The 72,089-nt window shown below is 39.8% G+C and overlaps 1 protein-coding gene across 3 annotated transcripts; it reads left to right on the plus strand.

Annotated features, from left to right (window-relative positions):
- Positions 1-4,090: 4,090 nt before the first annotated feature.
- AKAP11 (A-kinase anchoring protein 11) lies at positions 4,091-50,259 on the plus strand. 3 transcript variants are annotated; one of them, XM_061457292.1, is made up of 13 exons: positions 4,091-4,213; positions 11,195-11,302; positions 16,772-16,888; positions 20,571-20,618; positions 21,866-22,000; positions 22,937-23,201; positions 23,644-25,725; positions 26,140-28,303; positions 32,519-32,674; positions 36,575-36,658; positions 37,402-37,448; positions 39,920-40,080; positions 45,874-50,259. In XM_061457292.1, exons 2-13 carry the CDS (start codon positions 11,243-11,245, stop codon positions 46,018-46,020), a joined length of 5,466 nt encoding a protein of 1,821 aa, XP_061313276.1. In that variant the 5' UTR covers positions 4,091-4,213; positions 11,195-11,242; the 3' UTR covers positions 46,021-50,259. The 3 variants fall into 3 exon arrangements, with proteins under 3 accessions (XP_061313276.1, XP_061313273.1, XP_061313275.1); XM_061457289.1 differs by having other exon boundaries at positions 23,644-28,303; XM_061457291.1 differs by lacking the exon at positions 36,575-36,658 and having other exon boundaries at positions 23,644-28,303.
- Positions 50,260-72,089: the final 21,830 nt, after the last annotated feature.

Raw genomic sequence — 72,089 nt, forward strand, 5'->3', positions numbered from 1 at the left:
CGTCACTATGCAGTACAATGCATCTTTTGATAAGGTTAGTTTGTGACACTTTCTAGTTCACATTAAAAGGCCTGTTAAGTTGGCGCTTTGAAAACTCATTTGTCAGCAGGGCACAACTGGCTAACTGAGGACGAATTCAGTATATAGTCTGTGGATTGTGCCTTTATTTGTATTCAGAAGATGATTTACATAGTTATGGATCAAACACCAGGGAAAGAAAAACTAGTAATAGTCACAACACAGTTACATACATAAAGGTTATTACATTTTCAGTGCTGAAAAGAGTTGTTAAAATATCCAAGAACTCAAGAACACGCACAAAAAAAAAAAAAAAAAAAAAGAAAAAAGACTTCTCAGAAACATATCACTGGAAACAACAGGTTCATGAAATATTCAGTGAGAAGAAACCGGAAAATGCCATCACATTATACCATAAAGCCATAAACCGAGCCCTTGTCAGAGACAAACATCATTGCCCAGCCTAGGCCAAAGATTCATGACAGAATGATTAATGAAATTATGCACCCAGAGTTCCAGTTTTAGAGTTGGTAGGTGTGTCAAGAGTGTTTTCAAGGAGACGCTGAGGAGGATCTAAATCGCAAAGCAAGTCAATATATGGGTATGCGCTCGGTGGGAGAACAAGGCCATTTAAGCTGTTTCCTTTCTTGGTTGTCTCTGTGCTACCCCCAGTGCCACGCTGACACATTTATTATGTTGGTGAACTGGATCAGCAGAAAGGAAGGAAAGCAGGTTGTTTTCTAGTCTTCTCAGTTAAATCTCATTTACTGCCTGATTTCACAAATGTTCATGCTGCCACAGCCCAGCAGCAGTGCAGATGCAGAAGCAGGTAGCTGGGCTAGGGAGCAGAAGGGTATGCTATAAACAGATAAGCCACTGTAAGTCATCCATTAAATTATTAAATTATGAGCTTTGGATTTAAGGGGGAGGAGGAACAGTATCAAGCACAGCAGATTCTTCCTAGCTTCCTGCAAGGAAAAGGCTTACCCAGCTTTTGAGAGAGCAAGCATATGCTGTGCCTCCTGTTAAAGGTAGGAATACAAAGACTATAAATTACTTATCTGCCTTTGAAGAGGCAATCCTTATTACTATAAGTGTAGTTCATAGGATATAATATAAACTCTTTCCTGAACTTAATAAAGCTTTAGTTAAAGGGACATTTTTCAGAGGTAGTGTAAAAACAAAACAAAACAGAAAAACACTGTCACAACCAAGCAACCATGTAGTTTTCACATACAGAGGGAAAAAAATAAGGGACTAGTATGAAAATGGCTGGAAAATGGCCATAAAGTCACAGACTAGTTCTTCAACACCTTTTATAGTACTGGCATTCAATATCTAAGAGAAATGACATACAAGTCAGTCTGAGATAATCTTTTAACAAGTTGTTCCAAGCCCATGATCTTGAAAATACCAAGCTTAAAAGACAGGTGCAGACAGGGACTCAGGACAGCACCAGGGACATGATTGTAGTTCTGACAAAAAGATTCTGCAGATGCCTGTTTTTCATACCGAAAAAGCAAGCAGAAAACACTACAGGGGCATGGCCTTGTCCAGCTATTGTTGCCTGATGTTGGTTCCCCTCATCAGACCTGATCCTGACCCAGACACACAAATTGATGTCCAGGCCTGGCCTTGACCTATTGCTATCCCCATGGGTCCCAACGTCCCAGACTAGGGCTGTTCCCTAGCTTGCCCTGCTTCCTGCTGGAGGCGGTGGGGTGGGCTCTGACTGGGCAGACCTTGCCCTGGAACAGGACACAAAACACCAGGGCCCAGAGCCTGATATTCTTATTTTGTCCCAATAAGTATAAATTTTAACAAGTGTTGTCTGACCAGCCAAGTTTTCTGGGCTTTTACATAGGCAGTACTGAAATTTATTGTAAAAATAATAACAAAAGAAATTATTATTTCAAAGCTATCCCCATTTTTATTATTGTATAAACCCCCACTTTTTCTGAGAAACAATTGCATGCTGTGGGTTATGTTTCATAATTTCCTAAGGGTAAATCTCGGTCTTTTTCAAGGTTTTGGCAGGCAGCCATAGGAACTCATTATTCTGAATAGTCTAAGGGGAATTATAAAACAAAGAGAATAAAAGGCTTGGATTTATTTTTAAAGCATGCTTTCTCATGTTTACATTGCTTCCAGACCTATTTTGTTTTGGAAATTTTTTACTTACTGTAAGTCTTGATACGTGAAAAACAACAAAACCCTCTTTCAGTTTTAGCTTACATGAAAACTGAAAAGTGTTTTGAATGGAGGAGTTGGTCAAAAAAATGTATTTTGCTGGTTAACTGGAGCTGTGCAAACTGTTTAAATCTGTTTACTCAAATCAAAGTGTATTTCCAAGGCTGGTCCCAATGGGCATGGAAATGATGACTAACCTGAGTCAAATTTGATTCTATTATTCACTTACTTTCTTCCCATCCTATAGGAAATGCAGTCCCTGGGAATATGAGAAGCCTTTTCTTCATTCCCACTTTGCAAACACTGTGACACTCTTTAGAACCAGTAATCCTTTGTTTCTTTTATCTATCTAGCTTGTGCATGGTTTGTGGGCTTTGTTGTACAGTTTATTAGTTTTTAGGGTAAGTGAAAATGTAGTTTATCTACCTGTTGGCAAAATGAGTAAGTGAATATGCATCCTCTGGCTTCTAAAGTGTCTAAAATGATTATACAACCCAGAAATAGCCTATGATCAAGGACTGAACAGAAATAAAAGTCACAGTTTAAATAAAACCAAAAGCTAAGCAGAAGCGGGAATGATATAGAAAAGTAATGGCGATCCAGGAGCAAAATTACTCATATCCTTTCCATAGGGCTCAGGTGGTACTCACAAGAAAAATGCAACTTCTAAGGAAGTCAAGGTAGTCTCCCTCTGTCAGCCTCTAAAGTGGGCCAGGTTAGCACCTGAAATCCCCCAGTACTGAAAAAGCCAGAAAGCTAGCATCTTCTTATGGGATTTGGGGGGTTCACAGTGGAAGTCTGGTCCTGTTGTTCCTCCTTCTGAGCTTCAGTCTCATATGCTGAGTCTCAGAACGACCTGTGTGTGGATTCCAGGAGTCTGTTTTGGAGAGGAGCAGAGTTGTCAGCCTGCAGCATTAGACTGCCCATTGTATATTGCTCAACACACTTCCTCATTTGCGTCCCAGCTGTCAGGTTAGTGTCTGAAGGAGCTCCTGCTGAAATGCAGTAATGTTGGGAAGGTACGTGGTATTACAGAAAGAAATCCCAACAGCACATAAGCTTAAGCACACATCCCCACCACAACTCATGACGGATTTGAAAATCAATTGTATTACTTGCTGTGGTACATAAAGATATCAGACAGAACTGAGTTTAAAAAGGAGCAGAGAAGAGCACAGGAGTTTCAAGCAGGTTTTAAGAATCTTGCCTGTGCCTCGCCTGACTAACCCCATACTAGCCTCTACCCCATCTACCCCACTGAGGCAGCCAGCCAGCCGAAAGCAAGCCTCGCATGAGACGCGATGGAGCAACCAGCCGGCAGGCCTCCCGCCCAGGCTGACCAGGCAGGGGGAACCACTCCGCAAGCACACAGCCTCCCGAAGGCTTTGCGATGACTCCCAGCTACCGTGCCTGGCACGGAGAGGAGCATCAGGCTCTCCGCCACTCCACATATCCGCTGGGCCGCAGATCCCCACCGTGAACCGCGCCGGCCCACAGCGCTGCTATGCACGGGGCCGGGTGGGTGTGCTGAGGCGGGGAGGGAGCCGGAGCACCCAGCGGAGGGTAGGACTGCGGGCCTGCGAAGGCAGGCTGAGCGCGGGCAGACCCCTGAGCTCCCAAAGGGCACCGAACGCCCGCGGACGGCGCGCACGCCCCTCGCAGCGGGCGCGAGCGGAGACACCGGGCGCGCGCAACAGCTAAGTCCCGCCCTCCCGGGGGCCTCTAATTTCCGCCAATGGGGACGCGGCGGCAGCTGCCACGTGACGCATCCGCCCCCTTCTGCCGGTGGCGTCAGTCAGGGGAGGCGGGGTCGGTGTCGAAGCGTCGCGAGAGCGGAGGCGCGCGCTCGGCGTCAGGGGGGCGGGGCTGGCCTCGCCGGGGGGGCGGGTGTGGGTCGGCTTCGCTGCGGCGGGGACCCGGCAGTGGGGTTGGGGGTCCGTTCCCTGCCTCCGTTGCTGTTGGCTGTGGAATGGCCGCGGTTGCCGGGTGCTGAGGAGCCGGTCAGGTACGGGGCGCCCGCTCCCCACACCCTTCACCAACCATGCTCCGGTGCCGTGTCGGGGGTCGAGGGCCCCGCCGCTGCCGTGCAAGCTCAGGGCGGGGGACAGCGCTGAGGGCGGGGCTCGCTCCCACAGGTGGTCCGCTCCGCGGTGTGCTGGGGGGCCAGGGCAGAGCATCCCGCACTGCCCGTATCCGCGGTGCTGCTGGCGCCAGCCCAGCGGGCTTGCTGTGGCCCGGGACAGCGCACCTCCTTCGCGCGGGCCCGGCCGGCTCTCCGCGGGTGAGGTGTGCACACACCTGAGGGGAGGGAGGAAGGTAGGGCGCTGAGGGGGGCGGGGGCCGGCCCGGACGCCCTTGTACCGCAGCACGGGACTGGGGCACAAGGGGGTAACGCAGCGCTTCGGTCCGGGAGGGTGGGGGGGAGGGTGGCAGTGCTCGTAGCATCCCTCGCTCTCCTTCCTTCCCGAGGAGCCCCTCGGTAGGCGCCGCGGACTGCGGCGGAGGCCTGCCGGGGAGCGTCTGGGTAGGGGCCGATGATCCCTTTGGCTGGGGCTGTCTGCGGTCCCTGCTGTGCGTGTGTTGCTGTGGTTGGTGCTGGGAGGCTGAGTAAGTTCGCGTTAACCTTCCTCCTTGGTTGGCTTGCGGTTGGTGCACGCGGGTTAAGTAAGTTCACCCCCTTCTCGGTATTTCGCGTTTTAGAAGTGTCTCTTTCCCCTCCCTCCATCCCTCCTCGCGTCCTGCTCCCAATTCCTTTCTCAAGGGAGGAGGAACAGCAAGCATTGCTCATTTGCTTTCTTGGCTCCTTCGAGGGGCTTGCTTCATTACGACTGAAGTACCCTCCTCTGGTTTTCCCCCAGTATCTAACCTGGGGGGGTGGGGGGTGGAGAGAAGGCTATGAGCTGTAGATCCTGTATTATAATCTCCTTATCGAAGCCCTGATACATTGCCAGAGTGAGATGGGGAGGGGGAAAAGAAAGTTATAGTCTATCTGGAAAAGATCACTGATACTGAACTCAGTGGTAACAAAATCTGCTTAATTTATCCGTGTTACCCTTGGGCGGGGTTTTACGTTGTGTTGTATTTGCAGAATTATTTCCGAATTGTAAAGTTAGCCTTTGCTATTTGATATTGCCAATATTTAATTAATTTTTGTGAGATTAAGTGCTTTTAAGTAACTGTGGTCCTGTTTTCCTGGGGTATTTCTTGGTCTGCAGACAAGGTGATTTATTTGAGGCATTGTAATTCAATTATGCCATCTTGGGTGATGCCCTGGAATTTCATATTCTTCAAGGGTTCATTAAAATCTTTTGGTAGTTGAAAGGTATAGAGGTGGACAGTCTTAGTGTGGAAAAATAATAAGCCAGATCAGATTATTCCCTTTTTTTTTGTTATTTATTTGTTATGATACAATATAAAAAATAACCCCAAACTGACAATAACAACAACAACAAACCCCATCACTAAAAATCCTCCTAAAACAAATCTATAAAGTACCTCCTAAACATGGTATTCCCTGGTGAAGTTTTCTCTAAGGGGAAATCAGATCGTTTGAGAAAATGCTACTGCTTTCAAAATAATACCCTCCCAGCTTAACTGGTTTAATTGTGTTATGTATGAAAACCACAACAGAATAAAAGTACAGAAACTTATACACACCACAAAATCTAAACTGTGGATATTTCTGGTGCATCCAGTGATACCTTCTTCCCAGAATATCTGAATTCTCAAATACACCAGGACTGGGGTCTGATATTTAGTGATGATCTAGGCAGAGAAAATGAAGCATTCTTTTGAAATTGGTAAAGCTTAGTATTCATGTCATGCTTCTATGTGACAAAAATACAATGTAAAACAATTAGAACAAAACAAGAAAGAGCCAGCCTTTGACAACTGTTGCTAATGCTGACCAACAATGATGTATTACACACACACCCTTACCCTTTCCCCCCAGCTTTTCTTCGTGTGGATGCATCTGTGGTCAAGACAACTTGTTACTTTATAAATGGACTTTTTCAAGACTGCCAGCCCAATTAGTGAAAGTGATAAATCATTAGAAGTGAGAAATAGAAAAGGATCCATTAGACTGTTCTTCCTGCTTCTCAGTGTAGGCTTGTTTAGTTTGGTTTTCAGTGCAATTGTTTTGCTGAAGTTATAAATGAGTACATACTGTTGCTTTTAAGGTATTTTTGAATCTTATACTTGGAATCAATATTTCAAAACTCAGTAATTGATTAAACTTTGCTTTTGCCAATCATCAGTACAATTTGTTTGGCTGCTTCAAAGAATAAAAGAAAAAGAAAAGGTACTTTTTTTTGTAAAAGAAAGATTTTTTGTTTTTTCTTTAACAGTACTACCGCAAAAATACTTGTTTGAAACATAATCAGATTCATTCAATGACACTGTTGTCATTCTGTTGCATCTTTGGAAATTTAATAAGACCATATTACATTTAGTTCAAATGTATTGCCTAAACAGTTCAAATTCCTCATGTCTTTGTATGCCTATAACATAGGTGTGCGCATGTACACATACACCCCTATAGCTATTTAAGGGATGTACTTAGCACTTTCACATTTTACAGAAAAAGGATCAGTTTTTTCCTTTTTTGCCAGATGATTCTCAGTACACACTGACTTAATAAATTTAGGCATAGAATAAATTTATGCAAAGAGATGGAATCCGTGACAGAATTCCTGTTGGATTCCATTAAACTGATTATTTAATTTTGCTTCGTACATATATTCAAACAAGATTGGAAAGGCTGACCAAATGTTTACTACATGGTCCGATAAAGGGGGGTTTTCTCTGCAAATCACTGGAAAAATGAATTTGTAAAATGGTTTGGATTGGAAGGGACATTTAAAGGTCATCTACTTCAACCCCCCTGCAGTGAGCAGGGACACCATCCACTGGATCAGGTTGCTCAGAGCCTTTCCAGCCTGACCTTGAATGTCTCCAGGGATGGGGCATCTACCACCTCTCTGGGCAAACAGTTCTAGTGTTTCACCACCCTCATTGTAAAAAATTTCTTCCTTAAAGCTGTTACCCCTTGTCCTATCACTACAGGCCCTGCTAAAAAGTTTGTTCCCATCTTTCTCACAAGCCCACTTCAAATATTGAAAGGCCGCAATAAGGTCTGCCTGGGACCTTCTCCAGGCTGAACAAGCCAAACTCTCTCAGCCCTGTCTTCTTAGGAGAGGTGCTCCATCCCTCTGATCATTTTGGTGGCCTTTCTCTGGACCTGCTCCAACAGGTCCATATTTTTCCTGTGGTGAAGACTCCAGAGATGAGCACAGTACTGTGGGTGGGGTCTCACCAGAGTGTAGTACAGGAGGAGAACCGCCTCCGTCAGCCTGCTGGCCATGCTCCTTTTTGATACCTCTCAGGATACAGTTGGCTTTCTGGGTTGCAAGGACACGTTGTCGACTTATCTCCAGCTTTTTATAGACCAGTACCAGCCAAGTCCTTCTGTACAGGGCTGCTCTCAATCCCTTCATCCCCCAGCCTGTGTTGATATTGGTGGTTGACCCGACCTAGGTGCAGGACCTTGCACTTCGCCTTGTTTAACCTCATGAGGTTTGCATGGACCCACTTCTCCAGCTTGTCCAAGTCCCTCTGGATGGCATCCCATCCCTCAGGTGTATCAACCGCACCCCTCATCTTGGTGTCATCTGTAGACTTGCTGAGGGGGTGCTCAATCCCACCGTCTGTGCATTGGTAAGATACTGAAGAGTACTAGACCCAATACAGGTCCTTGAAGGACACCACTTGTCACCAATCTCCATTTAACACTGAGCCCTTGACCATAGCACTCTGCGTATGACCATCCAACCAGTTCCTTATCCACCAAATAGCTCATCCATTAAATCTGTATCGCCAGTTCAGGGAGAAGGATATCGTAGGGGGTGTGTCAGAGGCTTTACAGGAGTCCAGATAGATGACTAGCTTTTTGTTTGTTCACTGATCTAGTCACTGTCGTAAAAGGCCACTGGGGTGGTCAGCAGGACTTGCCCTTGGTGAAGCTGTGCTTCTTGCTTGAGTTACCTCCCTGTCCTCCGTGTGCCTTAGCATGGCTCCTAGGAGGATCTGTTCCGTGATCTTCCCGGGCACAGAGGTGACACTGGCAGGTTGCTAGTTCTCAGGATCCTGCTTTCTACTGTTTCTAAAAGGGTGTGATATTGCCCTCTTTCCAGTAACAGGGGGATTCGCCTGACTGCTATGAGTTTTCAGTTATCATGGAGTGTGGCTTGGTAATTACATCAGCTGGTTCCTTCAGGACTCTGGGATGAATCTCATCAGGTCCCACCTATCTTGGTGGGTACCACCAAGTCTGAGTAATGGCAACTAGGCTATAGCTTTCTAGCAGCATGGAGGCTACCAGGGCTTCCTGTTTGTTGCCCATGCTGTGTGTTTAAGGGTAATCTAACTTGATAGAAAGGTAGAGGTGTTTAAACTCAGTATGGGTATTTATTAATTACTCTCATGATCAGTTGTTTGTTTTTTTTTTTTTGGGTGCCTACTGATAGTTATTTAGTAACAGGAAAGTCCTGTTCCTCTTACAGCTGATACTTCTCCCTTTTATTCCCCCTTTTTTTGAGTTTACAGTAGGAAATTAAATTTAATAGTTGAACACAATATGCAGAAGTGAAAATAATTTTAAATGGTAGGTTTTATTTACACAAGAAATAAGCTACTTCCAGGCTGTTTTGTTTGGTCGTGCTTTCACTTCCTTTGCAGTTAGTTTCACAGTTTGGGTATTGGACCATTATTCTTTTGAAAACGGATAATGGTTTTATATAGTAAAAAGAATACTTTTGAGTTGTCTTGTTGGACAGGTGGAACCCTTCAGATGTCTCTGAAATTGATGATGGAGAACTGAGATGCTAAAGGTGGTGGGGCGAACCTGTGTATAATTCAACTACCAAAGGACAGGATGCAGACAAGACAAAATGGTTATGGTTTAATGCTGATCAGCTAGTACAGTTTATATACAGCATTTTTCAGAGTCTTTGCACTGTGATGTACAAGTCTTTTGGTTTCATGAGGTAGGTGAGGCTGCAGGAGGCTCTGTGATGATGCTTGGGTCTTCAGTTTACTAGCTGATGCCACAGGAACAAGCCTACTGCCTCAAGGCAGTGTAACTGTACCTGAATAAATACTGTGGAACCCAACATGGTTATAAAGTCATCTTCATGATTTTGCTGTGCTGGGCTTTGTTAAAATTACTGCAAGGAGTGATCAGTCCAGAAATGTAGAGTTCAAGTAATTGACTTGATCATGTGGGAGAACCCACAGATGGGTTGTCTTAGGACAAGGATGAGTCTAAGAGTATTTCCCTGATATGATTAGATTAACAGGGTGGATTAGCCATTTAAGGTACAATGGTAGGGACAAGTGAGGTGGTGTTTTTTCTAATTGCTTGATACTGTTTAATGGATTTTTTTTTTTTAATTTTTTTTTTTAAATAAAGGAGTCTTAACAGAAGCATCATTGTGGTTTTTATAATCTTCCGTCCAGAGAATTTTACTATTACTTGAGTTTTTTATTTATATTTATTACGTTTATATCTAATATATATAATCTGTTTAATATGTACCAAGCTGCTTCATATCGTTGTCGTAATTTTATGTATGTCATAATACACCAGTTAAGAGAGATGCTGTGCTCCAAAGAGAAAATGTTGCAGTTTATTTATACAACTTTTTTTCTAAGATTCTAGCAAGTTCATCTTTAGGAAGGAAAGCAGAAATCAGAGTGGAATGTGAATAGCTGTACTTAATAATCTCTTGCTACTGCATTGTTGAGGTTTTCCTTTTATAGGTGCTGGGGGAGAGGGTGGGGGAAGATTAGGAACACAGTTACTTGATGCCACTACTCATCTTCTTATTTAAATTACATATACTCGAGAACAAGCCCATATAAAGATTTCTTTCCCATATAAAGGTTAAGTGTGGGCTTCAGATGGGATCAAGCAAACCAAGCCAGTCAGTTGTGGAAAGGAGACCTATACTCTGATGTCTTGGTATTTATTTTTTATTTTGCAGTCATTTTTACATGCATTAGCTTTGTACCTGGTTTATTTTGGACAGTCTAGGAGTTCTTTTTTCCTGGCTAAATTATGTGACCATGGGAAAAGTTGAAGTATTAAAACTTATATAGTACTTAAAAGCCCCACACCTGCTTTCTGTCATTATTAATTTATTGCCTGTTTTGGGGGATGCAGAGATTAATAAACCTAACTATTTTGTTTCTTTTCATTGCTTGTGATTAAAAAGGGAAACTTGAAAAACTTCTTTTTATTTCATGGCTGTTTTTTTTTTTTTTCTTGTTGTTAGAATTAAACTTCAGATCAAGAAGGGTAGCTGTCTCAAGCAGAAACTTCTGACCTACTTTGGTGAAGTTAAAGAGTAGCTGCTAAATACGTCTTTGGTCGCCTATGTTTTGTCAGCAAAGACAGGTCTGTTCAGAGCAGTGCCAGAGAACGAGATTGTTGATACATGTTAGCCTGAGCAGGAGTCACATGTGTTTTTCTGTAGTAAAGTTGATAGGAATAAATAGGCCAGTTAGTGGAGTGGATAAGTAGTATGTTTTCCTCTCAAGATTGTTGAAGGGTAGTTCCAGTGCATTGTACGTTACAGGAATCGGCTGATAAATGTCACCAGAGTATCAGCAATTAGTGAAACAATATTTAATGTCTGTCCTGTGTCCCCGTTTACCCCCCCCCATCCCTCCCTGCCCCATGCAGCCTTCAAATGTAGCTAAAAAAATAAGTTGGAAATAACTGTAAGGTCTATATTCTACATTTCATGCATCATTTTAAAAATCATTAAGGCAGCACTTCTTTAAAGGCAGCCATCAGCATGGACAGTGTGCTGCTTAATCTGTCTCAGTTTTAAAATGCTTTCATTGGTGTTTGTTCTGGCTACTTGCATTTGCAAAATGTATACAAACTGAGGAAACATAAAAGTATAAATGTTTTTCATAGGTGTTTTTGAGCTGACTTCTTTCATCAAGTACGAAGATTGGTAAAATCATGGATCTCTATGCCAGGGCTCAGGGCAACCGGATGAAACCAAGAATATCTGTGAAGAAGGTAATTATCTGTATGTAATAAAAAATAAAAGTTAGAGCTTTTTGATCTTCATTGCAGCAGTCTAGTAATGAACAAAGTGAACTGGTAGGTTTGGTTGGGTTTTTTGGGTGTTTTTTATTTTCTTTATATGTTTTAATTTTGGTTGTCTAACAAGGAGGCAAAAGAGCTGACTTTGCTTTATGTTTTGACATTTTTAGCGTGGTTGAACTAGGAGAGAGAATAATTTAAGAAAAGGGTGCATGCTTTTGGCTTTGCCTTTAGTTTTAAGGTGATATGGTAAAATGATGTATTTGCTAAAATTTGCCTTTTTTATTAGAGTATAGCTTTTTATTTTGATTTTTCAAGTTATATGTAATAAAATATAAATATATAGTGTTAATTAAAAACTTCCATAAAGTCTATATTAAGGCTTATTGTAAAATCTTTATCTTCAGATCTTGTTTTTTTGACTGTCTTATTCTTGTGTTTACATGAACTTCTAGGCAGTACTTTGGCGAAAATATGTCTAGCATTTATGAAAGCTGTTAGTGTTGGTTGTTTTATTTTTAAACAATATTTATGTATGTATTCTTTTAAAATTTGTCATTTTAGCCTGGAGAACATAAATAGTCCTCAGATTTTCTTGCAACTTCTGTAAGTGCTTACTCAAATGAAGGTTGCAGTTTACCCTGAAAGAACAAGTTTATTCAGTCATACTTCTTGAAGTAGTTAAATACAGATATTTTTCTAGGTCTTTCCGGGTTACTAATGGATTCTTTACTTGCAACTGTGTGCAATGCTTAAGAGGAGAAACTGAGCAAAGAAGTTTCTTATCACATGAAAATTGCAATCTTTTATTCCATAAGTAGATTTTCATTGGGTTAAGGAAGCTGTGTCTGAGATATATATCCTGTAGAAACTGCTTGAATGCAAAGGTAAGCATTATGAGACTGCCTGGCAGGTAAACGGTTGTTCCAGGTCTTGATATGGAATAACTGCCATACATTAAGCAATTTGTAATAGTGGGTGATATTCTCTCAGTGTAAGACAGATGCTATGAAAACTTTTATTTTACTGTTATGAGAAGTCTGCAGCTCAGAGTTCTGTAACCACAGTAATTTTGCATTTTTAATCTGAATATAAAGTGGATTTTAGAGGACTTTTTCAGTCTGCCCTTTATTTGTTTTTCCTCTTCAGTTTAAAAAACAAACGAACCAACAAACTCCCCATAGGTTTTTAGATCTTTGGGTTGCAAAACATCTTTCTAGTAATGTCAGTGGCCAGTGATTCCTCACTGATTCTAATGGATGCCTAAAATATTACCTCTGTGAACTGCTCCATTAATTGCCAATGAGCATTCTGGACTGTGTGGCTCTATGAACATGAATTTGACCTTTCTTGGTTGTATTGCAGAATTCTTCATCCAGCCAGACTTCAGTGTTTTGGTCTCTTGATGTTTCCCTGAGGAGCGGCTATTTAGATTATAGTGTGGAACTTCGATTCTCCCTCACAGACCCAGACAGTAGGGTTGTCAGAATCACAGTTTCATCTTCTGTTGAATCACAGCTTGCAGTCTGATTCATGTCGTCTTTGCAGTACTTAAGAGGAGTTGTTGAAGTATTAGGTCTTAAAAATCAGTACATGGCTGTGTATGTACATTTAAAGCCTAAGTTTCCATTTTTACAAAATGACTTCAAGATATTTAGTCAATTTAAATCCTACAGCACATGAAATCAGGAATAGCTTCTTTGTTATGCAAGAGCAGAGTAAACATTAAATACCACTCTCCAACACTGGACTTGATTTCTCTGCAGATTATGGCACCTTACAGGTTTGTGGGTTGTTTGAAATGTTAGAGAGCAGTTGTTTTAAAACAATCCATTAGTATTGAGTTTCCTCCAGTATACTGTGAAGGATCCATAATGACTTCTTGATTTGCTGGCCACAAAGGAGACAATGCAAAACTTTGAATTGCTCATTTGAGCTAGAGGTTTTCATTCTTCAAGTCTGTCTCATTCACATGCATGTAAGTTTGAAATCTGTGCTCGGATTGAAATAGGATTTCTTGCAAGACATGTTACTTCAGAATTTTGTGAGGAAGAAATACACAGACCTAGGAAGTAGAGCTTTATAGATTGCTTGGTTGTTTGTTGTTTTGTTGGGGTTTTTTTTGACTGTTATGTTAATGTATACTGGAAGAAGTTGTACAATTCATACAAACAAATGGCATTCTTTTGTTGAAGATGATCTCTTGTCCTTACCTAAACTGAGATATGATATTCTTGGGAACTTGCTGATTTTCAGTTTTTAATGGCATGTCTCCTAGACTGGAGCTTTGAGAGAACTTACTTTCATTGTTGTGTGTAGGATAGGAGGATTTCTCTGAAATTGAGGCCAGTCCTTTGCTGTCACAAGTACTATTTTGGTAACAATTTGAAGAAGTCATTAAATACAGTCTCACAATTAATGAGGAGAGATTAAAAAAAAAAAATATTTACTGTGGTTTCTTTTTGAACCACACTGCTGTAATATGAATACCAGACTGAAGCTATTCAGAGCAAATTCAAACCTATTTTTTCATGGATGTCACTGTTCATCAGCCTGAATATTTTTTGTCTGTCGCTGATGTTCACCCTTGTGATGTTTTTACAGTTGGTGATCTGTCCTCTGTTACCCTTGTTTTTTTGGAAACTGTGTAAACTAAGGTTTTAGTCTGCTTTTATATGAAAGCCTCTGCATTCCAGTGATTATCCTTCATAGTCCTACTTTCTCTGCTTGTTGTGAGTTAATCTTCTTTTTACATGTGGATGATACTGTATGTGCAATTACACAGGATGTCCTTCTCAGTGACTCTGATGTCAGTTCTTTCACTAAAGCATGTGTACTGGGGTCATGTTTTCTATTTTCAGTGCTGTATCACATAGACCGTTCATTGCTATAGCACCATCAAGAAGTCAACTCGGATCTTTTATTTCCCAGGTTGTGAATTCACAATTCTATTTTAAAGGTTGCTTTTAGTTTTTAAGGACAAACTTTGTACTTCCTACAATTGCACAATGTGGGAGTATTTTAGGATGCAGGTTGTTCTTGTATGATTTGCTATTCTTCCTGTCAGCTGGTAACACCTGGTTACTTGAATTATCATCAGATTTTATGTACATATTTCTTTCTCTTTTTTTTTTACTTCTTTTTTTTTTTACTTTTTTTTTTTTACTTTTAAAATTTATTAACAGTGATGGTGCTTGACTTCAGTCTCAAGATAAATTTTGAAAAAGCTGGTTACTGGGTTACTGACCAAAATCTACTCTACCATCAAAAAAACCGCTTTGCAATCTCCATTTGAGCAAATGAAACAGTTTATTTAGTAAAATCGTCTTTTTCTGGTTTTGTTAACTCATCATATATTTCATTATTTAAGTGTAAATAATCTATGTAAGTCCAGATAGATAAGATCTTTTCTCTATGTATGTATTATGCCTGTTAATTTCCCCATCTTTATTCTCTTCATTTTCTGAACTCCTTAATATTCATTAACAGAATCTTAAAACTACGCATCACTTCTTCCTCCTTCTCTTTAAATATGTATATTTTATCTCTTCAGTTATGTTGTGCCACCATCAGAGTGCTACCAGACCTACATACAGTCTTGCATGCTGGCTCTTCCAGACCAGAGGGAGATTTATCCAACTGTTGCATCTTTCTTTTTCTGCCACTTCCACTTAGCGATCTCCAGAATCTTGAATTTTCCTTCACCTCAGTAGTCCCTGATATGATACTCCTGTTCTAGTTACCTGTCCTGCCCCTCAGGATGTTAAAAACTAGGGAAGAGTACTTGCTTATAGATAAAGTCTGTAATAGTTTTAATAGCTTGTAGCCTTAGAAAACCGAACTACTAGAGAATAATGATGAGCCCTTCTCAGTCTGAGTCACTGTTGGCCTGCAAAGGATTATCAGGTCACATTGTATGAGTATTTTTTCTCACTATTTTGAGCACTGCTAAAATTATTGTAGAAGCTGAAAATGAGGCATTTCAACGTGCTGGTCTGGCTTCGTGAATGACTTTTGTATGAGAAAGAGGAATTACTGGTGGAGTCTTTGAGCACTATTGGTATTGCAGCCACCTGTAGATTTGGAAGATGCGGAGTCAAAGGGAAGGACTCTGTCAGCATACTTTGGAAAGCACAAGATTATATTACTGAAGCGTGGAGATAAATTATAACTAAAAGTTGGGACAACAAAATTGATTAAAATGGAAATTAGATGAACACTTAAGATGACCCAGGAACTGCCTAAAAGGCATTTTTAAATAGTTCAGCTGTTACTTTTCCATAAAAATGACTGTGTTGACTTCTTTAATGTCACTTGGCCTTGGCTGTCAGGGGAGTAATCTGAGCCTTGTTTGCTAACATTCTGAAATATATTTTGGTAATTTCACGGAACCTGAAGTGAAGCTTCTATTTTGCTTCTGTCTGTTCATTCTAGAAATGCTTTCCTGATTTTTTTTTTTTTTTTAATTGTCATGAGCATGGTGACACTGGCCATGCTACAGTAAATTGGCTTCCCATGTGGTGGTACTTGACACTTTTTTTTTCTACGGGGGAAAAAAAAGTATCTTTCTTGAGGTTTATATGATACATAGGATCCCTTTTTATCATAAAGGGATTGTTTTTGCTGTGGGAGTATCAGAAATGCAAAGCAGGGACTAAATATGGCTATCTAGTACTTCTGCTGCTGTTTTAAGAAGCTATGGAAGGTTGGACACACTGTTTCTCACTTCATTTTAACAGGGTGGTTGTGTAGAGAATAAATAACTGGATGAACAGTTTTTAACTGTATCATAATCTTACTTTCTTCTTAGCCTTACCAGTTACTAGAGAAGATACTATATTTAAAATAAAAACCAATAACTTCCTAAAGCAAGTGAGAGGATATTGTCTTTTTTTTTAAGCTGAGTGAACCAGTTTTTGTTGTTCTGTTACCTTGTGCTGTTCAGATTATCAGACACCAGTGCTGATAATTCTTTTGTTCAGCTGCACTTTTGTTACACTGGGAGAAAGTCTTAGATTCTTAAGCCTTTTTTAGCCATGTGTGGGCTTTTGCATATATTTACATGGGATTAAGTTACAGCTGTTTTGTATCCTTCAAGGAATGGGAAAGGAGAATGTGTGTGGATTTTCTTATGAAGTTTGTTTGTTTGTTTTCATCCCCTCTTTTAAACCCACCTCCATAGCTTTTCTTGGGTAAATTTGCTTTTCATTCTTTTTAAGGAAAAGCTGATGGGAAAGTTCCATGTGCAGGCTTTGATGAAAGGAATAGGTGGGGCTTGGATTTCTGCTTGGATTCATGAGTTTCTTTTTCCAAGTCTGGATGTTCTCACCTTTTTTTTCTTTTTTAATTGCTACTAAATTATTAACTTTTGGAATAAAAATACTGCTTGAAGAAAACAGCTGTTTCAGTTCCATGTCCTTAAATTTTTTCATTGTTTTTCAGAGTTTTGGTGAAGCTGTACTGCACTCTATGAAGTCACTGCTGCACAGCAGAAAAGCGTTATGCAATGTATCATCAGAAGAATGTCTAAATCGGGAAGAACAAGAAAATTTTATTGAGGTTTGGCGTAAACTGACTATTTGTATATATTTTGTGGCTATGGTGTGACTACAATTTAGCTTGAAGCAGTATGGGAAGTTGCAGGATAATAAATGTGGACAATGCTGCAAGTTACTGGCTGTAAAATCTGTATCCCCTCTTGAATTCCGTCATGAATTCTGTCACTGTAGTCTTGAAAAGAGCTGTGAGACTCCAAGATGACATTTCTCTGCTTTGTAGGATTTGTGAAACTAAAACCAAAATGTGTGAATGGTTTTGTAGGAATTGTACAACTGGGTGAACTGCATTTGTGAGCACTCCTATGATCAAGGTTTTATCCTGCAAAGTAGCAGAATATTTGCATTCAGGTCTGAAGGTGAAAGTTAGCAATTGCTCTTGTTTGCCCAGTGCTCAGCACTAAAAGCTAAAGTCTCAATATTGCGGATGTAGACTTTCTTTACATTAATACAGATGGGCCAAAAGCTGGGCAAGGTCTGGAGAGAAGTAAACCTAGACAGAATGCAGGACTTTCTAGGTAAATCTCAAGACTTAAGGAGGAATGACTAGACCTGCTCAAGATACAAGACAAACAGCAGTTTCTCCAAAGGGAAAAGAAGAAATTAAGAAGCAATGTGTACCATGTATCTCGTATTAAGTGCCTCAGAAGACTACTGAGTAGTAGTTGACAGGCCTAATGAGGAGCTTAGAGAAGGAGAGGATGACCTAAACTGGAGAGGTGGAGGGGCTGAGATGAGGAGAAATGAAGCAAAAAAAGACTTAGGAAGTGGTTAGGGAGGTGGTTAGGGAAGACTTCTAGCTGGAAAATGAGTAGCAGGAGGAAGGGAAAAGGCAGATTGTGTGGCCTGCAGAGATGAGTAAGGATTTCCTGGGCGACACCAAGATTTTTGGGACTAGCTGGATGATGAGGCTGTGATGTTTGGGGGGCTGGCAAGAAGCTGAATTTGTGAAAGATGAAGAGCTGTGACAGATCAGAGGTAAGGAAGAAGAGCTAAGCAGTTGGAGGAGTGGGCAAAACCTTCTCTGTATCTGTTCAGACAGATCATGCTCTAGGATCTATGAAACCCTTCAAACATTGTTCCCCTCCTTTTTTTTTTTTCTGACATGCAGCAAATACCTTACAGATACCTGGCATAAGTTTTATATGCCTGTAATGATGGTCCCTATGGAGAAAAATAGCTGACTATATTTAGTTAGCTTATTACCTCAAGCAATTAAGAGACCTCTGGTTGAAATATAAGAGGTCAATATCTTGCCGCAGAACAGGTATTTCTTTCTTAATGAAAATACAGGGAAAGACAACTATATGCAGAATAACGTTAAAGAACGTTATTAGTACTGCAAAGATAATTACTTAGACTTACAAAAACCAGAATTTAGGTTTTCTTGTACCATTTTGATTCATTTCCTCTGTACCTGTGGGTTAGGATAACCTTCAAGTATAATGTCTCATACACTGTTTTTAGTTTAAAGAAAAGACTTGTTCTACAGACTGTTCACCTTCCTGTCTTCCTGGCCTACTCCCCAACAACTTTTGAACTGGTGTACTAACTTCAGACATATTTGAGGTATTAAAAGATAATTATTTTTTTGTGAAAACTGGAGTTTGGGCACAATAAAGAAATCTAACTCAGTGTTGTCACTGAGACAGAAAAGTCAGACTCTGCAGTGGTATAGTCTCTTTGACAGCAAACTGCTGGCCCATCAGTGCACATATGGACTGATTGGCCGTCATTTGTGTGAAGCTGTGACTCCTGCATACTGCCCTATCTTGCACAGTGAGTTATCCCATGGGAGAATGAAAGGACTGGGATCATCATCCTGAGGAAGAGGAAATGGCATGCAAAAATACAAGAACAGACACTCTTAACAAACCCCCCAACAGCAGCAAAATGTTCTTAACTATTTTTTTCTATGTCCTTCAAAAAAGTCCTTTAAAGTTCCTTAAAGCATTTTTAGTATTATGCTTAGTATTTTGCATCTTCTGTGGAACAGTTCATATTGTAGGCACTGTACAGATAAAAAGACATAGAAGCCAAAAGATGTCTTGCAGATACAAGATGTAGGAGTTGAAGGGCACATTGCTCAGACAGGATCATTTTATAGTTAACACAGTGAATATGATGCTGGCGACCTGCAATTTGTCTGGAGCTATTTGGAATGTTACTGTGAAGTATTGTTTCATTTATGTTTCATCTGTGATGTCATAATGGGAATAAGGATAAGTGGATGTAAACAAGAGCATCTTTTCTGAGGCACTGCAGCTTCCCAGCATGAGACCCCTTGAAATAAGTCAGAACTTTTCATTTTTTAATATGGTTTCAGTTTAAAACAACATTTTTTGTTTGTTTGTTTGTTTGGTTTTTATTGTTGTTCTTTTTGGTTTGGGTTTGTTTTTTTCAGTCACACATTGAAGTAATATGAAATCAAAATTCAAATACAGCTTGAAAAAGAAATGTTTTTTAGCCATTTCTTTTTCTAGCTCTGTGCCTGTCAGAGATTCTGTGTATGCATAAGCAAGCAAGTGAAGCAGTTAATAATAAGGGATTATAAACACAGTGATGTTCTTTGCTGTTTTTAAATCTGAGAACAAGCTGACTACCTTGGAGTTGCTGCTACAAATTTAGCATGAGCTGTGGCTTGAATTCATAAAACTCAGTCTTTGCAGAGTGCTCTGAAATAGTTGAATCCAAGCCATATCAAAGTCCAAACATCAGTGGAAGTATTTAAGCTTTGTGCTTTATTCCGTATCTACAAAATTGAAGCAAAATATTTATTTTCTGACAATCTTGTTTTGAAAATAAATGTCTTGGGATTTTTGCGGGCCATGGAGTTACCCTACTGATTTGTCATTAGGAAAATACTAAGTGAGAACTGGGGAAATCTGACATGAAACAAAGTTTGAGTAGTGACTGACTCTTTGGTCTGTTCATCTTGAGCAATACAAGACACCTGTAGACAGAAGAGAGGGACAGTATGTGATAAAATATCTCTCCTGTTCATAAGCACAAAAACCTGAGATAAAGCTGACATTTCTGATGTATTATAGGTTCCTGAGCCTGAGAAGGCTTTTCTTTTTTTTTTTTTGAGGTTGAATATTTTAATTCTTTTACTTTCGGGGTTTGTCTGCTTGGGTATTACATGCAGGCTTGTGACTTAAGTAATCTGTTCTGTTTTGGCCTTAGGCTAATCAATTTATATGGTAAATTGTATAATGTGTTGGCATTATGCTTTCTTCAGTATATCCAAGTGTATCACAGTTTGTTAGCATGAACAGACTTCAGGCTGGAACTGTTTTATATATGTCCAGCCTGTAGCAAGGACAGATGAGCACTGATCTTTGCAAAATTGTGTTCATTTATTATAATTAGGCTTTTATGTGTTCCTCAGCATGTATGAGCCAATAGGCCACTAGAAAAAATTCTACGTAGTGGGTTTTAAATGTTGTATATGCTGCTTAGTCTGGTCTGACCTTTCACAAGTCAAATAGTATAACATTAACTATTCGTAACATAAGCCCGTGTGCAGCTGTTTGAGCAAGCTATGCTACCTTAAGGTGTTTTTTTTTGTGGCACTAGAATGAAGCTTTATGGTAAAGCCTGCTGAATTTTTAACTTTTCAGAATCAGCAGAAAACACAGAAATTCTTTGCTGTACTTCAATATGTTCATGTTTTTGTTTTACAGATTACATTTATAGGCTTTGCTGAAGAGATGAGTACTGCTCATTTGCAGGTACAGTATCTATATTGCAAAATAGTCTTCTAAGTAGTACCTGCTTTTCTAGATGAAGGAATTTTGGTGTTCAAGAAATTAAATACATGCATCTTCAGCATTTTAAACCCTAAGTTTTAAATATCATTGAAAGGTTTAAAATAATTATTTTAATATGATTATATGTATTTAAAATATTACATGGATCAGTCTTTGTATTAGAATGGGCTAGAACAGCTTACCACTTTATTGAATTGACCACTAGTTGTGAATTCCTTGTGGGAGACCAAGAGTCAGTATTTATGGTTATGCCTCAAGGTACTATTCTGCATCTTAGTTAGATGAAGAAATATTATTTTAAAAGGGGAAGTGTAGGAAACTATTGGAGTTGTGCTGTGCCATTGTAAGATGTTAAGAATTTAATCTTCCAGTGCATTTTGCATATCAGTATAATCCATAACATATTTACAGTGCAGTTAAATACTGTTTAGATCTTAGTAGATAGAGATTGCTGTAACAGTTTGCCACTGTTTAAAAATGAAAACTAGAAACTCTGAATCCATTTGTGTTCAAAGTTGTATTAATGTTGCTAATAAGTCAAAAGTTAATAGTGCTAGACACTTTCTCAAGTATGGGAAAGAACTGTGTATTGTCTAGAGTTAGATGGAATTTAGAGAAACTTAGGTTGAATAGGTTTATGGAAACTTGCTTTGTATCATATGGATCAGTAGTGTTTAGATTGTTTAAAAAGCCATAAATCTTTTATAGGCCTTTTCTATATTGATTAAATCTAAGTGTTCCCCAAAATCATGTTTAAATAAATTCTGTTTTTTTCCCTGGTTTTGTAACACTCTTCCAAGTACACTAAGAGCATGTAGAGGTCTCTTGAGAACCATTATTAGCTGAATTCAGTGTTTTTTTTTTTTAGTTGCGTATCTTGTAGGATGTACAGCTGCTTTTCAGTTCTTACAAGATTCTTCTGTGTGACTTCTTAGCCTCCTCTGGCCCGTGAGAAACAGTGGAATTTCTTTTGGTAGAAGAGTGAGCTGGAGACGAGTGTGGACTGAATTGTAGCTTGTTTATGTGAGCTTTATGCTTCAGTTCAAGAGAATAAGTGGGCAATGGGGTAAGAAATAGGGGAGAAAAGAGAAGCTTGACCAAAGTAAGCAGCTGTTACTGTTTGGGGAGGATATGAGATCAAAACCATTATCATTTACGTGTTAATTTTTTCACTTTGTATTCTCAATGTGTTTGTATATTTAAATCAGGAATTAGCAGCTGTTTCTGTAGAGCTTCCGGATGTTCTGAAGTCACTCCAGTTGTGCAAATTAAAAGAAAATGAGGTTATATTTCTAAAAGACATAAAGAAAACATTGGCAAAACCTTATGTCATGAAGCATCAGGTAAAATTTTTTGTTGTGTGTTTTAATTACAGAAGCAGCATATTTGGTTTCATAAAGAGCTTTGTCATATCACACCCTGTCTTGCTTTTGGTTCTGGGCCATCTTGGCCACAGTGGTATTAATGTTTTTATGTTTCTGTGGTTTCTTTAGAATGAGTGATAGAAAATCTCAAAATAAACTCTGTGTTTTCAAGTGTAACAAATATTTAATTATGTTACTGATCCCATGCTTCTGCTAGGTTATAGTCCCTTTCTCTGCCGAGATGAAATTTGTCAAGTTACCCATCTCTGCTCTTTTCAGATACAGCCCTCGTCTTCTCAGACTTCTTGAAACAGAGGTGCCAAAAAATGTCAGGTGTTTGTAAACTCAGTGGGCTCTTTCCGTAATAAAAACTATTTACAATTACAAATGCTGTTAATTATATAATTTCCATTATTTTCAATATTATTTCCATTATTATGTTAATTATATTAGTCCCCATTTTAAATCTTGTTAAAGCAAACTTCTTAAAGCCATATTTACTAATCATGCCTGTTAAATTTAATTATTTTGTCTATAAGTTATACCAAGAAGAAACAAGTATCCTATAAACTGAAGTACTGTTCAGTGTAAATATGCTTTGAAATACTGTCTTCCTCTGCAGTTTTTTAACATTCATTCTTTAGTATATTCTTGAGTACTTATTATCAGGGTTGTATTCACAATCCTTTTTTTGTTTATTTTATTACAATAATTTATTCAGAAGGCAGAAGTTACAAACGAGTGATTTTTGACTATCACTTGACATAAACTATTCCATTCATTTTCTTACCTTTAAAACATGTGGAAATAGTTTACTGTTCATAAAAATGCATGGAAGGAATCCTCTCCTACTCCTGACAGTTGAAATCATTCTAAGATGGTTATGTATGTTTTCTTGTTGCTTTCTTTTCCAAGAATCAGCTTCCTGAAGTGTTCTGTATGATGAGACTGTCTCCTTCATTCCCAAGTATCAAAGTTGATTATATATTTACCTTGCTGAGCAAGTATACCACAGGCATAAGATATGCAGTGGAAATAAACTCATCGCAAAACCAGCAAGCAGAGACATGCCATGGAGAAGAGGATGACACTAATCAGTCAGTTTCTTCAATTGAGGATGATTTTGTCACTGCTTTTGAACACTTAGATGAAGATGAGCCTTCAAAGACACAAAGTGCTGGTAAGTTTTTTCATGCTGTTGACGTACAGAAATTGTTAGTTAAAATTCAGGCTGTTGCTATTTCATGAGAAAGTAAATATAAACACAAAAATTGTTTACATTAATTGTGTTTTGTAAAGGGTATTGTGCAATTGAAAATTTAATTTTCATAAGGGTTTATCAACTTATAAACCAAAGATTCTAATACCAGTGTCAGATCAGATGAAATAGAATCTCATTCTACTTTGTGAGCTAAAAAATACATGACTTTGTCAGTAATTAGATTATTGTAATAGGATAAAAAAAAAAAAGTTTGGTTTAATCATGAAAGATCAGCTCACATTTTACACTAAAGCCCAGCAATTACCATGAAAATCTGTCCCCAGTTTTCTGCAGCTCTGTGGAAATTCTAGGGTTTAAAGCAATCTTTTTTTTTCCCTTTTTTTTTTTTTTTACTATTCAGGTGCATGCAGCTTTACTTCTCAAAACCATCGAGATGCTGCTTCACAGACCATCCCTGCTCAATGTTTAGAAGCTGTTGACTCAAAGATCCTTGTGGGTTCTGCACGTCGAAAGTCATCTGCCAGATCATCTGCTTTGATTGATATTTTGGGACTTAAGGAACGGTCTTCAGTAAAAAATTCAGTTACAATCTCAATTTCTGATCCTTGGATACAAAGAAGTTTCTATAAGCCATATAATCCTTCAGATCAAGGAGTTAATTTTTTCTGTAAAACATTGTTTTCTTCCTCTCCAGCTGAATCCTCTGAGTCAGATTGCTCTAGCCCAAGCCCCATCATCTTCTTAGATGAAGAAGGGTATCAAAAAAGCTTGAAGGCAAAACTCCAACTGCCAAAAATTCCAGTAGTAAAAGATGGTATAGAGGATTCAGACTCAGAAGTAAGTGAATTTTTTGATAGTTTTGATCAGTTTGATGAGCTGGAACAAGCCTTGGAAAACTCTTGTAAAGTCATTAGGGATCCCATCCTAGGGAATCCCTCCCAGAAAAGGAGGACTGCACATGAGCAATTGTCTTCTGCAAGCATTTCAATGAATCCTCAGAAATTCAAGTTTGATCGTCCCACTCTCCCAGCCAATATAAAGAAACCAACTCCTCGTAAACCAGAATCGCCCTATAGCAGTGTATTTGATGTCCCGGATTCCCCTCGCCCAGTTAAAACATCAGGAGAAGAGAATGGAGGCTTGTTCAGCCCTATTAGATCGTCGGCTTTCAGTCCATTAGGGAGCTGTGGGTCTTCAGAATGTTTATGTCGAATTAATCTTGGTGGAGATGGGACAGATCAAAATGACCATAATGCAGTTTATAACAGTTATTCAGCATATGCTGATACCGTTTCATGTGAAATACTGGGTTCTGTTTTTCATTCAGAGTCCTCATCAGAACAAGTATGTGCAGGAAATGATTCGAAACACAAAGGGATTGCTTTGAAAGAGAAAAAAGGCCAAGCTGCTGATCTCCAAATGAAAACTAGTAAGGAGTCAGATAAACAAACAAAATCTAAACATAAGTCATTAATGATTAGAGATAGCATTCAAAAATTTGCAGCTGAATTAGTTGAAAAAAGTTTTGGCAGTGCATTTAAAGACCTGCAGAAAGGCGTTTCTTCATGCACCAATGCACTTTGTCATTTGGCTGCTAGGCTGACTTCTTCAGTCTTTCAGATGGCTTTTTATGAGATTGGGAGGCGTAGGGCAATTTCCCTGAAGGAGCGTGCCATTAATGGCATAGCAAACTTTTTGGTGAGCGAAGCTATAACTGGTGCTTTGAAAGAACTGCGGCATGTAAAGAAACAAATATTTACCAACACAGTTGCACGGTTTGCAGCAGACCTTGCTGAAGAACTTGTTTTTGAAGGAATCATGGAAGTATGCCAGTTTTCATATCCATCGACACCTACAGCGACGCAGCCTTCATCATTTGACTATGAAGACAAAGTGGTAAGATCCTATGCCAAAGATTTGTCTGAATCTGTCATTCAAGAGGCTTTTATTGAATTATCTCAGGTTGATGTGACCTTCACAACACAAGCAGCCATTAGTGTTTCCATGGATAATATTAAATACGTGAGTGCAGAAAGTATGTTAGAATCAACACAGACTTCCACAGTTTTGCCTAATTTTAATGATCAGGTAGCACTGAAGCCAATCCAAGATGCCAAGAAGGAGTATACAGTACAACAAGCTCTGTTTTGCACCTCTGGTGTTGTAAGTTCAATACCTGTGCCCTTAGCTGGAAGAGCTCTTTGTCAAAATCAGGTTTCCTCTGATGCTTATAAAGCAAAAGTATCCACTGGACTGAATTCTGATGACAGTATGAAAATATACAAAGACTCCACTCATCCATTTTTCACAAGCAGAAAGAGAGAAGATGAAGTCACTTCTTTCAGAAATATTTACCTGACTTCAGATCACAGCCAAAGTACTGAGAGTACTCCACCACTCTTATATGACCAAAATGATATCAAACAAACAAATAACAGATCTGGAATGAACAGTAATGCAGAATTAACAAGTGGTTCAAAAGGTATTAACACTTTCTCTGGAACTATGGTAGATATGATTGTAAATGAGGCTTATGAAGCCATAACCTCATCTAAAGTAACAAAAGCAGTAGAAGAGTATAAAGATTTTTTTACAAGAAAAATAGATAAAAAACCTTATGTGCAATGTGTTGGTGAAGATCTCCCCAGGAATATGTTTGCAGATCACTTGGCCAAGTATGTAATCAAACAGTCTGTGGGTGAAAGTAAAACCGTGTTATGCAACGCTGGTGGGAATTTAGCATGTAATGTGAGCTCACAGACTTATGCAGATATCAGTAGAAAAGAACAGTGTGTGATAAAGAAGCAAGAGGCTGAGAAAAAAAGTAATGTTTCTATAATTGTGGAACAGCAACAGATGCCTTTAAATAATCCATGTAAATTTCTTGTTACTCCAGCAGATTCTGTCCAGTGTTTTTCAGAATCTAAAGATTCTTGGCACGAACAGAAGGGACACAGGTTTTCTTCAAAATCGCCACCATCTTGTTCTGCTGTGACTTTCGCTAGGCATGTTCTAGAGAACTTTACTGATACAGGAAGCTGCTCAGTAACGTGCTTAAACAAGCCCTTGAAACCCCATGATACTCAAAAGCCATCATCAGGATCTTTGACTTACAGGCAGGCTGATTGTTTTCTGCATGCAAATAGCTTTTCTTCAGTGATGCTTGGCAGTGAAGATGCTTTGCAGATGGAAGATAAATCAAGTCTCAGAGATGGAAATACCAGTGTAATGCTGGATGCACCCCCACCAACTCCTTTAGTACCGTGTCAAGGTAGTTCTGAGAGAAACCTAAGAAAACTGTCTAAGAAACTCAAGGGAGAATTAGCAAAGGAATTTGCACCTGCAACACCACCTTCTACACCGTACAATCCATCCATTGCTGGTTTTTCTGAAATTGAACGTGACTCTATGGAAAATGAGGAATTTATGCTGAAGCTCATGCGGTCCCTTTCTGAAAAAGTGGAAAGCAGCGAAGATGAAGATCATTCTGAAATGCCCATTGAGAAAGAAGAGTGTTCAGAAAAAACAGTTCAGTATGCAGATAGCTTAGCTAGCCATATAATTTCAATAGCCACTGAAATGGCTGCATCCCATTTAGATGGTAAAACAAATGGAAGAGAAACTGGTAGGCAGGTTCAGTTAGGTGTGCAGAACAAAAGATGTGGCTTTACTGCTTTTACAGATCTCCCAGAAGAGATGTGCAATTCTTTATGGAATTATGCAGGTGATATGGCAGGAAAAGTTATCAATGAGGCCAAGGAAATAGTGAAATCAAGGCATTGTAAACTCTGGAGGTTGAAGCGGGTTAACTGTCAGGTGGATTGCCTTTATCTAAGAAAAGGTGATAAAGACTGTGGGGTAAGAGAGCAGCGCAGTCCAGTGCAAGACCAGTGGCTGGGGGAGAGAGATTCATCTGTACTTCCTTTACCACAAGGTTCAGGAATGGCGGGTTTGACTTCCAAGTACCCAAGCTGTGAAAGTGTGACTGATGAATATGCAGATCATATTATTCGAGTTTTGAAAAGAGAAGGTGGTAATGTTGAACTGTTAATGGATCAGTATGCCAGCAGGCTTGTTTACAGGTCTATCAAATCAGGTTTACAGCAAGCTGCTAGAAAAAACAAGTTGAGATACAACAGAAAGACGTTTCCTGGGCCAAATACACAGGTAAATGGTAAGCTGGAGCTGATCAAAGTGGTGAATAAAGATGCAGTAAATCAAATGAAAAGCAGCTTTCATCGTTGTGAAGACCAAACGTGCGAAAGGGGTATTGGCACTCAGAGAACAGAACGTACAGAGTTGTTACAGTTTTCAGAATCCCTTGCTCGCAGTATCACTTGGGATGTCAGGAAGAAATTGAAAATATCGGGAACATGTTTGCCAAAGTCTCTAACAGATTCCTGTCTGTATAAAAGGACTGAATTAGATGAAGTCACAGGGGATCTCATTAAAACAAGATTTTCTAGGACATTTCTTCCTTTCTCCCCAGATCATAAGCTGTATCATAGTACAGGCAGTTTAAATGAAAACTGCTACAGTGAAGGCATAATTCAAGCTGTAGAACAATATGCTAGGAAAGTAGCAGATGATACTCTGGAAATGGGTTTAGAGACAGCTGTTCTTCATGTGGCTGAAAGCAGAAAGAATGGAGATAGGCTCTCGTATGCTGAGAGCCTGTCTCCTTTTTCTGGAACTGTCTATAGATGTTGCAGTATGAAGGAACATCGGTACTGTACTGAAAGTACACCTCATCATCTAGCCGTGCAAGAGTCCTCCATTCCAGTGAGACATTTTCTTCATTCTGGATTAGGTGGTGCCTGTCAAAAATCAAGACTGTTTCCGCTTGATATTCCTAAAATACATGTTGATGTAGAACAGAAGACAGTGTTTTCTGACAAGGGGGCTACTGCAGCTGTAGAGAAGGCAGAAAGAGAGCTGAGTTACGCAAGCCTGACAGCTGACAGCGGTATTGGACAAGATGGAGTCAGTTTTGCTGAAAGCCTTACTACTGAAATAATGACATCAGCTATGACTAATATTGGTCAGGCAGTTAACATAAGGTAATAATAATTTTCTTTAATTTGCTGCATTCTGTACCAGAAAAAGAGGGATTGTTAATACAAATATGTGCTCAGAAGGAATTTTTTAATGTTTTTTAAAAATACACACTTTGTTTTGGATGTTTTTATTTATTTAAATGATTTAGAGCTGGTGATATTTAAATTACTTAGAACCAGAAAAAGATTACTTTTTTCCTACCTGTGGGAGCTTGAAGCCAAGATTTCTCTATAATCAGCATGCGTATGTTCCAGTAGGTGACTATTAAGTAGAAGTTATTATTTCAGCTTAAAATAATCTTTAGACACTGGCACAGGTTGCCCAGAGAAGCTGTGGCTACCCCATCCCTGGCAGTGTTCAAGGCCAGGTTGGACACAAGGGGCTTGGAGCAACCTGCTCCCCTGGAAGGTGTCTCTGTCCCTGGCAGAGGGTTGGAACAAGGCGATGTTTAATGGCCCTTCCAACCCAAAACATTCTGTGATTCTGTGAAATCAGAAACTTCTTCTCAGTGAGGGTGACAGAACACTGGAACAGGCTGCCCAGGGAGGTTGTGGAGTCTCCTTCCCTGGAGACATTCAAAACCCGCCTGGACGCATTCCTGTGTAACATTATCTAGGTGTTCCTGCTCCGGCAGGGGGATTGGACTAGATGATCTTTCGAGGTCCCTTCCAATCTCTAACATACTGTGATACTGTGAAATACAGTTATTTTTACCTGCAGTAGAAAATAGTAGAACTTACGGGTTTGCTGATCTATCAGCCATGACAGAATCCAGGTTTGTTTCCTACCTGTATTTCCTCTTCTCTGCTAAAAAAAAAAAAGTAATTTATTTTTGCTTCTGTCAGTAGGACCAACATTTGGTACTAACCAAACTAGCCATGTCTTTATAGAATGAAGGCTTTATTTTGATTATGGGTGTGTTGTGATGGTGTCATTATTAGGGAAAAAACCCACATCCCCTTAGTTTAAGAGAAAACTTACTAAAATACACTTTAGCTTATAAAGTAATAATACAGTAGGCAAGGAACTGACTTTCAAATCCCTGTGTATTTAGCAAAGGCTAATATTCTGTTTCCTTTAAGAAGCTTATAAATGGGAAATATGTGCTACAATAACTGCGGCAAACAGGAACTGTTTCTTAAAGAAAATGTGCATTGATCAGAATGACCTGAAATCTCCTTCTCTTAATGTCCAAAAGCAATCTTTATCATGTTGGTTTTTTCCAATTTATAGTAATATTTATTTTCCTACCTTTTTTATGAATGGAATTCTTCACCATATCTGCAGGTTTCTTTTCCTGGCTTCCAGAGGAGCATCATATTGAATGCTAAAGTTGATTTTTATATATTCAGTGACTAAAGGCCACAGTGGGACTGAACTAAGTATTTCAAGGTTTGATACGGAACATATGCATACTAACTGCATGCAAGCGCTCATAAGATGTGTATTGTGGCTCTCAGCACAACAGGATTGAGTCTTAGAGTGTGACAAAAAAGAAAGTAATGTATTTTTTTTCACATTCTACAGTATCAAAGATGACACTATTTTTCTGAATCACTTAAAAATACTATTTAAATATTCCAGTTAGAATATGACAGCAATAAAATCATAGAATCATAGAATCGTTAGGGTTGGAAAGGACCTTAAGATCATCTAGTTCCAACACCCCTGCCATGGGCAGGGACACCTCCCACTAAACCATGTCACCCAAGGCCTCATCCAACCTGGTCTTGAACACTGCCAGGGATGGAGCATTCACAACCTCCCTGGGCAACCTATTCCAGTGCCTCACCACCCTAACAGGAAAGAATTTCCTTCTTATATCCAACCTTAACTTCACCTGTTTAACTTTTAACCCGTTACCCCTTGTCCTGTCACTACAGTCTCTAATGAAGAGTCCCTCCCCAGCATCCCTGTAGGCCCCCTTCAGATACTGGAAGGCTGCTATGAGGTCTCCACGCAGCCTTCTCTTCTCCAGGCTGAACAGCCCCAACTTTCTCAGCCTATCTTCATACGGGAGGTGCTCCAGTCCCCTGATCATCCTCGTGGCCCTCCTCTGGACTTGTTCCAACAGTTCCATGTCCTTTTTTTGTACTGCACACAGTACTCCAAGTGAGGTCTCACGACAGTAGAGTAGAGGGGCAGGATCACCTCCTTTGACTTGTTGGTCATGCTCCTTTTGATGCAGCCCAGGATACGGTTGGCTTTCTGGGCTGCAAGTGCACACTGAAGCTGGCTCATGTTCATTTTCTCATCAACCAACACCCCCAAGTCCTTCTCTGCAGGGCTGCTCTGAATCTCTTCTCTGCCCAACCTGTAGCTGTGCCTGGGATTGCTCTGACCCAGGCATAGGACCTTGCACTTGGCATGGTTAAACTCCATAAGGTTGGCATCAACCCACCTCACAAGCGTGTCAAGGTCCCTCTGGATGGCATTCCTTCCCTCCAGGGTATCAACCGAACCACACAGCTTGGTGTCATCGGCAAACTTGCTGAGGGCGCACTCAATCCCACTGTCCATGTCAGCAACGAAGATGTTGAAGAAGACCGGTCCCAACACCGATCCCTGAAGGACACCACTCGTTACTGGTCTCCAGCCGGACACTGAGCATTGACCACAACTCTTTGTGTGCAGCCATCCAGCCAGTTCTTTATCCACCGAGTGGTCCATCCATCAAATTGATGTCTCTCCAATTTAGAGACAAGGATGTTGTGTGAGACAGTGTCGAATGCTTTGCACAAGTCCAGGTAGATGACATCAACTGCTCTACCCCTGTCCATCAGTTCTGCAGCCCCATCATAGAAGGCCACCAAACTGGTCAGGCAGGATTTCCCCTTAGTGAAGCCATGCTGGCTGTCACCAAGCACCTTGTTGTTTTTCATGTGCCTTAGCATGCCTTCCAGGAGAATTGGCTCCAAGATTTTGTGAGGCGCAGAGGTGAGAGGTCTGTAATTCCCCGGGTCATCCATTTTCCCCTTCTTGAAAATGGGGGTTATATTTCCCTTTTTCCAGTCATTGGGAACTTCACCTGACTGCCATGATCTTTCAAATATGTTGGTCAGTGGCTTAGCAACTTCATTCGCCAGCTCCTTCAGGACCCGCAGATGGATCTCACCAGGTCCCATGGACTTGTGCACGTTCAGGTTTTTAAGATGGTCTCGAACCAGTTCCTCTCCTACAGTGGGCCCAAGGTCTTCATTCTCACAGTCCCTGCATCTGCCTTCCAAGACTTGGGTGGTTTGGTCAGAGCATTTGCCAGTGAAGACCGAGGCAAAGAAGTCATTCAGAACCTCAGCCTTCTCCAAATCCTGTGTAGCCAGTTCTCCCGAGAGCTTCCTGTGGGGGCCTTCATTCTCCCTAGTCTGTTTTTTATTTGCTATGTACCTGTAGAATCCCTTCCTGTTATCTTTAATACCTCTAGCCAAGTTTAATTCTAACTGAGCCTTAGCTTTCCTAGCCTGGTCCCTAGCTTCTCGGACAATATCCCTGTACTCTTCCCATGCCACCTGTCCTTGCTTCCACTTATTACAAGCCTCCTTTTTCAATTGAATTTTCCTTAGGATCTCCTTATCCATCCAAGGAGGTCTCCTGGCCCTCCTGCTGCACTTCCTTCTTGTGGGGATGCAGGGTTCAAATTGATACTGTTATGTTTCTTACATTGTCATCTAATGTATGGTATGTAATGCAAATGTTTCCTGAGAAGCTGCCTTGTGTGGTGAAAAGAACTGCTGCTAGTGCTGGTATAATGTAAATAAATGGGGGGGGGGGAGGCGGGGCAGGGGGGAGAGGAAGAGGGAGAGAGGGAGGTTGTACCAAAAGCTGGCAGGGGGAAATCGCCAAACTGTCCTATGGTGAGCAAGTTCCGTAATGGTAAATTTTCTGTTTGAAAAGTGTTCCTTGTTATACAGTCTGTAAGCCTACAATGCCTTCTGTGCTTTATAGCAAAAAATCTTCCAAATGAGAGAATTATTTTTCTGCTCCCTTTGTCTTCTGGTGAAGGAATTCCAAGTAGCAATCCCTGACCTAAGTTTGTTGAAATTGCAGATACATTTGCTTGCTCCGCTTCTTGTGTTGAGAATAGGGTACAAATTAATCACACACACCCTTTTTCTTTTTTCTTGGAGTTTGATGTTTGAAATGGTGTTAAATTACTCTAAATGAACTAACACAGATTGGCATGAAATGCAGTGATGTTTTTGTCTTAAATTTTTGTTTAGCTCTGCTGGAAGAGAAGGATTTCACTCTGTTGAATCTATTGTTAGCCAGCAGATGAGTCTTAGTATTGGTGATGATAGCACTGGGAGTTGGTCCAATCTAAGTTTTGAAGATGAACATCCTGATGAGAGCAGCAGTTTTCTTCATCTCAGTGACAGGTGAGTTAGTGTAGTTAAACAGTTATCTTGACATCAGATAACCTCACATCAGGTGGTTTTCTTCTGGGGCTTGGAGGAGAAGAGATTATTTTGTCTTCAACACAGAGTTTTTTATTAAAAATGGCTCTAATAGTATGTTTGTGTTTTCCTACAAAATGTTGTTACCCATGAATGTTCATACTATACACTCTAAAAAATACGTGGAGTGTACATCGTCATTGATGTCAAGGAGTCAACATCAAGTAAAACTGCTCATATATAATTTAGGTATTAGCAAAAGATTAGCAAAACACAGCCATCATGTGTTAAATACAACTTAAATGTACTTTTCGTAAATTGGGCTTGGAAATACTAAAACTTCATCATTGAGAATGTTTTATGTAAATTCATCTGTTCTTGAAAGCAAGTAATAAGAGCTTAATTTGCACAAGGAGCTTGAACATAGGTTTTTCTTTCTTGGGACTTGAATTTGTAACCTGTTCTAACTGATACTGGGGGAGTATTTATGTACTAACCATGAGCTTACAGGTGTCTAATACTGGAATTTAAGTGTTAAGGTAGTAAATTTTTCCACAGAGCTTCTCACTACATTTCCCCTGGCAGTTGGAAAACTAACAAAGATTAGAATGGGAATTGTAAAAAGCTCCAGTGTTTCTCCCTATTGCCAGGGAAAATTGCATGGTGAGTTGCGGTCTGAATTTCTGTGTAAGGAATATATAAGGAATGAGTGAATTTAAGATTATTTAATTGATATACCACTTATGTTATACCACTTATGTTACTGTAAAAAGTTCAGCATTTTTGTTGAAGAATAGCAGAAATGGAGAACTTTTTTTCTTTTTAGTTAGTACTTCCAGCATTACTGAAATTAAAGAAAATATGGGACATATGCTTCATTATGTAATGTACGGATAGGTTATTTGGCACCAAAGTGAAACTGCGTGCTTAAGTGTCTACAGTATTTTTAGTTTTGCTTAACTAAATATTTTAATCAAACCACTGCTGTAATTTATCATTTACATAACTGAATAATTTTGTAAGAAAATACATTGCCTTAAAGTTATTTCAATGAAACATATCTGTTGAATGACTGAAAATAAGTTAGCTGTACATGAGGAAATAATTTAGGCTATCGGGAAGAATATTCAACATATTGGCAGTTAGAAATACTGAGTAACATAAAGGTTAGGTGATGATAGGGAAAAGAAAAAGTATAAAAAAATCACTTTAATGCCCATTTGTTCTTTGCTTATCATCCCCAAAACGTATTTAAATGAAAATAAGGTGATTATTGTGCCAGAAAATCTTATGTCTCATTAGAAGAGGAATGACGTTAATTAGCATTTTACTTAGAGAAGGGGAGGCATAATTCAGATAGCATGGTGTTAACAGAAGAAACTGGCATGCACCAATTAGCTAGTTGTACAAAACTAGCTGTGAATCGGTAGCAGCACATGTATTCACTTGTGTTGCTAAGGTTTAGCAGTGACAGGAGCTGGGATTACTGCCCTGAGTAAAAAGATACTGGGTGAGGGGAGACCTGTAACAAAAGAAGACTCAGTAATAACACCATTGTGTGGTTTAACCTCGGCTGCCAACTAAGCCCCAGCACAGCTGCTGGCTCACTCCACCATGGGATGGGGGAATTGGAAGAGTAGAAGTGAGAAAACTTGTGGGCTGAGAAAAAAGAGTGTAATAGGATAGAGTAAAAGCTGCACATGCAAACAAAAGCAAGGAATGCATTCACCACTTCCCATGGTCAGGCAGATGTTCAGTCATCTTCAGGAAAGCAGGGCTTCATCATGCTTAAGGGGTACTTGGGAAGACAAACACCATCACTCCAAATGTCCCACCTTCCCTTGTTTTTCCCCTTTTTTTCTTAGCACTGTGTGCTGAGCATGACATCACATAATATGGAATATCACTTGGGTCAGTTGGGGTCAGCTGCTCCTGGCTGTGGCCTCTCCAACTCCTTGTGCACCCCCAGCCTACTTGCTAGTGGGAGGGTGTGAGGAGCAGAAGGGGCCTTTAACTCTATGTATGCACTGCTCAGCAATAACGAAAACATCCCTGTGTCAACACTGTTTTCAGCACAAATCCAAAACACAGCCCCATATCAGCTACTGTGAAGAAAATCAACTCTACAGCAGCCAAAAACAGCACAACCATTTATGGAAAACTGTTATCATCTAAGAAAATAAAAAATTGCGTGGCTGTGATGAAGATTTACTTCTTTTATTTCCTCTTTTTGCCATAGATTGTTTTATTAAACAGGAAAATGCCATTCAATCATAGAGGGGGCGTTCAGTATGTTGAACATTTTGGGGTTTGTTGTTGGTTTTGTTTTGTTCCCTCCTCTCCTTCCCTCCTTCTCCCTCTAAGGTTAGGACCATCTGTTTAGAAAAATACTGTGCTGATTATATGTAAACCATGTCAATTTGAAACATTTAAATGTATTATCGGGTAGCATTGTTCCCCTGGCAGCTATTCCTTAATGCAAGTGGCTTCCTTGTGTCTAAGAATCTGTCAGCAGTCTTGCTTGTTACCATCTTTGAGGTACTAGGTATCAGCAGACCAATTTGTTTTTAGTGCTGGTACAATATAATTAAGCGGTGGTGTAGACATTAAGCAAGTTTTGTTTTCCTTTCCCCCAGTACTTTCCAGGCTGTTTGCAGTATTCAGTGCATACTGGTATTTGCAACTCCTTTAGCTGACATTTTGAAATTATCTTCATAATAGTAAACCTAGAGATTCCATTAGTGATAGCCGAAATTGTTTTGGAACATGGGATCATAATCCGCAGAAAACAACACAACAATACAAGCTTCAGTGGTCCAGTACAATTTACCTTGCTTTGCTTTATGTCAGGGGGGAAAAAAAGACATTTTTTTTTTTTGTAGTAGCTCTGTTGAAACAGTACATGCCCTCTGCACCTGAGATCGATATAAAAATTGTACTTCAGTGCTTCACAGAGGATTAAACTGTGTGTAAACAAGAGACCAAGACAGCTTGGAAAGAGTTACCAAAGCATGATCTCTGCAGTTCCATTTGAATGGAAACAGGAAAGTTCTCTTGGTAAAGTTGGTTATGCAGGGGAATGCCTAATGTTAGTTAGAAATAACATGGCCTTACGGTTTCTCTACAGTTAATGTGTAAGTATAGGCACAGACAGAAGCTTTTCTGTTGGGTGAATCAGAGCATCCAGGTTAGGTTATAATTCAGAGCAGAGGCTTCTTGCCTTTGACTGTGTGTGTATAATGCAGAATCTCAAAGCAGATTATTTGAGTTACAGTTCCCGCATACACAATATATATATATCTTTTCAGTATTGTTTTTTCTGATGTGTAAATCCCCCCTATTTTTAAAAGATCAAGCTTGTAGAACAATTTCACAATTAAAAAAATTTGTTGTAAGAATTTCTTCTCATCAGGCTGTTGGAGATCACTGCTGGAATTTTGGAATGCTAATGGGAGGGTGTTACTTGGGCAGTTGTCTTCACAATGTATAATTTTATGAACTCTTAGTCCTTAAGCAAATATTATAGTTGCAATGCATATTCCTGTGAGTAATCATATTGAAATTGTTGGGCTTGTATAAATAGCGAGTAATGTGCTTAGATCTGACGACAGAATTACTGCTAGCACTGATCTGGAAAATTAATGAGTGCAGATGAATGCTTCCACCTGTGTACTGAAACTTACCAGTTTTGCATTATTGCGCATATTGCTGCCTTGAATAGCACTGACAGTCATGTTTGTACTCTGTTCAGCAAACCTGTTCAGGAAGTTTCAGTGCTTTTTCATTAAGCGTCTTGACAAAACAGCTCTAAGGAAAATGAAAGTTGTAGTTTGAGCTATTGTTCTTTTCTAGTTCAGCTGTGTTCTCTTCTTCTCCTGGCAGTAATGGTAACAGCAGTAGCTGGAGCAGTCTTGGTTTAGAAGGGGATATGTATGAGGAGAATTTATCCTTTCCAACATCAGACAGGTTGGTTGAGTTGAGAAATATAAACCAGATGGGTTCCTCATAATTAATGCATGAAATCATCATTTTGAAAAATAAAAATATGCATTTTTTAATGCTGATAAATTATTCAGACTCTTCTCATGTAATCGCAATATGATTTTTTCATTAATTAATCTATACTGAATGGTTAAATTTTGCTCTGCTAAACTGATGAATGTGTTCTGCTTGCAAAATGAAAGGTCCCTTTTGTGCATGCTCTTGCTTGCAGTTTTACAAGTCTTTAGATATGCTTTTTCATGCCAACTAGAGCTTGCTTCCTACAGGATTTCTGATTTTTCCTTGTGGAAATTTTCAAAATTGCTTGGTAATTGATTTTGGTAGAACACTTACAGCTTTGAATAACCTAGACCTGTGACATAAGATGGCTCAGCCTTTTCACATATGAAGCAAAACTAAACTGTCCTCCTTAATAAATAAGTACATTTTCTTCTTATTTTTAAGCACCTTTATATTGCAGTCCTTTGTAATACCCTTCTCTTGTTTCTCTCTTCTCCCTTTTTCCCCTAAGAGCAAATCTTGTGAAGTTGATGATAAATCTAATTCCAACATGAAATGGTGTGAGAAGCAAGGCTTCTTTTCATGATCACTTCTTAATTCTTTCATGATCTTCTTGTCCTTAAACTTTCATTACAGTCTTAGGATTGACTGCCTTTATTGTGCATATATTCAATTGCATTCATATTTATGTTCTATTTTAAAAATAGTGATGGAACAGAAGATAAAGATGAAGACTCCAAGGATGCTGTAGAAGGTAATGTCAATTCCAGCATATCATGCTGTTCTTGACCTGTGCACTCTACATTAATTATTTTATTAATTCCTTGCTTCTATAGTCTCCAAATCCAGGTGACAATCCTGTTATCTGTATTTATCATAATGCATGTCAGTCAAGTATATTCTTGTATATATTCCTATATATTCTTAGATAAATGCCCTACATGCAGCTCTTAATGCACTGAAATTGACAGCCTTTGGGAAATGCTAGTCTCTGATGCTCACACTTTGCTTATTAGTATAAGGTAGTAAACTCTGATCATCTTGTTGAAAGTGTAAATTCGTATGCATAGAATAACTTATTTGTAAAATATCTGATAAGGAGCCATGGCAATGCATCTTCATGGTTATGTTTGAGATACTGAAGAAGTGATTCAAAGTGACTGTATTAACCTTGGGAGAGGAGTCATGAAAAACAATAAAAACCTTGGATTTGGTACATTTTCTATAATCTCTTTTGTTTTAGTATATATATATGGGCCTGTCCAGAATCTTGTTACAGCTTTCTGGTTCATAGAAGATGTCTGCACTGGTTCTGGTCTGACTGATGTGCCAGAGGTTGTTGATTCAAATGGGAACAGCCTGAATACAGAGTCTATGAGGCTGATTTAAAGATGAGCAGGTGTTAGAGCAAGTTGTGACAGCTTTTCATTGTATTGGGTATATTCTAAAGATAAGTGTTTCAAGAAACCTCTGCTATCCTCTTTACAGAAGGTATTCAGCCATGTTGTACATCTTTAATCTTGCTGTAAGTAGAAAGTGGTTCTTTCTTTAGTTTTTCAGGGTTCTTTCTTTTGTTTTTCAGGGTTTTTTTTTCTCCTCTTTTTTTTCTTCTTTTTTTCAAGCTTCTGATTAAATGTATAGAAGTGAATCTCATGTCTTAATTTTATTTTTTTAAAAATTAGATCTGACTATAAGGTTATAATGAAATAAAACTATTTTTTTTGAGTCATTTCTTCCTCCAAATAATTAAAATTATTTTTTGGGGGGGCTTTGTAGGTTTCATTCAGGTTATCAATATACTATTCCTTTCTTTTGGTCTCAAAAAACCTGTAGAATCTCAAGTGTTCAAGTTGTGTGATTAAAATAGCACTTGATTTTATTTCTTTACACAGTTTAGGTGTCTCCTGGAGTGCAGCAGACTGCTTTATATACTATATTTTCTATTAAGGAATTTCTAGTGAATTTTTTCCAGTTTAATTTCTTCACCATCTCACTACTGTTTTGAAAAGACTGTTTCTCTTACTTTCATTGTTGGACCATTTAAAGAATATTATAGGTGGAAAATTTGCATACCTAGGCTTGCACATTTGTAAGCTCTGTTCATATAATACCTGGAAATGTCTGTCTTTTTCTAAACTGACTGCACGTTGTTCCCTAAAGAATTTGAAACAAAGCCTTCTTATTGCCAAATGTACATCTGTTTTATAAACACATAAAAATTTCCCAGTCAAACATTACCACAATGCTTTCCATCCATTAAGTGCCATTAAATTTTTAATACTTGGTTCTTTCTGCTATAAAGATGTAAGATTTTGGGGGTCCTAGAAAAATAGTGTTATCATCCGAAAGCACACTTATGTTGACTGTTCCACTAGACTGTTTTATTTTTCACCTCCCTGGGGGAATCTTTCATCTTGCTTAACTTTGCCAGTTAGGACTGGATACATTGTATGCATCAGTTTTCATAAGCTTGATTGGAAGAGTAGTGAGATTGAGGTAAACTGCACATGAACGTATGTTTTTATTGCGAACATAAAATTCCTTGTTTCTAGAGAGTTAAGTCCAGAAGAAGAGACTTCTAAAACAACTTGGAGAGCACTGCGTATATGCTTAGTTGATTCTGAGAGTGTGATAAAGGATTACTGAGGTAGCTGGATACAAAAATTCGGTGTGGGAATGGAAGATGATAGTTTTCTCTGTGTTACTAATGCAACTGTTCTTTCAATACTGTGTTTGGTTTTGGAACTTAAGCTGTAAAGGAAGCATGGAAAAAATTGGATATGCCTCAGTAAAAACGAGCACTGTATGACTTGGAGGCAGTCTGATCAGTCTGCTGTACAGGAAGGAATTCTGAAATACACGCTTTAACAAAAAAATTATTAGATGAAGGCATAGCAAAAAATAGTGGTTGGAAATGGAAATGAGTGATGGACAATGTGAGAGACATTGCTGTTCAGTTTATGAAGGGCTGTTTTAGATTCCTTGTACTTTGGAATATGTGTTAAGTTTAGATGTCTTTTAATCCTCAGCTGTGTGTGCATGCGCTTGTATGATAAACAGTATGTGAAAGTACAGAAACACTTCAAATCAACTTGATGTTTTTCTTTCATATTATCTGTGTGTACTAAATCAAGATTTTTAAGATAACATACTCTAAACACTAACTACAGAGACTTTTGAAAAAACTTGAAGCTATAGATTTGATGATTGTATTTTTAATACTAGGTTTGGAGCAAATACGGAAGACTTTAGCAGTAGCGAATATTGATCTGGAACCAAATCTAGTAGACCCCCAGCTCAGAGCAGCACTTCAGTGGCTGGCAGCTTCTGAAACAGAGGTGTCCAATCTTCACTTTCATGACACTGCTACAAGGGAATTTGCCTTCGTAAGTACTTGGGTTTGATGGGTGGTGGGGAAGAATTAGCTTCATTTCTATTTGCTGTGGTACACCAGCTGCTCCTACTTTATTTGCCACTCATTAATAGTGAGATACCACTGTTGAGGTAAATCATTCTTTAAACCATGAGATGTCAAAGTTGAGCAGCCGGTCTAGCATATACCATACATAAACCAGCATTAATCAAAGATGAGTTAACTTGTGAAATAAGTTGTTTTCCTTGTTTTACTCCAAATAGGATACAATTACAGCATTTTTGTTTAGTGAAAAACACATTTCTCCCCCCCCAGCATTTTTTAACTTAGTATTTAATGACATATAAATTGAATCTGAGAACTTTGTCATGCAAATGAATTTCTAGCTTAATATGTTCTGCCTCAGGTTTTTTTACTAGCAAATGCATGTTTCCTTATCAGAAAAAAATTAGATTCTAATTAAATATTACATATGTTTTTATTCTGGAAGGAACTACAACCAAAGCTATTACAAAAGAAGGTTCAATTTAATTTTTAGGTGCCTTTATTTGGCTTTATAGGTGGAATTGAATATGTGACCAAAGAGAAAGCAGAAGTTTAAAGAATTAGGCTTTAGCAATTTGGGGAGGGTCAGTATTTTGGTACGTGTACTAACCTGAGTATTTCCATCACAAACATAGAGAAACATCTTATTCCTATAAATCATAAAAATTATTCCTTTGTGGCTCCACACCAAACTGCACATGACATGACAATATGGCATTTATTGCATTTGACCTATTTTTTTTTTTAAATCTTCTACTATGGAGTTATTTTAACATTACCTGGATACTGAAAGGCTAACTTAAAAGATACATAGGTATTGCCTCTAATGATGAGGTCAATAGGAATGATAAATTATCAAAAGACTCTTATTTTGTGGCCTGGTAATGAAATGTTAATGTAATGCCATTAGTGTGTTTTTAGTAAATAAGAACTGCGCTCACAGCCCAGAAAGCCAATTATATCCTGGGCTGCATCAAAAGGAGTGTGACCAGCAGGTCGAAGGAGGTGATCCTGCCCCTCTACTCTGCTCTTGTGAGACCTCACTTTGGAGTATTGTGTGCAGTTCTGGTGTCCTCAACATAAAAAGGACATGGAACTGTTGGAACAAGTCCAGAGAAGGGCCACGAGGATGATCAGGGGACTGGAGCACCTCCCCTATGAAGACACAATGAGAAAGTTGGGGCTGTTCAGCCTGGAGAAGAGAAGGCTGCGTGGAGACCTCATAGCAGCCTTCCAATATCTGAAGGGGGCCTTAAGGATGCTGGGGAGAGACCCTCTATTAGGGACAGTAGTGATAGGACAAGGGGTAATGAGTTTAAACTTAAACAGGGGAAGTTCAGATTAAATATAAGTAAGAAGTTCTTTCCTGTTAGGGTGGTTAGGCACTGGAATGGGTTGCCCAGGGAGGTTGTGAATGCTCCACCCCTGGCAGTGTTCAAGGCCAGGTTAGACAGAACCTTGGGTGATATGATTTAGCGTAAGGTGTCCCTGCCCATGGCAGGTGGGTTGGAACTAGATGATCTTAAGGTCCTTTCCAACCCTAACCATCCTATGATTCTATGATAAGGAAGGTAAAGCTTGTTCTTGGTTCCGAAATTTAGCCTTGAGTCTTCAACTTGGTCCTTTCCAAAGATCAGATCATCGTTTCTGGAGAAAAGGGAAGTGATTGGGAAGCAGAGGTCAGTATGACAAAACAGACTCCCAAACTTAGATTAGTGTGTGCACCTGTGGTGCTTAGTCACCATAGACTTGTGTTAAAGAGTGTGAAAAGTGCCTAGAGGTCAGTCCAGATCATACCTGGGCTGAACTTTCCTAGGAGTGGCTTCTCCCTTTCTAGCCCGGAAGAATAATGCTGGCTATGCTGGCTTTGTTTTTCTTTTGCCTATATATGTGCTATATGTATTTGATCTCAAGAGTAGGAAGTCTTGCATTCTTATTTAAAATAACTCAAAATTGGGAAATGTGTTTTGGGCAAGTTGAAATTTATACTCTGTGCTCCTTTTCTGGAGGCTGTTATGTTTGATTTAGAATTATTTCAGAAATATGTTTTGTTGTAAATAAGTTCTAGCAGAGTGAAGTTCATGCTTTCATAAACTTGAATTTTAGTTTTGAGAATACTTTTCTCCATTTCTGTTTTTATTTGAAATTTCTGGTTTCGTGCTTGTGTTCATTTGTTCCTTTCCTGTTGCATTTTGTAAATGTCTTAACATGAAGAAGAAAATACTTCACTTTTCTATTATCACATGCCTGCTCAGCATTCTCTGAAGTTCTTTTGATGTAAATGGGTTTGGTTTAGTGGCTACACTCATTCTGACCTCATGAGTTCATTTTGCAGTCTTTTGGAGATCGATTAATCTATTTCATGCTTGTCATATGTGAATTGCAGCATTGCAAATACTTGGGCGAAATAGTGGTGGGACCCACAAGTGTTAGTAGTAATCTCCTTTGTGTGTGTGTATGAGAGACTGACCTGTATCTTACACTGCAACATAACATGTAGGACAAAAAACAGATGGCAGGTGGCTCTTTTTTTTTATTTTTTTTCTTGAGTCTCTCATTCTTCTGCCAGCTGTGTCTTAGTAGAATTCAAAACTATGATGCTACTGTTTGACCCAGTGCCTGAAGATAAGCAGGAAAGATGTTACTAGGTGATTGTGTATCTGAACGCCACTGTATCTGCTTTCATATACTGAGATAAGCGTTGTAGAAAATAGCAGTGTCTATTATTTATGCACTCCTAAAAAATTATAATATTTTTGTACTTCTGTCATAAATAGATATTGAGCTGACACATAAGGATAAAACAGAAGAACTTCAAGCACGTAGTAGTCATGCTATCCTGAGAATGTTACAATAGTTAATTGATTCACTTAGGTTTATGGATTAATTTTTAGTTCTCCAAATGCATTATGTTAAAATGAATTGGAATCTTGTTGTTCCCTGCCCTTCCGGGTGGCAGGGAAAGATAACCTGGATTTTATTCCATCCCATTTCCTAATTAGAATCATCTCTGACCCAAATTGAGGATTTTATGTTGGGAATAGTCATTCAGTTCTGTCACTTGTGAAGGTAGACAAGCACCTCCAGAGGGCACTGCAGCCCAGCAGAAAACTGAACTGACCTCGATTTACTGGTTTCTCTCCAGCGATGGGGTTTTGGTCATCTCATAGGTACTTTAGTAAGTACCTCAGTTACGTGGGGAGCAGACCTGGGCTTTAGATCACGTTGAAAACAGTAACTTTCACTGAAAGCAGTTAGTGGGTTCTAGAAGGGAGGAAAGGCTTGTGTTGGCTGATTGATAAGGCAAAAATACCCCTAGCATGTATTGGGCAAAGTACTGCTTGCTGCAAGTGGGTATGAACTCTTACTTAAGGATACATGTTATTCTCAGCAAGACAGAAGGAAGAACTTACCTACCTATGTATGAAACAAAAAAAAAAAGCTAGAACAAGGAACCAGTAAATTAGAAACTTCTTTGGGAAGCCTGGCAGGGTGGATATGTAAGTGTCCAGATTAAAAAAACATATATATGCAGTTTTTAATCAGACCTTATCTAGATGTTTTAGGATTTCTGGTGTCTGTTTTGAGTAAACCCCAGTATTTCATTTGTCAGTAAGAAACAGATTGGTCAGCTAAAAAAATAGTAGGAATGAACTTTGAACTCCAAATTAAAATATAAGGATTCGTAAAGCCAGATGCCAGCTCTGTCATCTGACCATGATGGTATCTTCTTCTTTGGACAGAAGTTTTATACTGTATTTGCTGAAGAAGGTCTTTGGACATTAGCTAGACTTGCATCTGGCATAAGAAAAATGGCTATTCTTCTATAACCAACTACTGACAAAATTGCCTGCTTTATTCTTTAAAACTTACTTTTTGTGCTCTGTTCTCAAATTCACAAAAATAACTACAGATTTGAGTCTCCTTTTATATAGAAAACGTGTTTTTGTCACTCAAGAAAAGTGTTCAGGATACATTGTACTCAAGATTAGAGAGAATCTTTTTTGTTCATCCAAGTTAATTGTTTGCTCAAAACATTAGTTGTTTTATGCATGTTTTCATGTCCACATTTTTGTCAGCTGCCTTATTGCAGCCGCAACATTGCGGAAGTGAAAAGGCAAACAGAGATTGTCTTCCTTTTCACTTTTTTAATGGAATTTCATATTGCAACCTAATAGATCTCCTAGAATCATAGGATGGTTAGGGTTGGAAAGGACCTTGAGATCATCTAGTTCCAACCCCCCTGCCATGGGCAGGAATTCCTCACCCTGGACCATGTCACCCAAGGCCCTGTCCAGCCTGGCCTTGAACACTGCCAGGGATGGAGCAATTACCAGTTCTTTGGAGTACCCATTCCTGTGGCTCACCACCCTCACAGTAAAGAACTTCTTACTTATATCTAACCTGAACTTCCCCTGTTTAAGTTTAGACTCATTACCCCTTGTCCTATCACTACAGTCCCTAATGAAGAGTCCCTCCCCAGCAGCCTTGTAGGCCCCCTTCAGATACTGGAAGGCTGCTATGAGGTCTCCACGCAGCCTTCTCTTCTCCAGGCGGAACAGCCCCAACTTTCTCATTGTGTCTTCATAGGGGAGGTGCTCCAGTCCCCTGATCATCCTCGTGGCCCTCCTCTGGACTTGTTCCAACAGTTCCATGTCCTTTTTATGTTGAGGACACCAGAACTGCACGCAATACTGCAAGTGAGGTCTCACGAGAGCAGAGGGGCAGGATCACCTCCTTCAACCTGCTGGTCATGCAGCCTTTTGATGCAGCCCAGGATACGGTTGGCTTTCTGGCCTGTGAGCACACACTGAAGCCAGCTTGTGTTCATTTTCTCATCGTCCAGCACCCCTTCACTGAAGGTTGTTTATGACAGTTTTTAAACTTAATGCATAGCATGTCATGGTAGGGACTATAAAGGGCAATAAAATTCTACAGTTCCAAAGGATAAGTAGGATGTCTAAATTTTGTTCGTTAAATGGAACACTGGCATTTGTCCAGAAAGGTACAGAGAATAGTTTGTTTGTGTGGATGTTGTTGGAGTTTTGTTTTGTTGTTGTTGTTGTTGTTTATTTATATATGTTTTTTAACTAAAAGGGTTTTTTTACTCCTAGGCAAATTTGCAAATTCATCCTCATCTTATGGTAGACTTTCTTCCATATAAAGCTGAACTTGACAAATAAGCAAAGGAAGATTTTATTTTTTTTTTCCTTGGATCCTGGGAGAAAAAATGTTTTCAGCTACACTGATCTCTGCTCCCAAGTGGTAGTTTAACTCAACCCTCACCTTTTCCTCTTCCTCAAGATGTTATAATTTCCCAACCCTGAAGACACTGTTTTCATTGAGGGTAGCATCTGTGTCACCCAAACCACACTATATGTTATGAAAGGAAAATCCACATCCTTTTATTAAGACTGAGTTTTGTCTTTTTATATGTGCACTATTGGCATGGGAGGGGTGGCAAATGTCTTAATCTTGTGTTCAGAATTTCCTGTTTTCTGCAGTCTTGATGAACCACAGACCTCATACCTGTGGCACCACATCATTTGAAAATGTTGCTCCCTCCAGAAGAAAATTTTGTGAAAACTGCCCTAAAGAAAGATTCTTGCGGAAGTTTTTGTTTTCGTAGATGTGGGAATAATGATTAACTCATTACAACTGATGTCTTCTGAGCTAACGTTTCAAGAATAACTTGTGTAACTGTTAATCAGGATGTGCTGGTCAAAATATTTTGCTTTGTGTTCCCCTGTCTCCCCTTTAGCTTTCCAGAAGACTGCGAGAAAGAGATTGGAAAGTTGGAGATCTCTTGCAAGCTGTGCTGAAATATTGTGAAATGATAGAGAAGGCGTCTGATGGAGAGCAAGCTCCAAATAAGTCTTTGGTTGGATGGCTTCTGGAAAACATCTGAAAACTCCAAAGATGTACCAGTCTTCACTTCATTCCTCTTTTGAAAGGAGACAGGAAGAACACAGAGATGTAAAGTATAATTCAGCTAATAAATGTTCAAGTAATTGTCAGCATTCAAAAGGCATTGAGGTGAAAGTCCAAATAGCTGTGCTGTGCTTTGTAATACTGTGCACATGGTATCTTTATTCAGTCCATAATCAGTGTTGTCTACCCATGCATAACTTGTATTTACTGCTGTGTTCAGAACCTTGAAATATTTATGAAAAAAATCCCTTGTCTATGATAGTAGTTCAGAGGACGCAGTCTTTGAGACATGATATTCAGGATTCCTGATGTGCCAGGCTAGCTCTTTTTCCCACTTGTATGTGTGCTATATTCACAGTGGGACTAGGAGCGCTGGTGTTCTGCAAGAATCTGGTCTGGAATACTTTGCTGCAGACAGTGGAAAAAATCACCAACATTGGCCAGGTGTTATGTGCCCAAGGACACCATTGCCAGGAAGAAAATGACCTGCCCAGATAGCCTCTTAATACAGCCTGGCTTCGTATAAAGTTTAATTTTATGTGAAGATGTGTGAGTCTGCTCTGAAACTGTTGAGGTGCAAATACGTGTTCCCTGTTGTTGACTACTATAAAGCTTGTAACTTCTGGTAGAAGGGCAGAGTGGGTTGCTGAGCATAGTTTCATACATAACTCTTCAGCGAGGTTCCTGAAGCTTGCCAGTCAAGTTTAAATTGCTAAATTTCTTACTGCAGCTTTTTGTCTGCAAGAGCTTTCATGACATTGATTCTGTGTTGAAGAATTTGTATATTGGCCTCTCACGTAGATATGTTAAAAGTAGCAGAAACTTCTGAGGATTTTAGCTGTCTTTTTTGACTAGTCTAATTCTTTATTTCTTAGCCTCCGTATATGAATTTTCTTTGCAGTAATAAAGAGAATTCTGTTACTCAGTGAACACTTAGGTGTTTAGCAAAGAAAGCTGATTAAAACAGAAAGGGGAAATATCTTGCAAATAGCTTTCTCTCAACTACCTTCAGTGAATTTTTTTTAAGGCGCTTTAAAATCAAGTCTTTTTAGCAGTCTAATCTGGTTTTCTCAGCAGTGCTGCTGACTTGCCTTTCTCTCTGAAGGGAAATCTGGACCTTTACATATCCTGTGGTTTGCAAATGCTTTTTGGGTTTTGCTTTGTTTTGTTTTTTTTTTTTTAATACATCCTTTGAGAGAAGAAGGCACGTGCTGGTAATTGCAAGGTTTCCATGTCAAAACTCGTATCACTTGAAAGAAATTCATGGAGTCTTACTTATTTTGGATGAACAGAAGCATCTTAATAGCATTTTTGTAGGAAAATATGATGTTGATGGTGCACAACCTTGTGATCTGAAGCAAGGAGAGATAATATCTCTAAATCTACTCATGAGATTTAATGGCACATGTACAATTCTGATTTCCCATCTGCCAGATCACTATGAGGTGTCACAATGGTAAACTCAGGAGCACTCTCCTTGCAATATCTTTGTGATTCAGGAAGGCATTCCACTGGTCTTTTTATGGACACTTGCCTGGTTTTAGGCCTCATTTGTCATGGATTTCTGCCTTGGATCTCACAAAGTTCACCTTTCTCACAAAGTTGAAGATTTTTAGTGGTTTTGTATATGCACATACACATATGCTTATACATGTATGTGTGTGTATCTGTATGTATATGAGATATCACCAAAATGAACTTATAATGTAAATTTTTACCACTAATTTAAAATTCTGTTATGTTCATTATTACCTCACTTCATATATCATTTCACGGATTGAAAGCTCTACGTATGCCATCTGACAAAAAGACAAAAAACCATTGCAAGGTCTTTTGTCTTGTTATAGCTAATATAATGCCAAGTGTCAGGAATTGGTTTTCTCTATAGCCCAAAGCGGTTTAGGGGGAAGAAGCCATCTTAATTCTTGCATTTGGAAGATGGGGCTGATAACACATATTTTTGAAAAGGTGTACAAAAGTTGTTAGGATCTACCCCCCTCTTCCTTCCTTGGTTTTTAAGGTTGACTTTCAGTGTTGTTTCAGTCAAAATTTGGAAACCAGACTCTGGCTGTAACTTCTGCCCTTTAATGCAGAAATACTGTACTTGTACAAATTTACCATATAATTCAATTATCAGGAAAATAAAAAAGCAGTGCCTCAGGACTAAATTTTGCTCTGGGTTTTGGACCCTTGCATTCTCACCAAGTGGAATTTCAGGACATGAGGATACAGTAGTACTAGTACAGTGTTTGTGTATATGTCCAAAACCAGAGAAAGATCCTGAAGGCCGTGCAGATGTACAAAGCCGTACGTTAGAAAAAAGCCCCAACAAAAGAACACCACAGGAACACCCATTTTTTAACTGATTCATACAATGTGTTGGATTTTATAAACTTGGTGAAGTGGTTTTTCTTTTTAATTCTCTGGAGAACAGCAGCAGATTGTGTGATCCCCAGAACTTAGAACTGTTCAAAAAGTGAAGTAGGCAATAACTGTATTAAAAATAATTTTTATAAATGGAATCTTGTTTTCAGACTGGATCAAATATATCACATCAGTTAGTGTTATATGAAGGAAGAAATTGATTTATTAGCCTCTGAGGGAGGTGGCATAGTTTCCAAATTTACATGGGAAAAACGTGTTAGAAAATACTTTTTATTTTTTCATTAAACCAAACCAGTTTTCTCTAAAAATTGTTTAAAGCTTGTTCTGGGTGGTTTGACTTTTCTCCTTGGGTGTCAAAATTGGGAGAGTGTTAAACTAGCCTGGCAAAATTGTTATAATTTTGTAATTTTAATAATTTTTGGGAAACCTTATTCTGGCTGTATCTAGCTGGTGCTGTCTGCCATATTAGTGTGGAAGCTGTTTTTTTTGCTAATGCGAGTCTTAAATTATGCTATTACTGAGTTCATTTAAAACTCCTGACCACAAATACAGAAATGTAAATGAAAAGTGTAAAAATATGAAGGACCACATTTTGGTCCATTTAAACCAGACAACTGTGCTTTGTAAACGAATGTAGGAAGGTAGAGTTTGTTTCATCTTGCATTTTTTCTGTATGGGAAACCTGACCTCATAATTCAATTTTTAAGTTGAGGGAAATGTATACAATGGTGTTCTGGTTCCAGAAGACACTCTGTTGCAAGCACTTCATAAATACATTCGGTGTTCTGAAAAATGGAAGTGTTCAGATGAGTTGAGAGATTCTGTAGAAAAAGCACTTTGAAATTAGTCCCTCTAGAAATTAACAATTGAAAGTGGCCATATTTAAAACAGGTTTAAGCATTCAGAACATAAATAATACATAAATAATATGTACATAAATAATACAGAAGTATGCATAAAGCCTTAAAATAAAACCCAAACAAAACTCAGACCTAGATGCTAAAATTAAAGAGGATTTGCTGTCTCAAAGTAAGAATGTGAAGAAGTAGCTAAGACAATGTACTTAAATGCCATTTGTGTAGTATCTTTGTTCTTAAGTTTTAAAAGATTGTGTAAGGTTTTTTAAAAACAACCAAAACCAAAATCTCAGCAGCCCACATTCCGAGGCTAATGAGGTCTATCAAAAATGGTATCAGATTTTAAATGTTTCATTTTCTAATGTATCTTTGCCTGGGACCTTTTCTATAAAGAGACACTTACGGTTGGAGATGGGAACACAGTAAGTAGTAAACACTGTCACCAGCACAACCCCCTGTAGTTTTACACAATTGATTTACAAGATTCAGGAATGATTTCAATGTAAGAATTTTGATTTTTCAGCAAGAGCCACTACTGTCGAGCGTTTGCTGTACTTGAGCTCTGAAGACGCAAGTACAGAGCCCAGCCACTGTAGTCACTTTATTTTGTACCATCTTTGTACATTCCTGTTGTATAGCTGGAGTTGTAGTATTAGAGGGCCTTTGTTCTGTTGTAATGTCTGAATAGTATTTAATACTAAAATTTATTATAATTTGCTGGAACTGCTGCTTATTTGTGCAGTGTTGCAGTAATTCACAGCCCAGTTAGTGATGCAATTGTATACCAAAAGCAGTTTGAATAAATGTTTATGTAACTGTACTCAATGAATATGAAGGTCTTGTACTGTATAATGGTGACGAGTTTTGCCATTTTAGTAATTTAACTATATTCAGTTTTCAGATTATGAACTCCAGGTTGCACTAAATTTGTCCTTGTTTTAGCAGTGGCTTAAAATAAAACACATTTCACTGGCTTCAGGAGCACTGTTATTTCTTTTAAATTCATGGAATATTATTTTTCTTTTCAGCTAACATTGGTCTTGGTCAGTGGTTGCTTGAAGACCGGTATAGTAAATAGTGCATCAGTAGATGGCATACTTCTTACAGAATTAACTTGGTGTACAGGAGGAGTGTGAGAACACTGTTGGACCATCTTTCGGTTGAAAGGTAAAGCCATAGTTCCATTTACATGAAGTAAGGCATTGTTTGGGTCCTGTGAGGAGAGATTGGGTGAGAAATCCACCCTAATACTTCAACACAAGTAGGGTGAAATAAGCGGTTTACCTCAATCTGAAGCTAGGTTAGGGAAGTTGGATTGATATTTCCATGTGGACTGAAGTTGGTCTTTGGCACATTGATCAGTATTTGGGGAACCAGCATAAAAACCAGCTTGAGTGTTCTGGACAAATGCAAGCATACACTGGTAATAAAAATTTTGTATAAATCATGAAGTTTCATATGCTCATTTAGAATCCCCAAATGTTTTGGTATCTTGTGGAATCTATCAAACAACGTATTGTCGGGTACCCCAAAATAGTAATGCTGAGCAGAAATGTTGTGCACAGATATGGCTTCTAAGATTTAGAAGAGCTGCTATTGCAAATGGCTGTCTTAATGTTTTTTGATGTATACGGTGTGAATCTACTAATCTCAGCTGGGTTTCATTTCGGGAATTAAGAAATTTTTGCTGAAGCTACTTTTAATCCAGCAAGCATGCACAGTTCTTTTTTTTGCAGTGGTTTAAAGGAGTTTTCTATAGTTTTACTTCCAAAAGGAGTGTTCTTTTGTTACATTACCATATCTGTTTCAGAGATTTTATTTTGTCTCACATTCAGTCAGGTAGAAAATACATGTTAACTGAAGCAAGTAAACATTTAACTTACTCTTAAAATACTGTACAGCCAAAAAATGATGGGTGGCAAGTCTGGGAACAAAAAAGGAGATTTTTGTGAAGGGGAAGAGGAGGATATTCATGTGGAAGATTAGTCTGAGCTTTTTTCTTCCTGCCTGGACTTTATTTTTCTTTCAGCAGTCTGGTTCTGGCTGGCTTTATTCAACCACAGAACAGTATCCATGCACTTTGCTTAACCTTGGTGTATTAAATTGAGAGTTAAGTCTCCAGCTATTCTGTAGTCTTCACCCAACATGTGTGCTGCTCCTGCTGCTGTTGCTCAGACCTTTGTCTCACTCCATAGCCTGAGCTTCTGGTGTGACTAAATTCTGTGCTGGTTACTGCTTTGAGCCTCTGATTGGAAGGTGGCTACAGAAAGTGAGTCATGCCAAGGCTGAGGAAATGTACCCAGAGCACTAACCTTACTGGTTATTGAGCACCATGTTAATCAAATGCTGTCTCTTCCCCTACTGTTAAGGCAAACCACAAAGCGTGTGACTGCTTGGGGCAAGGAAACTAACCATGACAAGCATGAGACTATGCCTGTGGTCAAGGTACAGGCTATCTAGTCCATGACCATGCAACACCTTTCCACGGGAATTGCAAAGATGGAAATTGGGCCCTTTATGTAGTCAAAATCCATAGGCTGTCTTGGCTTCGTTCCTCTGAAAGTTGCTACTGTTTCTAGGGCTGTGGAGGAGCTTTGTATGTGTATTTGAGTGAGTTTGTTTTGGTCTGTTTTTAATGAAGAATGGGAAAAGAGAACATTTGTACGACTCACTTCACTTGGTTTCCTGAAGCTCTAGTGCTTAGGCCAGGAATAAGATCAATATCAAGAAAAGAAATTGTGTGATGATGTGGTGTTTTGTCTTTCTGCCATCTGCCCTTGTAGCCCACTTACTGCCAATCTCTTATATTGTACAGCCTCCACCTAGTGTGACTTCCAAGTCTCCTCCTACGCTTTTCATGTGGCTGTTGCTAGTTTCTGCTTTTTTCTGACCCTTGTCCACTCTTGCAGCATGGCTCTTCTCTTCTGCTTCTTTCTTGACCCTACTGTGTTGTCCTGATGTGACTTCTAGCCTTATTCTTGGCTGGTGGAAGTGGTTAAAAACCAGCAAGGGGAGTCTTCTCAGCTGGGAGACTATGGAATAACGCTTGCCTACCAGAAATCGTCAAGCAGCGAAGAAGAGCTAAGCTTGCTTTTGGCTGAGTTTTTCACTCCTGTAGGAAAGTAATCTGTGGTTGCTTTGGTTTGGAACACAGCTTGCTGCTTGCAAAATCCTTAGATTTTATGCTGATCTGAAAGTAACTTTTTAGCTGATACTGAAGTATAGTGTAACTCCAGCATACTGTGTTACTCATGCAGATGTGTATTCAGTGTGCTGCATAACAGCAGCTTCCAGACACAGGCAGGGCAAAACCCATTCCTTTTGAAAGCTGGCAAAATCTGAGTTGTCTCTCACACATCAGGTCTCGGTTTAGATGGATAGTAACTTTTACTGACAAATAGTCTGTTTCTGAGAAGAACTTGTTTTCATAATTATTGCCCCATAATATTGTGCTCTGAGAAGATGCTGAAGCTGAATAGATCAACCACACAAAATCAGGCGTACTATCCATGCTGCTACAAACATGCTAACACAGTACGGACAAAAACACAATGAAGAGCCAACTCCTCATGCTGGAAGTTGCAGATTTAGAAGAGATGTATAATGTATCTCTAGGAAACTAAAATATGACTCTCTGGAAGCCAGACTGTTAAAGAAGCTTACCGGACAGTTGTTGTGTAGAGAAATTGTGTCAACAAATGGCAATATTCAGCTGTCCTGTGGAATGCAACTCTTTACAGTATGTTATGCAGTATGTATCAGAGGGGAGTTAGATTTCACAGCTAAATCTACTGGAGTTGAAAGGCACTGGGCATAAAAAAGGTTCCAAGCTAACTGTTGAAGGGCTGTGAGATGTTTAGCTAATATTTCTGTGGCAACAGATCATACATATTTTTCATCCTGTTGGTTTAGGTGGTTCAGGGTTTGGCTTACGTCCTAATTTAATGCCATAAACTGCGACGTATCTTCAGGGTGGTCAGTCATCAGAGGGTTAAGCCTGAGATATCATGACAAGCCTAGTACATGCTGGCATCTTCAACAAAACCTCCTTTCCTGTGACTGCCTGAGAAAATAAAGAGGTGGGTGTTGGAAATTCCTCAAGGAGTCTGCAGGGCCCTCATCAGTATGATCAAAGTGCTTTTGAGAGGCTCATGGAGACACGGTTTCAGAGAAGGAGTAATGGTAATTTATGTTTAAAATTGGTTTGTGAGGTATTTTTCTCCTTCAAGTGCTGGAATGCCACTGCTTATGGTATGTGCCCATCTTGTTGTGTTTAAAATTTGCGTTAGTTTGCTGCAACTGTTAAGAGAAAATTTAAGTACATAAAGAAGTCATCCTTGCTGCAGTCATCCAAATTACACTGAGTGAGTGGTTTAGATTAGTTAGGGAAATAACCATTAATCTGAATACATCTCAGCAATGAGAAGGTTGTTGCCATTGTAATTTTCTTTCTTAAAATGTGAACCTTTTTTCAATAATTAGACCAGAAGTGCACCAAAGCTTATGTAATTTTAACTAATTAACAAGGAGAAAAAGAAAGAGAACGAGCTGTGGTGATAAACACAGTTGACCCTGGCACATCACTTAATTTGAATATAAATCAATTGCCTGCCAACTGCCTTCTGTTTGTAGGTCCAATATTTAAACACATACTTGTGTCATAGATTCAACATCTTTTTTTATATTTGCAGTATTGGACTGAAAATGGCGAACACTCCTTGTATTTGCCAAACCCCCCAATAGTTAGCATTTTTTTCATGCTTCCAAATATAATAGACTAGATATTTTACAATTTCTGATTCTTTAGGAAAGCTTGGAAATGGTGTGCCTTTTCAGGCAAATCCAAAAATCATTCAGATACTGTCCCAAACTGGTTGCAGGTAGTAAAGCCCTTGTAATTTGGAACCTGAACACATTGTAAGACAAATACCTGTCTCTGTTGTGGAAACCTTTCTGTGGTGAGTAGTAAGGATGAAATGTCTCTCTCCCTGTTCTAGATGATGACTTACCTTAGAGGTAGTAGCAAACCCATGGCTATTTGGCCAGAAGGTCTGAGAGTTCCCAAAGATAACATGAGAATTGCAAGGATCTAAAGTTACATATGATGGTATCCTCTCTATCTCTATCGTTTTCCCAAGCTAAACGTTGACATAAAAGCCAGAGCAGTAAAGAGTGCGCTAAGGTGCATGATGTCTATAGTGTTACGCTTGGCTGGAATAAGTGAGTTCTCCACGCAGCTCTGATACAGGAGTCCTGGCAGTTTTTTGGGTATGTGTCCTGTCTTACGCCTCTTCGTTTCTCATTTTGTGAAGCTGACAGACTTGCTGCCCTTTGCACAGGGAGCTAGTAGGAATTGTTTCCCTTTCTCCTCCATATGAAGGAGGAGTCCCCTGCCAAACTGAATTTGATTGATGAGGCTCCAGGGAAACAGGTCATGAGCGGAGGAAGATGTGTGACAGATGGATGTTAACAGGCATATTAGGAGCTGGTCATGGATTAATTGAGGTGCACATAGCTAATTCAACAGCTAATTAACCATCTCCTGAGAAGACCTGAAGTAACCAGTCCAGAATTGCAGTCCTCTCTCACTGAGAATGTATTGGTTATGGATTGCCACAAAATTGTAGCTTCAAAGGTAAAAATGTTCTTTATGTTTGAAAGAAAAAAATAATACTGTAACTATAGTTATATAAATAAATGGGTGCTATTTCCTGCTTGGTGTATGGGAGTTCAGATTGAAAATGCTTCCTGTTAGCCTTAAAATGTGTTCTAATGCCTAAAGCTCCTTCAGAGAATGGTTCTTCATACACTTGTGAGCAGAAGGGAGGCCTTTGGGATGGTACTGAAGCACAGATAATGGCAACAAGGAGATAAAACCATCCTGGCTGTGCTACTCACCTGACAAATACTGTGTTCTCAAGAAAGCCACAAAAATGTTTTGAAGAAAGCAGCATAACCACTCTCCTGCTGGTGGTTTGGTGAACCTCACGAGGTGGCCCGCAATCGGATGTCAGCCATACTTTCCAAATGGCAGTTGGGCTGGTCAGTGGTTTGACATGGAGTGCAGCCAAGCTTGTGCTTTGGCTCCAGGTAACCCCACCACAACCTGTTTATAACATTTGTTCTTTTTTTTATGGTTGGCACTGGATGTGTTGGTTGAGCTGGACCATCATAAGCACCTTCATGATGGGCTACTGTATACAAATTGCCCTGAGCCATCTTAATCTTTCTGACTGGACCTCATGTAAATGCTAAACCCTCATATTTTTGCCTTCATTGAAATACGTACTTTTGATGCTATGGGCTTGCATGGTGGCGAACTTTGCCAGGCTTTCAGTGAAGGCCAGTATGTTAGATTATAGTAAATGTAGTGCATGCTTCTTTCTGTAGCTTGATAGCTGTAATTTGTTAGCTAGAAATGCACTGTTACATACATACTGAGGTTTTGTGGATTTCCTGGCTTCGTTTTTACAATGAGGACAAGTGATTAATCATGTAACATGTCTAGTGATGAGTGAGTACGTCCGGTCCGGTTCTTGTTGTTTTATATTACTCTGGTTTTTTTGTACCTCTCTAGTTTGTACATGGTTTTAGACTTGTTCTGCTCAAATTTAATCTTTGCACTAATCGCTGACAATTCAACAGACTTTTTAAGGAGAAAAATGACACAAAACTAAGACTTTAAAATGCGATAGACTGTCTCTACTCAGATTGATTATTTTCAAGTTATAACCTCTTAGTAGGTAGAAGGTTTCAAATGTACATGTCTCTTAAATGAAGGGTGAACAGACAGCCCTGGATATCCAAGGTAAAGTTGTGCTTTTCGACATCTTAAGAAGCAAACCTTTCCTATCAAATCCTTGCCTGTGAGATAGATGCATCATTATTTTCAGTAGTCCTAAGTGAGCTTCCACATCTTCTGCCTGCCTCCCAACCTCACTTGCCTTTGAAGAAAATATTTCGTACCAAAGCAAAATCAGAGAGTCTCCACATTAGCACCCTCCCATAAGTAATGTTCAGGGGCCATATATCATCAAAATATGGATTAATTTTTAGTTACTTATTTTCTTCTGCATCTACTTTTAATCACTTTACTGTAGAAATTATAGTAAAACCAGGCTCACAACTGAGTTTACTTTTAAAATTCTGCTTTGCTTTAAAACCCTGTCACCTTTCTCCTCACCATGGGTAAGAGCAGCAGTTCCAGATTATTACAAATGTTACAATTAAGGCTGTGATTTCAGTGCTAGATATAAAAGAAAACACACATTTACCCAGCTGTGAAGATGACAGTGGTGGGTTTCTGCAATGGGGGTTTTCCCATTTGATTAGTGTTGCAAGAGAATGAGAAGAGCAGTTGGCTGAGAGGTGGATGAGGTTACCCACAGGCACCACTGGTGAACTCAAGATGGCTCGATTGCTGCCTTGTGGTGATATGCGTCAGTGAAAAGGTGTAGATTACTGGAACAACAAAAAGGTGTTGGAGCTGGGGAAATCTAAGTGACAGCAAAAAATAGGCTGTCAAAAAAACATATATCAGAGTTGTAATGCAAAACCAAACCCAGACAATTTTGCTGTGAGTGCTCAATAATGATGGAGAAGGAAGGGAGATAAACAGACTTCTTAAATTCACAGTTGCACAAAGCTTTTGGATTACTTGGAGAGGTGTGTTTGTATAGGCATCACAGATGGTCACAGTCCACGTATTTCAAAGCCAAAACTGGATGCTAAAGATTTTAGTACTGATTTCAAATTAGATAATTATTTAGGCTGTGAATTCATTCTTAGTTACTGGAAAATCTTTTAAGCCTTAGTTACTGACTGTTGCTAAGAACATATCAGAATGAAGCTTATGAGGCTTGTTATTCCAGTGGCTATTCTTGTCTTGAGCTTTAATAAAAACCAATGCATCTGACAAATCGAGATGACTTGGCTGAGAGGGAGACATCCAGTGTCCTTACTGCTTAACAGAGAGGTAATTTTCTACAGGAATTTCCACATTATCTTCCAAAGCCTGGCCTCTGTAAAAGGGGTCAATAAAATGCATTTGTCAAAATGAATGCCTGTTTGGAAAATGGCCACATTGGTACACTAATGGGTAAGAATCCAGAAGAAAATAAATTGCTAGGACTCCTCGCTGGGTATTGGCTTTTTTTTCCTTCTTAGTTTCAGAGTCAGAAATAAACATACAGAAACATCATCAGATGTATTTTATGAGACTGAAAAGTTACTGGCAGAATGTAAAAGCAGTGTGTTTATGTAGGCAGAATCTGTTTCTTCTGCTAGAAGCTAATTTTACAGCACTTTTACTTTTCAGAAACCTGCAGGACAATGTCTTTAGCCTGTGCATGAATACCGGTATTTGACAATACAGTAGCCGGCACTGCTTCATGCTGAAGATGGCATTGTCAGCCCAATAGAGGAAAACAGACATATTCCAGCCCAAGGCACACCACTGACTACCTTTGTTGGTTTGTTTTTCCTCAGGTTTGAAGGCACCATTGGTGGTCAGGCTGAGGATCTGTTCAGTGATGAGTCCAGTTCAGAAAGCTGTCCTCACTGAAAACTTCCGCAATGAATTTTGGAAGGGCTGAAATACCTGTTCTGCTGCTGCATATTTTTATTTTCTTACAATATCTCTTTCATTCCTTTTGGCATGGCTGACAGCAACAAGCCTCCAGCCAGAGGAATAGTCAAGCCAAGATATTTTTTTCAAAGAGGGACATGGAAAGACACTTTCCAAAGCATTTAAATCTTAATTTCAGAAATGGGACAGAGACGGCCTTTTGGCAGCTCTGCTACAACTGTTTATGCATTTTCTCTAGAGCAGCTTAAACAGAAAGTTTAAAATGCAGAAGCAGGCATAAAGGAGAACTGGGAAGATGCCTGCTTATGGGGTTATAGTCTGGTTGCTGCTCTTATTTCTATTGCTCATTCCACTGATATTCCATAGGATATTCTGCAGCGAGTAGATGAGGATTGTTTAAAACCCTAAAGATGAATTTTGCTGAATAGTCTAGCAGGGAGGACCACCTTTTGGACTGCAAGACCTTGGTGGTTTAAACCCGCTGCAAATGAGACAGGCCTAGTAAAAGGCATACACTTCTTGGGAACAATGTTCTTTTGAAGAAGCAGGTACGTGAAAAGCAAGGGGCATCTTAGTTGTCTTCTGAAAGGGTCTGTATGTGTCTGGGTCCTTCAGGCATTGCTTGAGAAGACTGGAACTGGCCTCCCTAGTAATTTAGTCAGGTTTTAGAGCCCTTCCCTCTCCAGTTTGTAATTGCAGGAGAGATTTGGGGTATAGCTGAGGCCAGCTGACAATAAAACCTGCAATATAATAAAAGGTTTATACTTCAAAAGCAAACTCCTACCTGAGCTGAAATGTTTCTGAGAAATGTAGGCACGTAGGGGGAGAACCATCTTGCTTGGAGGATTGCAGCATATGTTGGAATCAGTTGCTGTAAGTTCCCTGTAGTAGTCAGTGAAAACAAAACTAGAAAAGTCTCCTTCTAGGGCATGATTCATCTCATTTTCATGTAGATATTTGAAAACAGATCAAATGAATTGGGCTCTATTTCTTTTAACCATAAAGGAGGCTGTGTTACTAGCTAATGTGTTGATATGTATCACAGAACAGCCCAGGTTGGACGTGATCTAGAAAGATCATCTGGTCCAACCTTTTGTGGGAAATGGAGCCGCAATGAGGTTATCTGGCACCCTGTCCAGTCGCATCTTGAAAACCGCCATTGATGGGAACTCCACCGTGTCCCTGTGGAGGTTGTTCCAGTGGATGACTGTACTCACTGTAAACAATTTCTTTCTTATAGTGGAATGATTATATGGTAATTGATGTTAGTAGAGATGAACCTTGCTCTGGGCATCTGTCCCTTTGGCTCAGCTGTTCAGTCCCGCAGGATATTTGCACTAAATTTCTGTCTACATGACCTGCTTGTGGGACTGTTTTTTGGGCCAGGTCTGAGATGCCTGTGTTACTGGAAGAAACTGGGAGGAGGGAATGGATATTGATTATGATCAGTGCTTGAAGTGGATTTGCTTGTTAATGCAGAGATGCTGTCGAGCAGAAGATGGACTGGAGTTTTTTACTGTGGGACCTGATTCCTAGGATGGCTGCCATAAAAGGACTCTGCATTGTCTTCTCTGGGGCAGGTGATATTGATAGACAACCTGAATTTGCATATTTACAGACAACCTGAATTTGCCTGCAAGAGGCAATATAGAAAACTAAATGACGAGTTTTGGGACTGTTCTACCAGGGAGAGTGTAAAGAATTAAATCACATTAGAAAATGCAGCTTACTTGGGCATTTCTGAAGAATCTACCTTTGTTTACCAGGCAACTCAATACAACTGTCAGCTCATCCTGCGTTACTTTTTCCCCAGTCCTTATGACTCAACTAAGTATTTTGATAGAAAAGCCTGACTGCTTAACTTTATTTCCACCAAGAGGACGATTCCAGAAGTCTCTAGCCATAGCAGAGAAAGTAATTAAATCCAAACAAACAGCGGAATGTACTTGTGTTCTTTTCCATCCTGCTCAGTTATCAGTGGTCTAGAAATATTGCAAAAATTCCATGGTTAACAAAGTTAATCTTAAAAAAAAAACAACCAACCAAACAAAAAATCATTATGTCTATGAAGGAAAAGACCTATTTATTTTACATTTTATGTAAATATATATATTAAAAAAAAAAGAGTATTCTGATAATGCGGAAGAACATGTCCTGGAGCTGGGAGAGGCTGTCTCACCAAGGAACCTCAGCCCCTAGCATCGGAGGCCTGGCAGGAGGCAGTAAACCACATATTCCTTGGGATGAGTGATTATTAGTGACAAACAAAAGCAGTTTTGGCAACCCCAGTCTTTCAACACTCATGAGTCAGGACGCCAACCAGTCAAAACTCAGACGTGCAAAGAACGCGTTCTGTGTTGTTTTCATTTGCTTGCTGGTGGTTGAGCATGCGGGGCTCACTCACATTTTTGTTTTCTTTTAAGATTTTGAGACAGTGAGTGAATTGTTGAGTGTTAGGGGGAGGGGAAAGGCCAGTTATCATGCTACCTATGATGAAACTGCAAAAGGTTGCAAACCCACATTGTTTTGAACCTGAGAGTCCTTTCCATTTGCTAACCAAAGATTCATGATGGCAATGGATATGTTTGTTAGCCACAGTTAAGAGTTGCTTGGAAATTCTCTGTTTGAAATGGAAAATGTGGTTCTCATAAAAATCAAAATTTACCACAGCAAAATGGTTTCATTTCCTTCTTTTTTTTTTTTTTTTTTTTTTTCCTGAAATGTTTCCATCAACACATAACATTTGTTGCCTCAAGTTGGGAATACCCAGGGTGCTTGGTAAGTTGCCTGATAAAACCCAAATGAAAAAAAGTAATGTTGAACTTAGTATTAATCAATGTACTCTGAGATGCTAAAGGGGTTCCTTTCTGAGTTCTAGAGCTCCATTGTTTTCAGAGGGCAGAGCTTTCCAGTTGACGTTCAAGGCTTATGACATACTACAATTTGTCTTCTCTATGAGACGCATCACAGACATCTGTAGCTGTCACACAGCATGAAGGTACGATTTGACCTGATAGCCTAGATGGGTGCCTGAGCTGTAACTTCCCTAAAATACAGTTTTCATGCTTCTTTCCCTGTTTGGATATGTGAAGAGATTTGGACATGTCCAGTTTTCTCACTAGAAAGATATCCTCTTTTTGGTCAGCTGTGTTCTTAAGTACTAATGAAGCTGTTTGCATAAAGACATTTCTGCTTATAGATTTTTTAAAAGCTGTTCATTCTGCCTACTCACAATATGTGTCTGGTCACCAAAGTCACAAAATATTTCTTTTTATGATTAAGAACACTTAAAGCCAGATAATACTGAAAACAAATAAAGTATTTCTGGCTGAATTTTTGGATAAGCTAATATGTTCTGAAGCGCTTGAAATGTTATTGACTTTTTAACATCATAAATATGTAAGAGCTCTTCAAATATTTGTTAAAAAAAATCTCACAGGAATCTCAGTTTGTTCCTTTGTTTGTTCATTTCTTTTGTAAATGACTAGATTTAGAAGATGACTTAGTCACCAAATTGCCTCAGCTCCCACTACACCCAATGGAGGGACAGAGGCATTTCCAAAAGAAGACAAGGCAACTTTCCCAAGGTTTAAATTGGCTTCTACATGTACTTGCCCATTTCCAGAGACAGTGGGAGGATTCTAAGGATATGTCTACATTGCCTTCCTTCATTTATCCCTTAAGACACAAAATTGTATGGAAGTGGTGGGAATCTAACATTGGTAGGTGCAAAACTCAGTGCTCTTTGGAAATCTTGCCCAGATACAAGCAAACTCCTACTTTGCTCTATCAACAATTCACCTTTTGCTTCAAATCAAACTCTTCTGAGTACTTGCCTAAATCGTCAGTTTGTGTAGTCCTGCGTTATTCATGGAAAACTCAACTGCCAACAAGAGTCCTCTCATTTGCAGGGCCTACAATACTTGGAGGACTAGCTAGGAACCAAGAATTTAAAGGAATCTGTAATCAAAGTAAAGGGAAGCTGCAAATAGTTTTCACCTTTAAAAACATTGCTCAGGATGTCACGTTAGGTGGGCATGAAGGGTATGGCACCTACATTTAAAATGCCCCAATTTTTGAAATCTTTGAAAGCTTTGGCTACAAAAGCACACAAGCAAAGGAGAATGAGAATGGTGATTCAGAAACCCATCTGCACCTCAACAGTTCTTTTGGGAAGACACAAAGCAATATGTAATCCTAATCTTTAAGGTTTCCTGTTGACTGGCCACCCCTAAAGAGGAACAGTGGATGGTCTTCAATGGTATTTCAGATCAGACTCTTCTTTTACCCTTTAGTCAATCAAATTAGTCACAGTTCTGCTTTAACATAACAAAACAAAATTCTATGTGGTTTCAACTTCAATTGTTTTGAATTCAATTTTTCTGTTCCTTGGACTGGCCTGGTCCCCCAAACTCTTCCCTCCATCACTTCCTTCTTATTCCTCCCTCTCTCTTGCTGTCATGTGCAATCATCTTGCAGCAGTTAGCAGATGTTGACCTGGCCGTCATTAAGAGTTACATATACTTCTTATGCTTGGTGATTACATGCTGGTTAAGCCAGACCATGCAGGACTGTTTTACAAACCCATAACATCTGTGTCCTGCCCTGTCATATCATTAGAATATATATATTCACAGAGTATGATGCACTATTGGCTGGGAGTCCGAACAACAAACCATAAATAGGATAATGGCTTCCCTCAGTATATTATCATTATTCAAAAGACAAAACCTCAGTTGTTTTTGAGGACCTTTTTGGTTTCTCTAAATTTCTCGATGGATATGGCTTTCTACTAGGGATTGATGACAGAGGTGTGCATCTGTTGTCATCTTAACCACTAAAAACCCTGTGCCCTGTCTGCGGTACATGACATCCTCCCCGTGTCTCCTGTTCCATTTTCCGCCCCACGATGCACAGTCGGTCCTGGCACTCTGTCAGGAGGAGAGGCAATCACTGGCAGCTCATCTCTCTGCTCAGACAGGCTGTTTAAGCTGTATAAGGATGCTCTGTTAATGCAAACAAACCCTGTTACCTTGAGGCACAAGGAATTAATGTCTGTTATTTATTAGTGCATTTTGACTCCAACAAATTAAATCTCTGATGCAACCAGGCATTCGCTAATTACAGGGCTAAATATAGCATGGTTTTTAAAACTCTAAATAGGGAGATGATTAAGAAGTTACTCAGCCTGTTAAATGGAATCGACCATGGAAGTCTTGGTGCAGATGTGTTCCCACAGTTTCATTGATATGAGGTATTTTAGACTTCGTATATACAGGAAAAGGTGGACACATTGATCTCAGCCCAGTGAGAGGAATTAAAACTGCAGAACTGCAGCTGATGTTTTTCTTTCTTTGTCCCTTCAAAGGAAGCACAACGTCTTGCTCTTCCACACAGTTAACACTCAAGCTGGACAGTGCTTTTGCTTGCTCTGAGGAAAGCTGAGGGATAGATTCTGTTTTCCTTTGCAATGCAGCTACAGCAGTGATTGTGGATGTGGGAGAGACACTTGGGTTACAGCAGTTCAAAACTGTTTTCTCTTATTTCTTACTGTCCTGCTTTTCCATTAATTTCCTATGTTTTAATGATATTCAGTTTCTTTCAAGATTCATTTTATAGAAACTTACCCAGAGTGTCATTGGGTCCACAAAATATTGCGTAGATAGATTTTAACTGCTGCAAATAATTACAGTAGCCAAATAACAATGTTTTTACTATGGTCTGCAAATCAGCTCTAGGCCTTGCACTAGCATTCTTTGTAGAAAACGCAGCAGCAGCTGAAAATTGTATTGATGCTTTTAAATATATATTTATTTATTTATTTTATTTTTCACTTAAGGAATCCAAGGGAATATTCATAAATGTGCATCATATCACTGAAGTAAAATGATGACAGATCCACTGTCTGATCCCTAGCATGCAGGTCCCAACCTTTCTCTCCTAGGAGCAGATGTCACAGCATTTATTGCCCTGTCTCACCTCTCATAGTGCTAGCATGGGTAGCTAGAGCCTTTATGCAGCTGAGTACACTGCATGCTATCAGGAAGCTTTCCCAGCCTCCTGCCTCTCTGAGCAAGAGTGAAAGACCTTGCTTCAACCTCAGCTTCAACCTGTAACTTCACAGCCCATGACTGAGTTTGTGCACTGAGCTCAGCCTCAGTGCATGCTTGGGAATAAAAAATTGTATCTTTGAGTTTCACACCTTTACTGAATGTAATAGTAATGATATTAAAAAAGTGTATTGGCCGTGATTCCCACTTGCAGTTAGTCACTGGAATTAAATAAACAAAACCCAATGGGAAATATCCATTTCTTTTCTGGGGAGCTTTATACTTGTTCTTGGGCTTTGTTTGTATCGCTATATACTGGCAATTGAGAAGTCAAAAGATTTGGGCTCTCTGTAATAGCAGCACCTGTACCAGTTAGCACACACTGTCCAGGCACTGTGGAGGACGGTATGGCCAACGGGCTGTTCCTAACAGGCAGTATGAAAGATGGAAGAGTTAATATGTGCAGAGATTAAATGTTCTGTGCCTCTTGTCTTCGGGCTGGCAGAACTAGCATAGACGTACCTGAGCATACAGAAATAGTCAGGAGGAAATATTTCTTTAATATCATGGGCAGCAGATGTTTTCTAACAAGCCCTTACACAACATTTGGATTTTGATGGAATATCTAATTTAATTTTGCCTTCCTCAGATCATGTGAGAGAGTACTTTTATCAGCTACTATGCTGGAAAATACTCTTGCTTGTAAAAGAGAAATTATTCTGGGACAGTGTTCAAGGCCAGGTTGGACAGGGCTTTGAGCAACCTGGTCTAGTGGAAGGTGTCCCTGTCCATGGCAGGGTGGTTGGAACTGGATGATCTTTAAGGTCCCTTCCAACCCAAACCATTCTATGATATTAGACAACCCTGTTTTAAGGATGATATTTAGAGAAGTGACATAATTCCGACCTGCAGATTATACACGTGGAATTATGGGGGAATCGTGTTTATATGCCTCGCTTTAATCATTGTGTTTCTCTAACAACAGTTAAACTTGGTCTGTCCTTGAAAGCCCTCATCTTCTTGCTTTCCTGTCATTAAATTTGCTGTTCCTGATCTTAGACAGCCATCCTGTTCACTTGCTGATAAATATTGTGAGAAAGGATGAGCGTGCAGTGACAGATTTAACAGCAAATGCACATTTACCCATCTGCAAAGATGGAAGAATTAAATCTGACACAGCAGAATGAATCATGCATAGGAATGATTGTTTTCTAAAACTGGGATCTTCCCCAATGCTTAGTCCACAGGAGATGCAGAAAAGGCCATTCACTTACCTATAGACACCCGCAGACACAGTGGGCATGGCCTGATGGCTGACCTGAAAGGCATAAATCACAGAAAAAGGCTGAGCTGCCAGAACAATAACTGGGGTGGGAGGAGGGGGTTCAGGTTCCCCCTGTCCAGAGCACATAAGAGCACTTCCCAGGCAGCAGCTGGAGTGAAAAGCAGACTGAGGCATGGGACAGGAAGAAAAAGAGTGAAAGATGTTCCCAGCCCCAAGAAGGATTTATTGCATGTGCCTATGGGGGCACTTGGCATCAAAGGCAACAGATGCAGAAGGAATAAAAGACAATTGTATGACTCAGTGCAAAGGCAATGAGCAACTTGATCAGGAGCTCGTGCACCACAGGAAGCTGTGAGGACAGCAGAGATGATTACAATGTGGTGTGGGAACCCTGAGAGAAGCAAATGGATCGGAAGGCCTTCGTTTTGTCGTGTCTTCTGCAGGGAGCAAATAGTCTCACAAGCCTTGGCAGAGCCAGCAGCGTTGCTGGCTCTGGTAGAGCGAATGTGAAGAGGTGAGTGAGAGCCACGGAGACTCGCACAGTCGGTGCATGCAGATGGGATTTGCTGGTTTAACCCAGGGAAGCTGTAAAGCTGGGCTTTCACGATCAGTGTTTGCTTGTGCCACGCCGCCACCCTCCCTGCCAGACCCGCCTTGGCCTCCCGGCACCCTTTCTTACATTGGCCTTGATTCTTGCTGCCCTGCGGCTGCTCCAATCAGCATTTGCCGTGGCAGAGCACGCTTGCAGGCTGGTTTGAACTAGATACGCAGCACTTAGTGATGGGCTGGAGTCTGCTCCCATGAAGGTGGGAGGCTGTTGATTGCTGGGAGGGAAAGCAAGTTTCCAAGAGAAATAGCACCTTTTGACTGAGCAATACAAGCTTCCGGTAACAAATACAACGTTACTGAGAGTGGAGCAAGAAACCAAGCCACCAGCCAGGCAGACTTACAAACTTTTTTCAGAAAACTTTCAAGTAGGTGTTCTTAAGGCTAAGCATGCACACTTAGTCCTTGTGTATCAGAGGGACCTGCCAATAAATCCTAGTTCTCAAGATGAATAGCCCATTTGCAACATTGATGCCCATTTGTTGCATAAACTGACAAAGTCTGCAGGACAGGCTTCTAGGTCATTATTTGCCTTGAGGTTTTGAATTGCAAACTGGGGATTTATAGTTCTGTATCTTCAGTCAGCACTTCTCAGTGCACCTGGAGGCAGCTATCGGTAAACCAGATGGAAGGATAGATTGCTTAGGTAGCCATTAAACACACTGTCGCTCTCCTTGTGTTCTGATATATCCTCCCCACACCAGGATACCTCTGTGCCAGAGCAGCACTAGTGGTTCAGGGGACCACAATACTGCACCCAGAAGGTGGGATACACAAGGTTTCTGTGACATGAGTGAACACCAGCATCACACACTAGATTTCTAGGTACCTCAATTCCTACCCTAACAGCCTGCCCCATCCCACTCTGCCTTTGTGTGGAAACAGCCTAGTTACAGTATCAGTCAAACTTATTCAAACTGAAAGCAAGCAGTGGGGGAGGGTGGAAATTTGGCAAATGCCATGCACCCACAGCAACAAGGCAGTGTGGTGCATGCTCCCTTGTGGCAGGAAATCTGGAAACTTTCCATTGGTGTGGCAGTTTACTCAGTGCATGCGGTATAATGCTAGGAAAGAAATGACCCTTTATAGTTTGTCTCTGGATATTAATTTTTAGGAAAATTTGGCTGATACGGAAGACCATGTTTCTTAGGTGCACACCTTCATCTTTGGAGACCTGGCAGAGGGCTGGGGCCACGATATCCTCAGGACTGGAAGAACCAGTCAAGTTATTAGTGACAAGCAACAGCCCCATGTGCTCAAAACCTAAGTCAGCCTTCAGCAAATCAATGCATTTGATTGAAAATAACAAGAATTCCAAAGTAATTCCTTCTGGGCTACTTTTATTTTCTTCCTTTATACTCACATGCTTTCCCCTCCTTCTGTTTGCTCATAGTTTTGCTCCAATTGCAATTGTAAGGGCTTTCAAATAAAAGTAGGTACAGTTCTCAGGTAATAACCTGATTCTAGGCACTGGGGCTTTAAGAAAACAAACCAAATAGGCTTAGGCCCAGCCATTAAACCACAAACACTGGCAGTACTACAAGGATCATTTGGGATGTTTTTTAGTTGTGTCCAAGTTGTCAGAGAGCAATGTCAGATACCTCTTGGCTAGATGCTCAGCAGGGCACTTTCTTCAGGTTCTGTCACTGTCAGTAATTTAAGTCTCTGGACACAACATGGGTTGTATTTTGGTTTGATTAATTTAATTTTTGAGCACCATCTCTCTGCCTCTCTTTAATGCAGATTACACATATGGACCCAGCTTTGAAGCTTCTATTAGGCAGGTGTATTGGAATTGCTAAGTTTACTCTGCCTCAGTTATCTCATGAGTAAATGGGAAGTGCCTGCTGTGTGTGCTTTAAGAAGTCAGTAGCCATATAGTTATTGTTATTATTCAGCAGTACCACATTCAGAAGACAAGACCTTTGATCAAATCAATGCGCAACCTTGAGGAACATCACTGATCATTCCAGTGGCGTCATACCCCATCCAACTTGGCCTTGAACACTGCCAGGGATGGGGCAGCCACAGCTTCTCTGGGCAACCTGTGCCAGTGCTTCACCACCCTCACAGTAAAGAATTTCTTCCTAATGTATACTATCTTTTAGTTTAAAACCATTCTCGCTTGTCCTATCGCTACATGCCCTTGTAAAAAAGCCATCTGTCATCCAGGTAGAGTGGCCATCCATTGAGAAAAGATGGAGTGAGAAGTGGGAAAAAGAAGGAACTCAAGTTGCAGCTTCTTCATGGGACTGAAATAACTCAGGCAGATACAGATTTATACTGAGCTGCCACTAATATAGCCCAGGTTGGACAGAGTCTTGGGTGACATGGTCTAGTGTGAAGGTGTCCCTGCCCATGGCAGGGGAGTTGGAACAAATGATCTTAAGGTCCTTTCCAACCCAAACTATTCTATGATTCTATGATTTGTGACCAGCTAGCTCACATGAAAAACATACCCAAACTACCTGGTCTCATGTGCTTTGCATACATTGACTTACCCTATTTATTTGTTTGGAAAAAAAACATCATTTCTAAGCTTGACACATCTCAGTGGCTGATGAAAACCTGGCCTCTCAAACTCCAGAGGAAAAGGCAGTCAAACAGCACCTGTGGGATATGGACAAACACATTAAAAGGAAATGTTCATAATCAGTTCTGTGCGTAATGGCAAGCCCTGTCATTCTGCAAATAACTCAGGTCAGCATGACCCCCAGGGCTCTGGTATATTCTCAGTGAAAACACTGGGAAATAGTCCTTCTGCCTTGTTCTTGAGAAATGATGCAATAGAGTTAAACTCACATGGCTCTGATACAAACCCACTCAGGCCAGAGGCACTGGCTGAGAGGGGGCAAACTTGGTGATGGCAAACCATGCTGGTAGCTGGGAAGCACACTGGTGAGGAGGGTTGCTAAACTTGTGATACCTGCCGGAGATGGGAAAAATGCCAGGACAGTGCAATGCTGCTACTTGGGAGAAGGCAAAGAAAACACAGGGAGGATGTTTCCTCTCCATTTCAGTCTTCCAGTCCAAAAGCTGAGGAAGGAGTGAACCCAAGAGAGTGCATATTTTAAAGAAAAGCATCCATCTCTCATCTTGGCTGTAAAAGCCATGCAGAAACAATACCTTGTTGTCAGGCCCTTCCATCTCCCTGTGCAAATGTCCAAGCCTCTTACTGGTAACCAGTCAGCCAGAACAAGTGTGTGGAAAAATGATGCAGAAGGGAATGGAAAAGTGTGCTTAGACCCAACCTACCTCTGTTGTGGAATAACAACGAAGGAACTGGATGATCTTTGAGGTCCCTTCCAACCAAACCATTCTAGGATTCTACGACAGAAAGTGGTGACTGCTTCTCTAAGAAGGTCACTGAGGTTTGCTATGGAGTGCTCCACTGGAAGTGTAGTTGCCCAGGGACTGCTACTTACAGATAGGGAAGAGTGCAAGCCTAAACCTTGCCTCCCATGAGCTTATTTGCAGTACACTGGTGTTTATCTCCAAAATTTTAAGCCATTGAAAATTTTCTACCTTGACCTTTCCTCTCTCCCTGGCCATGCAAGCAAATGTAGTTATCCACATTTCCCCTAAGATAGTCTTTAAAACTACCTTCACTCATAAATAGCCAGGAAGACTCTGCACATGAAATTTCAGTTTGATACTGTTCCCTTTTGCTTGTTTGCAGCATGTTCTTGTAGTTGGATTTTTCTCAGTAGAGATGTTTAAAGCAAGGCACGGCCAATTACAACAAAAAAGCCTTCTAATTACAGAAAAATCACATTTATCAGGAAAAAAGAGTGGCTTTTTGGTGAAAAGCACCGAAGGGCTGCAAGGGCTTAATGAATTTGCACTTGCTGTTCTAACCTGCTGGACTTCTTTCACTCCAACTGCAGCATACTGCTGCATGCTCATTTCTGTTCCAGTTTGCCTGTACTATTGTATGTACAGTGCTGTGTCCTCTGATGTGTGGTATGATCCTGGCCTGGTTATGTATTTATGAAAGGAATCAAGATGTGATCATTTCATTTAGGACCACGTGTCCAATTGACTCCTCAGAAGCTGCTGTTAAAAGCCTTTGGGAAAGTCAGGGAACTGGCAAATCTGAACTTCCTCTGGTTTTACTTTCCTCAATTTGGGTAGCCAAGAGCTGAAGCCATCAAACTTTTGAACAGTTGAGTCTTCATCTCCCTGCACAGATTTTATTAGTAGATCTCAATCATTTTCATCACCATTTATTCCTTTACGGTCAATGAAGAAGCAGTTCTACGAAGATACTAATCTCAGTGACATGTAAAGTAGGTCAAGTATAGGGTGGGTGACTGTAGTAGGAGGCTAGTTCAATTGCTGACTACTGCATGGAACTGATCTAAATCTAGGTGAGATACAGGGTACAGTCAGGGTTGGTATTCCCATTTCTGAAAGCAACTGAGAAAGCAGAGGATACACTGTGTGGTATATAAACACTGACATGTTTCTTGGGTTTATCCCTCTTGTGCAGACACGATGTGCTTACAAAATGCCATTTGCTTGTGAACAGCAGTATCTGGTTGATAGCTGTTCACACCATTTGAGAGTCTTGTTTCAATAGCCCTGCAGATACTATCCATCCCTCGGAGATGTTTTCAATACAATCAGTTAGCTCTTCACCTGGCCAGATGAAACACACTAAGTGCCCTAATATTTTTAGCTGCTGTTCTTTTAAATTTGAGTTCTTGTTTCTAAGAACAGCTTTGCAAAGACTCCTTTGGACTCTGTTATGGAAGTAAAACACTGCAAGCCAGCTGACATTGGCCTGGCTTTCATTAAAGTACCAACTGATTTCTTATACTTGGTGAGTATACCCCAGTTAAAATAAACTATACAGGACTGTATGACAAACCCACAGTAGTGACCTAAGCTGTTACAACATTACAACTTGTATTTCGCAATATATAGTACTGTGTCCGCTCTGACCCTGAAAAAACAAGCCATAAATAAGATAATGGATTTCCTCAGTTCAATACGATTACAGAGACAAAACCTCTGTTATTTTGAGGACCTTTTAGTTTCACTAAATTACCTCATAGGTACTTTGGTCTTTTGCTGTCATTTTCTGCTGAGAACTGATGACAGAGGTGTGTATCTCAACCACCAAAAACTCCCTGGCCTCTTTGTGGTGCATCACATCCTCCTTATGTTTCCTCTCGGCAGGTTCTGCCCCATGGTGTACAGACAGCTCTCCTTCCTGTGGACAGGCAGGAACAGGCATGACAAATTTCATTTTTGGCTTCTGCTTGACACATTTGGGAAACAAGCGACAAAATTATACCTCATAGAGAAAGAAGAACCTCATCCTTTCTTATCTGTTTCACCAAGGGGGAAGCAGACATCACCGCTTTAGATTCCTACTGCTCCCCCACCACAATTCACCAGCAGAAACCTTTCACTTACTCTCATGTGGGCATGAAGCCTTGGGAAAAAGGAGGTCTCCTCACTAGAAAGACATTAACAGCCATAGTGGAAAGGGATGTAGATGCCTCTAATTTTTTGGTTCTCAGGAATGGAACCCAGATGCTGAGGTGGTCATCCTGGACATCCTGTGTTATGGAGTTGTAAGATCCCAGGAGGACCCCACCTGGGATCCAGGAACAAACACACTGCTGGGGAGCCACTTCTGCCTAGTCAGGAGGAAGGGCTGAGGATGCAGGGGTGTCATAGTAATTTTATTTTAGTTTTTTCTAAACTTTTATTGTATGCCATAACACAGAAGGTAGTGGGACGGATGGTAGAATTAGATTGGATATAAGGTAGAATTTTTTTTGTGAGGGTGGTGAGACACTGGAACAGGTTTCCAAGAGAAGCTGCGGATGCTCCATTTCTGGAAGTGGTGGATGCCTATCACTGGAAGTGATCAAATACATTTAGAGTAGAATAGCATAGCATAGCTGGCTGGAAGAGACCTACAACGATCATTTAGTTCAACTGCCTGAGCAATTCAGGGCTGACCAAAAATTAAAGCATATCATTAAGGGCATTGTCCAAATGCCTCTTAAACATTGACAGGCTTGGGGCATCGACCACAGCTCTAGGAAGCCTATCTCAGTGTTTGACCACCCTGTCAGAAATGATTCCTACTGTCCAGTCTAAACTTGCCCTGGCAAAGCTTTGAACCATTCTGATGCATCTTTTCACTGGATACCAGGGAGGCAAGATCAGCGCCTAATCCTCCACTTCCCCTCCCCAGGAAGGTATGTGGAGAGCCATTGCTCTTTTCACCAAACTAGACAAACCCAGAGTCCTTAG

Source organism: Pezoporus flaviventris, unplaced genomic scaffold, assembly GCF_033815535.1.
Source record: "Pezoporus flaviventris isolate CSIRO_AGI_PZ_B2104156 unplaced genomic scaffold, CSIRO_AGI_Pfla_v1 ptg000025l, whole genome shotgun sequence".
Lineage (NCBI taxonomy): Eukaryota > Metazoa > Chordata > Aves > Psittaciformes > Psittacidae > Pezoporus > Pezoporus flaviventris.

Coding starts and splice junctions, on each gene's coding strand:
- AKAP11 (XM_061457289.1), top strand. CDS start 11,243: ATGGATCTCTATGCCAGGGCTCAGGGCAACCGGATGAAACCAAGAATA. Junction 23,202..23,643: donor TTCAAAGACACAAAGTGCTG/GTAAGTTTTTTC, acceptor TTTACTATTCAG/GTGCATGCAGCTTTACTTCT. Junction 37,449..39,919: donor CTCCAAGGATGCTGTAGAAG/GTAATGTCAATT, acceptor TTTTAATACTAG/GTTTGGAGCAAATACGGAAG.